Raw genomic sequence first — 71,356 nt, forward strand, 5'->3', positions numbered from 1 at the left:
GAGAAGAGTTCTTACCCGATCCTCGCCCAGAGTTTCCATAAATATTTAATAGAGGTCGGAGGAGAGTTCTTATCCGATTCTCAAGCTTAAAAATTTTAACAAATATTTAATAGAGGTCGGAGGAGAGTTCTTATCCGATTCTCAAGCTTAAAAATTTTAACAAATATTTATAAGGAGGTCGGAGGAGAGTTCTTATCCGATTCTCAAGCTTAAAAATTTTAACAAATATTTAAAGGAGATCGGAGGAGAGTTCTTATCTGATTCTTAAGTTTAAAAATTTTAATAAATATTTAAAAAATGAGATCGGACGAGAGTTCTTATCCGACCCTCAAACTTAAAAATTTTAATAAATATTTAAAAGAGATTGGAGGAGAGTTCTTATCCGATTCCCAAATTAAATTTTAACAAATATGTAAAATGATTCTCCCTGAAATAAAGTTAATACACAACCGCAATTCACTAAGGTCGTCTCATTTACTTATGTATCTGGGTAATCCGGATTAGTGAAAAATCAAACATTCCTTTCGGTCAAAAGGATAACATTTCCATCCAAGCCCTCCTAACTATGAAGAACGTGAAATTAAATCTGCTTACCCTCGTTGAGGGACGAGGTGGGGTGCCTAATACCTTCCCCACCCGTTCATGGACCCCGAACCTAGAATCTCTGTTTTTGAAGTGGTTTTAGTGTAACTTACTTTCACAAATGGTTTTCTTTAATTTCCCTTACAATTAAAGTGGCGACTCCTCACTTTTCCATCTTCGGTGAGTGTTCGTCCAGGCGACCGCAAAATACCTTGCGACAGTCTCCCACACCAAAATCATCTTCTAAGGCTATCTCTTTTTGTACCTTTTCCACTGCTTGGACCAATCTCCAATGAATACCTCTTTTAGCTGAGTCAACTTCTAGGTTTTTCTTCTCTCTCTTTTTTGAGTTAGACTTCGGTCTCTCATTGGATCGAATTGCAGTACTATTTTCTGGGGCCCTAAAATTATCTAGTTCCATGGCCTGATTTTTTAGGCCCAAATTCTTAGGTTCCAATTCTTTGATTCATTATAACATCCGTTCTAGTGTCAGCTATTGTACCAGAGCATTATTTGTGACTGCGACGCCATTGGTGGTGCCATTGGCAGTGTGTGGTGTTTCCACAATTAGTGGTTCTGTTGGTGGTGGCGGTGGTGGAGGATCTAAAGCCATGATACAGTGGAGATGACGACAATCACAAGTTAAACATGCAGTGGTTGTTTTCCACAGACAGCACCAATGATGCTATCATAAGAATCTCTACAGGTATGGATCTGTAAAAGAGAGAAACACTGGGTGGGTTAGTTGACCATCGCTCTTCAATGCATAAGTCAGTATAAATAATTTTGAGAATGAGAGTAGAGTTGAGAGAATAAGGTTAGACCCTATGTACTTGTCTATCTTCATATATATATAGGTATCAGTTAGACTCCCATTGAGATTAGGAGTATTGAGTCGTGATAGGGGTTGATCCCCAAATATCTCGGACTATCCTATTGATAGAGTTATTGTTGGTCTAGGAGTTATCCTCTTGTTAGGATTCTAACTAATCATACGAGTATCTCGGAATTTTAGGAGATCTACCATGAGAAGGAGATCTCTCATGGGAGGGAGATCTCCCGTGGGAGAGAGTTCTCCCGTGAGAGGGAGATGTCCCTAATGTCTGTTGGGTGAGCATGATCAGTGGGTGAATGTCCTTATACCAACTGGACACGCGAACGTCCCATGGGCGAGTGGATGAACATCCTTATACCAGCAAGACGAGCGAATGTCCCATTAGTGAATAATGTTATTCCTACTGAGCGGATGAACATCCCACGAATGAGTGGGATTTGGGAGAGTAGCATCAGGAGGGCCAAGATTCCCCTTGTCTTCACTCCTTTTGCGCTTGAATTAAACGTCTAATCAAAATAAGTGTTTTCATAATCGGAGGGGAGGTCAATCAAATAAATTGAAAATTATATTAGCAATTCAGTCTAGCTTAAATTTTTAAATTATTTATTAATCAACCCAATATAATCAATCAAATTATTTAATAAATTAGCAAGTTGGTTCAATATTCAATAGAGCTGAGTGAAATTTGATTTAAATAAAAAAATAATTAAATTAAATCAAATCTAAACTTGAATTCAATTTGAATTTTAAAAGATCGATTCGATTTAATTTTAAAAAAAACTTTCAATCAAACCAAGTCAAAATATAAAAAATTATCATTTTATTTCTATTTTTGACACTCTTCATATGTACCTTTTCAGTCTCCGTTGTATTCTCCAGTTTCTCACTTTCTTCTTTACCCTCTTGATCTTCAGCACTTAGCGATCAACAATACAAGATCATTGACGGCAGTGTAATCTTCACGGCTCACACCCTTTCTCTGTATTCATTGATACCCATCTACACTCTTCATGTGTCCTTGTTTAATATTTTTTTAATTTTAAATCATTTAAAAAATTAAAATAAAATATATTTTAACATTATACGTTAAACTTTATTAATCACACAAAAGATATCAATGTTAGTGTGCACATTGATAATTCATTTATTATCTTAGAAATTATATTTTATTCATGATATGAGTATGACAAAATGAAATGAAAGCAATTAACAAAATCAATCTCAAATTTTTATTTGTATTTATTAAATTGCATTGGCATATTGCATTTAGATATATAAAAAAAATGGTCATATATACTTATAATTATTAATCTTTGCCCTTATTATAAAATTTTATTTTTAGGATAATATAATCATAAATATAAGTTTTTTTTATAGAAATAGAAAAATATTTCATTAATTATGCATAAAGTATGAAAGAGAAGTATAAATTTAAAAAAAGACTAAATAAGTTTTTATTTTTAATTTTCAATTGATAACAAGTCCAAAATTAAATTTTGAGCCAAATAAGGATATAACTTTTTAATTAAGGTTAAATAAGCTCTCACCTAATAACAAACTATTTTTTAATAATAAAATATTATTTTTTTCTAATTTTTAAATATTAAAAATATTTATTATTTTTAATTAAAGTAAAATTTAAAAAAATTATAAACAAAAATATTTAATATTAAAATTATTATTTTAATATTTTATTATTAAAAAAAGAGAAAATAATATTTAAACTTTTTGAGAAAAAATTGAGTCTATTTTATTTAATCAAATAAATTTCACCAACGCTCATTCAACTTTACTTATTAGTTCATTTTTAGCCGTTATATTTTAATTTAATTTAATAAAATCACTCATTTTTTATTTTCTTTACTGGCCGTCACTCAAATAAGAATCTAGTAGAATCTCTGTCAAAACTCTTACAATGTGTCTTACTTAGCTTTAATTCATAAAAAAAAAAATTATATCTTTGCTAAATCTGATTGAAATTTGTTTCTTACTTTTATTTTTTTAGTCTAAAAATAGAGATTAATAAAAGGAATAAGCAATATAGAGATAATTTTTTTTTTAATCTGACCTAGCATGAAGATAAAATTTTTATGATTTAAAGTCACATAAAACGCACCATATAGAAATTTCAACATAGATTCTATCAGATTCTTATTTAAGTGATTGATAGTGAAAAAGCATAAAAGATTAGTGATTTTATTAAATAAATTAAAGTATAATAATTAAAATAAAATAATTAATAAAATTAAGCGATTGTCGAGAAATTTTATCCATTTTAATTTGAAAGTTATATCCTTATTTAGTTAAAAATTAGACTTTCGGCTTATTTGATCTTTTCTTAGCATAAATTTACATATTATATTTTTATATAAATAAAATTAAATATGATATAATATTAATTAAATATATAAATTAATTCATAGGTTAAATATGTAAAATACGTGCTATATTCTTTAATTCTATAATTTTAAAAAATTTATAAAATAACTTTTAAATTTATATTTTTTATTAAAAAAAATGTACTCGTAAAGTATTATTTGAAAAAATTAATAATAAATATATATATATATATATATATATATATATATATATATATATATATATATATATTCATTAAAAGAGAAAAAAAAAACACAAAAATTAAGATATATGAACAAGGATGTAGAACACGTGTAACCATAAGTCCCTTCCACTACCCCTTTGATGGCCTGTTAGGGGAGACAAGCGACCTAACAACACCTGCATTTTTTTTTTTTTTTATAAGCACTGAATTTTTTTTTTTTTAATCGTAAAGGAAAGTTGATAACAACGTCCATATGAAAATTTTCATAATTTTAATTAAAATATAATTTCTTTTATAAAAAAATATTATTAAAAGAAGATAATAAAAATTTATTTTTAAAGTCTCATCTATTAACTTAAATTTATTGATTAAAAGATTTATTTACATCATATTATATCATTCATGTCAAAAGGTAAAGAGTTCAATCTAATTTACCTCCATTTATTAACTAAATATTTTAAAAAGTTTGTGCATGTTCATATGAAAATCTCCAACCTACATTACATGACAAACATTAAAATAAAGACACAACAACACCTCATAACAGCTATCTAAGGCTGCTGTAATTGGTTTAGAGAGAGACTGGCTACTATTCTAGATAAATATTCTATTTTTTTTAATCTCTTTTTCTAGTCATAATATTAATGCTATACTTGACCTAAAATTATATATATTCTCTGTTCCAACTATTTAATCCACTTCTAACGACACCTTAATAATTTACTCTGCTATTGTTCAGTCTTTGCTCTTCATTCAATTATTCCTTCCTTCCTTCCAGTTAAAGCACAAACAGAAGCTCTTGCTTTAAGAATGTGCTGTTGTGTTCTTCATGTTTTGTTTGCCCAACAATCATTCCCCTTTGAGTACCCTTCTCGAAGACACATCTTTTATCAAGGCTGGCACGCTAACTCTTATAAATCTACACGTACTCATTCACAATCAATGTAGAATTCGAAAAGACCGCAGATAATTTCTGTCAGTACCCTCTTATCAAACAAGACATATATGTGCCAGAAAAGCACCATAACCATTGAAGATGGCCTGTCATTGTCCTGGCCTAGAAAGGAAAATGCAAGACTTAGTCTTAATTCTCGGCACAAACACATATAATAGAGTAAAGAAAAGAAAAGGGGATTACTCGTTTGCAAAATTTTATTGATGATCTCAAGTCTCAACAAATAAAGTCAATAAGGTTGGTTAAAATGAACACATCAGTGGGGCTTAAGGGCCTAATCCACTGTGAAAAAGCAACAGCATGAAGCAAACATTATTGCAAAAGGCCCACACTAACATCAAAATGAAAAATCATATGTACATACCACTCATGGAAATACAGCAGGGAAACGACAATCCAACGTCCCCATTGCCAGTTCATATGTCACATTATATAATTATACTTTACCATTTAAAAAAAAAAGAAAATAAAAAATCCATCACTGACCATTACATTGTTTTAGTTTAAAGAAACGAATCAAAATTGATAAATTTTTTTAGTGGACAATTGAACTGAGTGGAGAGTTGAATATGAGTCTTTTAGAATGTAATACTCTTAGTTACCAAACTAAGTCAGGTTAGGCATTCAAATTGGGATTTTGATTTAGACATGCACTTATTATTGAATTAATTTTAACGGACATACGATTTTGGAAAGAAAAATAGGAAAACAAATCATTAATGAAAGCTCACAAAATATACATAATAATGAAACAGTCCATAAAAACCAATCAATCTTTCCAGACATGAAGATTTTCCAAAGGTGGAATTAATGGTCTGGTAATAGTAGCAATGAAAGCAGATATGGGTTTTCATAGTGGTGATTAATGAAGATGATCATGATAGAAATTCAGTAGTTAGTTCCTGTCCTGATATTGCAGCAACTGCATGCGACTTTGCAACCTAAGCTGCTCATAAAACCTTCTGATGAATTCCTCTGCTTCATCATCTACCTGTCCATTTATTCCGCCATCGTTCTCATCTTCTGATGAATAATTCGATACCCTTACAGAGAAGGGTGAAGGGAAAGGGCTGCGCTTCTCTCCTGGAGCGAAATCAGAGGCATCAAGATGATGTAATAAGTTGAAGGTGTACTCAGGGGTCTTTGGCACCATAATCAGTGCTGCATTATTAGCGTCTTCTTCTTCTTCGATGACCTCAGGGTGATTGATGCAAGGGAAGTAATGGTGTTTGCGCTTTGGCACGTGGAAAAAAACAGGATTTGGGCTGTTGCTGCAAGAGAACTCATACTCCTGTAAGCCATAGCTACCGCGTGCCATGTTTCTTGGGTGGTGGTGGTGGTGGCATAGTAGATTGCTCAAAGACTTCCTTAGAAGCTTCCCTCTCTTCATCATGAGATTCATGTCCAAGATCAACTTCCTCTTTGAAACCAATCCCTTCCTGATCATAAAGAAGGTGACCCTCAACACATTCCATAGCCTCTTGGGTAACACAGAGTTCACCCTGGGATGTACCTCCATTTCACATCTACCTTTAAGAACAAGATTGTAATTAACTAGTAATTAGGGAAGATAGAAGAGAGATTATAAGAAGATGGGTTGTTGTGGGTTTTCTTGTTTCTGCGAGGTTTGCCAGACCTCGCAGAAGAAAGAAAAACCCTGTGAGAAAAACAGGAAGGCGAGGACTTGTAGATTTATAGGAAGAAAGGTGATGGTGCTTAAGGTTTTTTATTATAAAAAATTATATTAATATTAGAGAAATTAAAGAAATCTTGACGACGAAGTGTAATGGAAACTGTGGGAGCTGTATTTTGAAAATTTTTTTTTTTTTTTAAATTATTATAATTATTATTCAGATGACATGGACCCAACAACCGCTCCTCCCCGCGTCGCCTTCCCTTTTTTAGTTTATTTGACTAGGGAAAAATAAGAAACAAAATAACGTATTTATAAAGAAGATATTAAAAAAAAATCATTAATTCAACGTTAAATTAAAAAGTTAAATTTAGATCATTTCTTTCCCAAGAAATAATTTGTATTATAATAGGCTTTTGAGTCCGACTAAACAGCTGATTCATGAATTGAAAATCTTCAAAAAAGATATAAAAATTTGGTGAGTGTCAAATATTTAAATGATGTAAAGCTTTTCAAAGGCCTTTGATTCTCCTTCGTAACTAAAGTCTTATTAGGCATTGAATTTTAAAGTCTGAAATTATTTTTTGAATAAAAATATTATTTTAGATGTTATTAAGAATTTTAAATTATTTTATTATTCTAACGTTCTTATGACTAAAATTAATTAAATTTAATTTTTAATTATATTTTAATATTTTCTAACTAATATATTTAAAAAAGTGATTTTTTCAACAACAGTTTCAACAGTAATATCAAACAGGCTCTAAATCTTTGATACTACAGTGAGCTTTGAGTCCAACATAAAAATTAGCTCGTATGTTAAAAGTCCTCAAAAGATATATAAACCTGATGAGTGTCAAATATTCAAACCATGTGAAACTTTTGACACACCCTTCACCACATGGTTTTATTATTAAATTAATAATATATGTTACGTATATAAGTGTTTATATTTTAATAAGTTTATCAAAATTTTAAAAATAAAAAAAATAATTTTTTTAAATTACTTTTGTAAAAATTAGTTTAATTTCTTTTTAATTAAAAAAATATTTTTTATTAACTTATTTTTTTTTAGTTCTTCAAATACTATAGAACATGTAAAAAAATTATTTTTTAAAAAAAATATTTCCTATAAAATAAATTAATCCCAATCTAAGGTCCTTTTATATCTTTAAAGTGTAAAAAATAATAGGTTTTAAATTCGAATACTTATTATGCCTTCTTTAAATAAATAAAAAAAAAGATAAATTTAATATAATGTATGAAAATGGATTCATAAAAAAATATAAATTTCATTGGTGGGTGGAGTTGAAAACAGCTAGCGCGAATTATTTATTATATAAATGTAACAGATTGGGTGTGGGTCTTACGGTGGGAGAAATGAGAAATATACATGTGTTTTCTTTGCCTTTTTCAACGGTACACTAATGGATGATCTGGCTACGCAAACCATGTATGGCAGGACCCTCTCTTACTCCATAAGCTATAATAAATTTGAATTTTAAATTTTATTTATTTTTTAATTTGAGATTGGGCTAGATTATTTGTATTTTATAGTCTCATGTACATATAGAGCTTTCAAATTTTAATTTCAATTCGTGTGTGCATGTGTTTTATTTATTAAAAAAAATATTTAAATAAAAATAAAAAAGAGTGGAGCATCTCTAATTTTATATTTAAAAATAATTAGTAAAAGATAAGTAAAAAATAAAAGTTTACATTAAATATTTTTAATTTGTTATTAATAATATTTTTGAATAATTTAAATAATATTTAAAGATTAAAAATTAAAAATTTTATGTACAGACTTTGTTTATTTCAATAAAAATAAATTATAGGTAAAAAATATTTTTTAAAAACATATTATTTTTTATTGTTTGGTATAATATTAAAAATTAGTTGAAAAATAATTAAATTCAATGTAAAAAATAAGTGAAAAAAATTAAGATACTAATTGGTCACTATTCCCAGTGATACAAAAGCCTAAATGTGCTAAAAAAAAAAGTTCAAGAATAGTTAAGTAAATATTGAGAAAAATGATTTTTCAATCTTAAAATATGAAATTATTTTCTCATCTTTAAAGATATTTTTTTATAAGAAAAAAATATTTTCTATAAAATAAATAAAAGCTATAATTTAGAAAATATTTAGTTGAGCTTATAACTGATTTGAGCCCAACCTATTCGATAAAATTTATTGGTGTTTATTTTATATTGTTGTTGGATATAAGAAAAAAAAAATAGATATATTAATTATAAGGTATTAAAAATCATATTAAAATTAAATTTAACATATTTTTAATTTTAAAATTAAATAATTTTTTTAATAATATTTAAAATAATTTTAATTTTAAAAATATATTTTTTATAATCCGATGCTAATAATTAAATTATTCTTACCTTTAATACTCTTTATTTTCTTTTTAATTTGCCAACACATGATTATCTTAAAAATTTATATTTTCTTTCAAAAAATCCTTTTTTCAGTCTTTCGCCCAATCAAGTTCTAAAATTAGGGAGACGAGTCTCGATCACTGTTATGGCTATTACATATTTGAAATTTGCTTGAGCGTCAATATTAAAAATTTATTATATATATGATAAGAAATAAGTTATTTTAATATTTTACATTATTTATAATATAATTATAAATATAAAATATTTTTAGAGGAAGTTAATAATTAAAATAAAATATTTTTTTCTTATTAAAAGTTATATATATATATATATATATATATATATATATATATATATATATATATATATATATATATATATATATATATATACACACACACGGATTTAAGAGTTTTAATTTAAATTAAAAACAATTTTAACATTGATATTTTATAATAATTTTACTTTTAATTTTCTTAAATAATTGAATTAAATACTAAAACTCCGTTAATTTTATAGAAAATAATTTATATATGAAAAATATTTTATATGAAAATAAAAATATTTTTTATTATTAATTATAATATTAAATTAATGATATGCGTTTATTTTATATCAGTACAAGTACAAGTGTGTTTACATTTTAATAAAATTATTAAAATTTATAAAATAAAAAATAATTTATTTTTTAAAAAAATAAAAATTATTTTTTTAAAAAAATATTTAGTTTTTTTTATTAAAAAAATATTTTTCTTTGATCAATTCTCTTAAGTGTCTCGAGCACCAAAAAATACGCAAAAAATATAAATATTTTATAGAAAAATATTTTTCATAAACTAAACGAACCTAAAAATAAAAAATAGTTATTAACATATTATAGGTAATGGTTGAAATAATTATGGTATTTATATTGACAAAAAAATTACAATTAAATGTACAAATTTAAAATTAAATTAAATTTTTTTAAATTTTTTTATTTTTATTTGAACTTTTAAAGAAAATAAAATCAGATATATTAAAATATATTTAAAAATAATTAAATTATACCTTTTCAAATGGTACTTAATTTGTTACCAAGTAATCTAATTAATTAATTTTCTTACTCATTTTAAAGTAAACAAAAATTTGATCCCTATTATTTTAATTTTGTAATATTTTTAACAGGGTAAATTAAGTAAAAAACCTTAAAATATCTATCCCTATAATTTAGTACATTTTCTTAAATACCATACTTTTTTTTTTCAACAAATAAAACGCGTGCATGTATGAGTTAGTAATAAAAATATATTATTATTAAAATTATAATAATTTTAATAAATTTTTTATTTTTATATAATTACTTCACACGTGCATCCCGATAATATATGGTTTTTTTTTTCCTTTTTATCTGTAATAGTCTTGTATTAAAGCCCAAAAAAAAGCAAAGAGCTACAAAAGTCTATATTCATAAAAAATACAAGTAAGCCCATTCAACATCAAGTTCATTATCCAGACTCAATCACCGTCACCCAACACCACACACAAAAATCATAGTAACAGAAATAAATACAAGTCACCACCGATATTGGGGAGATAAGAAAGGATCACTGGAGACAAAAGTAAGAATGACCCAACATATTTTGCAAGCTTCCATAGAAGCCAACCAAAGCCCATCAGGTAGCAAACATAGCAGCACCAATAACATCTCCAGTGGCAGCAACAGGTAAAGTTTAGACGCACAGAGGGAGAAGGAGCAAAGCCATGGCGTTTCAGTCTTTCATAGTCATGAGGTGTCAGACTTCAAGCTGCTTAGCTCACTGGGACCAAAGGATAAATCCTCCTTAATTTGCACCCTCACCGCCACCATGCGAATCTGAAGCTCATCTTAGCGAAAGAAGACGGCGATCAATACAGATAAAGTAGTTGCTCTCAAATCACGAGACTCCTGCACCTCCTGGACGTAACAAACATAGATCTAAGAATCAATCTTCAAATAAACATCGATCTGTAAAAAAGAGAGGAAAACAAACAACTCTCACTCAAATCCAAGCTCCTCCACCAAAAGAACAAAACTGTATAGCCTCATCTGATGTGGGAAGGGACGACCACATCCGGTTAGGGGAAACTGAGGGCGAGCTTCCCTATCCGGAAGAGCGAGGAAAAGCCGCTCTCACGGCGGAAACTCATGGGACTCTCAAACCAGCGAAGCAAAGAGCCAAATAGCTTTTACTTTTGTCGGGAATATATGTTTGTACTTTGAATGTTGTTGAGTATTATAGTACAAGAGAATGATTTTCAAAAAAAAAAAAAGATGCTATTAAAAAAATAAGTCAAAAAAATTATTTTATTATCTTTAATAAAATTAAACTCAAATATTTTAATTATTTTATAATATCAAATTTTAAAATAAAAAATAATTCAAATTTCAAATCATTTACAACACCTATGTAGATAGTATACAATGAGTTGACTCAAGTGAAAGGAGGGTGTGTGCGTGGGTATACAGTGTATGTGTGAGTATATAGACATGTACTAAGATTTTACTCACTTAGTAATTATTTAGATATGAGTGTTAGCATAGTAACTCTTATTGCATGTGTGTGCATTTCTACCTTTGTCAAAAACAAAAAGTGAAAGAAAAAAAAACATTTTTTGGAAAAATATTGTTTCATTTTTTTTAAAATTTATTTAATTATTTAAAAATTTTTATAATTAAATTAATAAATTTTAATTTAATAATATTAAAATCATATCTAAAATTAAAAAAAAAATCTTAAGTTTGAGTCTAATATAAATTAATAATTATAAAAAATTATAATTAAAATATAATATATATTATTTAATTTTTAATATTTTTATTGTGTGGGAGAGACACGAATCATTAGCATAAAAAAGAAAAAAGAAATAAAATTTTATTTGGTGGTGGTGGTTTTTGGGTTGTGGGTGGTGGTTTGTGGGGTCGTAATTAAACCTAGGGCCTAGGGCTAATTCTTAGAGGTTGCTTGCTGTCATCGGATCACCCTTTTTCATCTGCCTAGCAGACCTTTCTTCATGGACACAGATTCTTCAAAGAAGCCCATCAGTCAATGGGTGAACGATGCACGCTATAAATGGCCATTTCCAGGCAATTTCGCAGCATATTTAATTAAGAGGCTAGATCCACCTTGTAGGTATCATTTTTTGTATATAATTAATTTCAAATTGGATTCAAATTTAAGGTTGTATAGCCCTCAAAAATACTCCAAATATCATCTTTCGTATTTTAGTAGCAGAAGAGGAGGAGTTAGGCCAACTATATATATGACTTTTAATTTATTTTTTAATTTAAATTTGAAATGTATTGAAAGATTTGTAAGATTTTGGTGATTTTGTTGAAATTTATTTGAATTGAATTGTTGATAGATTGAAAATTTTGTCCATCTTATTGCTGGCTTGTGAAATCTTTTTATGAATTAATTGGTTTTGTCCATTATTGGTTTGGGTAACTCGATTTAAAAAGATGAAAAGAGATGGTGAGAGAGAATATATAGAGGGTGAGAGAAACAAAGAGAGAAGAGAAGATAGAGAAATAGAAGGAAAGAGAGTGAATTCGGTTATGGTTGACAAAGAGAGATAGAGATGACAAGATAGATGTCGAGGTAAAGCGGAGAGATTGAGTAGGAATGATAAAAGTTGCCGAGTTCGATTTGATCTGTCCTAAATTTGATTAATTTTTCCTGACTTTGTCATTATCTTGATATTGTCTAGAGTAGGGATGAAAAGTCATTCTCTCCGCTCAAAATCCCCGTAACTCGTCTTGCATAATAGCATATTATTTTTTATTGAAAAATAATTTAATTTTATATATTTATATATTTAAATATTATAATTTTAATAAAAAATATGAATATATTATTAAAATTATGTTTAAAACTTATGTTTGTAACTCATATTTATTTTTTAACAAATAAATTTATATTATATAATAATAAATTAAAATAAAAAAAAGTCTCCACGTGGAAATTCATCACCCAACTTCAAACTTCTGTGGGGCAAAAACGGAGGAGCGATCCCCTTCCTCAAACTGTCCCATTGCCATTCCTAAAGTTGAGAAGAAAGAGTTGAATTGAATATGGGAAGAGACAGAGCAGAGGATGGCACAGACGAGAAAGAAGGATATGAAGGGAATTTGAATTTTTTCCTTTTTTTTTTTTTTAAATAATGAGATCTCAACTTTGTAATTGGGAACTTAGTAACTTCATATTATTAATATTTGAAAAATATTATACTATAAATTAAAATTCATTAATAATGCTATTACAGCACTCGAGCGCCCTATCAATGTCATGTGTGTGTATGTCGAAGTAGCCTCTTAATTATGTTCTAGATTAATTTCAATTGGTATCTTCTTTTCTTGTTGCATTCATTTTAAACAAAATCATCAAATGATATGTCATTAAAATCTTAATTATAATGTTTTAACCCTACCAACTTCTTATAAGTTAATTTCTAGGCTTTTTCCTTTTTATTTATTTATTTTTCTATTACTTTTTTAAATCCTTAAATTTATTAATTGAACTCATGAATTACTAATCTTGCCTTGATTGCTTTTTACAGGTTTGGTTTGTAAGTTATGTATATGTTTACATGGTGATGACACTAATATTAATAACAAATTATGTTGTCCCACATTAATTTGAGATAAAGTGTTTGTGCTATATATAAAATTTAGACAAACATTTTTCTCTTAATCTAACTTTTGGAATAGAGTTATGCTCAATCCATTTTTTTTTTACGTAGCATCAAAACCTACCTTACTTCAATGTTAGGCTGCGGACTGTGTTGTCCTATATTCGTTATCTTACATTGATTTGATATAAAGTATTTGTGTTATATATAAGATTTGAGTAAACCTTCTCTATTTTCTCTATAAATTATATTTATGTTTATATCTAAATGCATACATATCCTCTAATAATTATTAGACAAATAAAAACAGAATTAATAATTTGGTTAGATTTCTTTATCAATGTATATATATTTAATTGAAAAATGTGAGGAGACTCTAATGAAATGCAAATAATAGAATAATTAATACAAGACATTTTTTGTAGCACTAAAGAAATAAAATAGAGAAAGCAGGATTCAAAGTGCATGAAGTAGGAAGCAAGTTCCTTTTCTTTCTCTTAGTTCATCAGAAGTCATGGAAAAGTTAACTTTCTTTATGAATTGGCTTTTATTTTATTCTAAATTTCAACCATTTCTGTATCTTCCACTTGCTTTTCCTTTTCCTTCACTTCAAAGTGACTCACTTGTTTTTGTATTTTCCTCATTTTCAGCCATTTACCATTTTTTTTTTTTCATGACAACTCTTTTTTATTTTTTTGCATCCCAGCCCTCTACATGTAAATTCAAACTAGGTTTTTGAGCCTAAAATGTTTGGAAAGAATATATTTTTATAGATTTTATGAAATATATAAACTTATAAGCTTCACCTTATATTTAATTTAAAATTTTAAAATAATGAGTCTATAAATTCTTTCCATTTATGTATATATATTATTTCATTCATCTCATCTCTTTTAAATGTGAAAATTTTCACACATAATTCACACTTACATATTATCAATATCTCTCCTCTAAAGCTCCGTTTATTTCATGAAAAATAACTTATATATAGCGATGGGTGACCGCACCAAATAAATTTTGTGAAAATATTTTATATTATTTGATTACAATGTTAAAGTAATAATATATATTTATTTTATATATGTATAAATATTTTTACATTTTAATAAAATTATCAAAATTTAAAAAATAAAAAGTAACTCAATTAAAAAAAATCAATTTAATTTTTTCTTTAAAGAAAATATTTTATGTTAATCAATCTTTTTGAATGTCTCAAACATTAAAAAATATTTTCCTTAACAAACGAATGCTTATTGAGCCTACTGTTCCTCAAACAAATAATAACTTACATAGACCATTAAATTATTTTATGAAATTTAGGTTTAAAATTTTATAATTTTAAAAATAATTATAATATTAATTGTGATATAGTAGACATGTAAATTTAAGACACATAATTACATAATCATATAATATAGAAAAGAAAAAAAAATAACTCAAGAAAAGAATAACCCAAGAATTTATGTGGTTTAATCAAAATATTCCTGTCCACTGGTAAAATGAGATAAAAAAAAGGTTTTACTATAATAAAAAAAATAAAATATAATTATTCAGAAGTTTTCAACATTAATTTTATTGTATTTTTTGAATATTTTATACATCTATTATAAAAGGCAAAATTTTACAATTCAGATATAGTATGAAAATTTTTAATCGAATCATAATTCCAATTTATAAAAATATATCTAAAAATTTAATTCACTTAAAAATAACAAATTGATAATTTTTACTAAGTTTTTTTCCGACTTGGAAGTTATTCACTATGTTTTCTTTACTCAGGCCCAATTATATAGAAAGGGGAGCGAAAAGGGGAAAAAAATGAAGTAAGGTCCCTTGACCAGATACTTTTTCCTTTGTTTTTCTTTTTAATAATTTAATAAAAAAAAATTGGCAATGGATCGATTTCTCATTAAATAATTTCAATCAATCATAAATCATATTAGTTAAGCCAAATGTTTTTATTTTAATTGTATTAGATTACATATTTGTTTGGTGATTTTTTTTTAAAATATCATTTCAATAAATTAGCAGTTTCCAACACACATCTAATAATAAAGAACTTCAAAATTCAAAATTTAAATTCTATTATTATAAATAAATTAATATAAAAAATATATACAAATCCATCAATAAGTTTTTGGGTTCAATAATAAGACACATTGCACTTTTAATAAAAAAAATTAAGATTTAATCTTTTAATAACATATTGATAGAATGGCAGTCATAAATTCTGAATAAATTAGTCTTTATAAATCATAAAAAAGACATAAAAAAATAGCGGTTTAATAAAAATTCGATATATTATAGACTTAAGACATGAGATATATAATGGGTTTTATATTTTAAATTTATAGTGAATTGAGTCTAATAAAAAATTTCCTATTATTAATGTCATACCTTCTTTGCATAATGATTTTTCATAGATAATTTGCATACTTATTCCATAATATGTCTTAAGAAATGAGAAACTAGGATCTATGATAATATTGAATGCTTAGCACAATTTGTGAATTTTTTTCTTATTAATTAATGAATCGTATCGAAAATTTCTTTTTAATTTGTAGGACACGTGATAAATGATTTTTTAATATATGTAAAAAAAAATGTGAAATTTGATTTTATGATAACTAACATAAGAATAAAAAAATAGTATTAATAATCAATTAGGTTGAATTTAATAATATTTTCACATTCCTCAAAGATATAGAAAATGAGAGGTTTTTTTGTTGCAGTTTTCTCATCCTTATGCAAAAGTCTTTTCATTCATGATTCATATATGGCTTGTGATGAATAAGAAGAAAAAAAAATTGAGAAATATGAATTTTTTTTAAATTCGATTCATTATGAATTTAAAATATAAATATATGATATTTATATATTTAATAAGTGAATCTTATCATATATTTTATATTTTAAATTTATGATAGATTAGATTTAAATAAGAAAAATTTTATATTTAATTAATTAACTTGATTGATTGGCTTTAAAATAATAAGTTGAACGTTAAGCAAACACAAGATGATTATACTTTCATGTCACTCTATCACCATGCCATACATATGATTTTGCTTTTGTTATATATGAATTAGATAAAATCAAGAAAAGCAAACCAATTCAGATTATAAGACTCTTAATTGGCTAACCCAATAATTTGTATTAATTGTTGACAAATAGGCCACATCAACTTCTCCAATAATGAATCTTTCCAAATTTCCCACATTGGCATGTGACATCTTTTATCTTGAAACATATTATTATGTAAGTTGCCTCATAGGTTAATCTATAAAGTATACCAAAAAAATTATAATTTAATTTTGATCTATTTTAATTCTAAACCAGTCCCTGCCATGTCTACCAGTATAGAAATTTGGTTTGGAACAAGAAAGAAAAGGAGAAAAAGGAAACTGAAGAAATGGAAGACAACTAAAAAGCACAGGCAGATCAATGGCGGCCCTCCTTTTCTTGATTAGGAAAAACAATGTGCTTAAACTATTCCGTCTTCTTCTGCCTTCCAATAATTGTCCACTCCTGCATACGGACCCAGTACCGCTTATTTCACATCTCTGTACAAAGAAAGTTTCATGTCTCCTGTTCTTACCTATCCATACCCACCACCCTATAATCATTCATCTTTTCTATTAATTAACTTCAGTATTTGGATCCTTAATCACTTCACAATCCATAAGAACATATTTAATGAACTAGTTATGGCTGCTATTTGTGTGTGTGTTGGGAGCATTGTGGGTTTAAAGAAGAGGATTAAACGCAGCCTTAGAAGCTAAGGATTTACAAGAGAGAAGATATTCCATTCCTCACCTACCTACCTGTTCAGTAAAAGAGAAAAAAGAACTCTCCACCACTTGCTTTTGTTTTTGACTCTTCCAAGTGTTCAAATGAAGCTTCACAGATGTCCATTTCTCTTATATTCTATAGCCTCGTTTCTTGAACACAATTCCATTAAGCAAACCATTCTGTCCAAGAATTCTTCCTACTGGACCACGTCTCGGTCTCTCCAAGTAAGTGTAAAAAAATTTAATAAAGATGAAGATAATTTAAAAAGAAAAAGAAAGAAAATTGTGCATAGAGATATTGTTGCATTTTGTGGTGAGCAGGGTGTCCTCCAGGCTTCAACGGCCTTCCATATTGTCACTTGTAATAATTGAAAATATCCTTTGAAAGATCAAAAAGCTGTCCTTAGTACCAAAGAAAGCTCTGGCTTCTGGGCCCATGACTTACTTTTGTGGGTATCTCTTCTGGTGAAAACATCCAACTCTAAACCTACAAAGGTAAAGCCAGCTCTTCTCTCCTGGTGAAAACATCCAACTCTAACCCTACAAAGGTAAAGCCAGCTCTTCTCCACTATGTCCCACCAACAATTCTTAACAAATGTTATGCCATGCAAAATAAGCCAAAATTTGTAGCTTCGTAATCCACCAACCTATAATCGAACCTATATGCTGCAGCCATGTGTCCTCTTCCTTTATCACTTTAACTTTCACTTTCACTTTCAGGGCCCCTTTCATTTCCTTTTCTTAAGTCGCACTCTTCTCTCTCAATCTAGTGAGCAAAATCGAATCAAATAAAGGCATGGCCCTTACCCATTATAACCTTAATTTGATGCTTATATAAACCTCTTATATTTCTTTTGCTCCTTCATGCCAAAACACTACTTTTTCTTTTCTCTAAGTGCTAATATCTTCATTTCCAAGCTCAGCTTGCCCTTTTGCTATTGATTTTGTTCATTGCTTGCTGATTCTTTGATGCTTAGGGAATTACACAGTTTAGATACAGAGGGAACCAAGAAAATGTTGAAGAGCAAAGCAACGAAATTCTTGAAGAGGATAACATTAGTTTTGGCATCAATGGCCAAGGCTAAAACTTTAGCTCTCAAGAGCAAAACCCATGCCTTGAAAACTCGGTTGATGATATTCTTTCTGTTGAGGGACAAGAAGATTCTGATGAGCTCCATCTCACATAAGCTCCATTCTATTATGGGCCAGCAGGAACATGACAAAGATCAAGAAGATGGAGATAATAACATGGGAGAACAAAGCAAGTCCATTGTGCTTTATAACCACGGCTCCATGTCCCTTCCCAGTCCCACTCAAATGGAGTTACTGGAGAATGCTGATGAACAAGACAATATCTACGGCTATGGCTATGGCTATGGCTACAACTATGAAGATGAGGATGATGAAGAGAAGTTTCCAGACCTGACCCACTCTCTATTTGAGTCTGAAGATCTGGACTTTGAAGATCCAGGAGGGTCAGTGATAGATTTGGTGAAGAATTCAAAGAAAGAAGGAGAAGAATTCAGGTTAGAGGACGAGATAGACCATGTTGCAGACCTGTTCATAAAGAGGTTCCACCGCCAGATGAGAATGCAGAAGCAGCTCTCCATCAAGAGGAATCAAGAGATGCTTGAAAAGAGTGCCTGATGATGTATAACTTTCACTTGCAAATCTTAGATCAAGCTAAGCCAGTTCAGTGTCAAGATAACAAACCTGAATTGGAGGCCCTGAATTGCTTCGCAGTTGCATGCTAAACTGGAATACAAGGAAGGGGTGACTCCTTGGCATTTCTGCTAGATATATGATTAATTATATATGTTCCTTGAGACTTTCTTCTGTAATATAGAATTTTCTTGTACTAATATTACTCTAGTTATTGATCATCATGTGATATTTCAAGTGTCCTGTTTTAAGTCAGGAATGTTGAAAACAGAGGGTGCCCAGTTTTATGAGGCCATTTCTGTGCAATATTAATATAGTAGCAGAATAAGAGATTCTATTTGTTTTTCTTCTATTAATTTGTATTTCAATGCATGTCCTTCTGAACGCACTCAATATAGAGTTTTTTCAAATTCAATTTTAGCATGTTATTTCTTGTATAGGAAAAAACAGGATGAATAAATATATGAGACCCAAATATTTAATAGTGAATTTCACCTCTAAATTCATAATAAACTAAGAAAACCCTAATTTCAAGCCTCACCCCTCCATCCTCTTACTTAAAGTAAAATTGCCTTTGATTTTGATTATTTTCTTTTATTTTTTTTATTAATTTGATTTGAAGCCGATTATACAGCCCTACCTAAATCTAACCTTCGATTTGGGTTTTGTAATGAACAAAAGAAAAGGCTTCGCTTTGAAGACTCGAGCTCCACAAACGACATATCGTTCGACGTAGAAATCTGCCTTTGCCAGGTAACAGATTCTCAGCTCCCTAAAATTGTCCATATGCGATGTCGTTGTTTCGTCTCTATTCATTTTTTAAGTGCAATTCATTTGCTTTCTTCTCTAAATATTTGTTTGAATGCTTCTGTTATCATAATTCATATCTGTGAATTACTTATGAACTGAGGTTATTTGATGTTTAATTCATTCTATGATTCTTTTTCATTTGGATTTTTTTTGCCATTTTTGAACTTTTAGGGTTCACCTAAGTCCAGGTGGTTCTGATTTGCACCGAGTTCGGTTCATGGAAATTGCAAATACAAAAATCTGTGCGAAGGTTCAGCACCCGTCTCAGATTATTAATTTACAGTTATCTTACTTTACCTTAGCTGCTGCAATTCTCTGGTTTATGTTTTTTTCCTTCTAATTTTTTTGCTTTCTTTGGATGACTCTTGCATTCTTGGGTAGTAAAGGTGCCTTATAAAGCTAATATCAGTATTGAAATAGCTGGTAGTTTAAAATTTTGTTGATAAGAACATGCCTGCATCTGAAATGTGACTAGTAGCTTTTTTGCTGAATTTCAAAAAAAAAAAAAAAAATTATATTTTCGTTCGCTAGGCTCTGATAATGTGAAGAAGACATCTAGACAGCGGAGAGAAGTTCTACCTGGGGAGCCTAATGTGTTATATGTGGTATGGGGAGTATGCTTGTGATCAGACTAATGATGGCAATTGTAGCTTAGAATGCAAACAAATCTTCTATTGCTAATTCCCAGGTTTCAGTTGGCCCTACACCTCCTCTATGGTTAGTTGCGAAGGATCAGTGCTTTTATTTTAGAGACTCTGATGATAAATCAAGACCCTTCTCTTTAACTAATGATCAAACTGAATTACTGAGAAGGAAGCTTGAAATCCATGTGAAGGGGGAAATGGTTCCAGATTCCATTTTGTCATTCTCTTCTTTTAATCTTCCTCAGAAGCTTCTGTAGAACATAGAAGCTGCAAGATATGGCATGCCTATTGCTGTCCAGATGCAAGCAATCCCAATTGCTTTGAGTGGCAAAAGCCTGCTTACTTCAGCTGGTACAGGCTCAGGGAAACTGCTTCCCATCTGGTACTCATTGTGCAAGTTTTCGCCTTCAGCACTCTCCTGAGTATAGAGAGTCACTAGCAATGGTTTTAACTCCAACTAGAGAGCTTTGTATACAGGTTGAGGATCAAGCTGAGTTGCTTGGTGACGGTTGTGGTTGGTGGTGATAATATGGCTGGACAACTCTACCACATTCAACAAGGAGTGGAGTTGATTGTAGGGACTCCAGGCAGGCTCATTGATCTGGTAACAAAGCATGATGTTGAACCAGATATTTGTTCTAGATTGGTTGACTGTATGCTTCAAAGGGGGTTCTGAGATCAGGTTTTGCAGATTTTTAGGGCTCTTTCTCAACCCCAGGTCTTGATGTATTCTGCAACAATCACACAAGAAGTGAAGATGGCAAGCTCTATGGCAAAAGATATGGTTGCTGTCTCGCCTAACAGCCAAGTAAGGCTGTGAAACAGCTGGCCATCTGGGTTGCTTCGAAGCAAAAGAAGCGCAAGCTTTTTGACATTTTGATGAGAAAACAGCATTTTTTGCCACCAGTGGTTGTATATATGGATTCAAGACTTGGGGCAGATCTCCTATCTGATGCGATCATGGTTACTGCAGGGTTGAAGGCTCTATCTATCCATGGGCCAAAGTCCATGAAGGAGAGGAGAGATCATGAGGTCGCTTTTGGTGGGGGAGGTTTCTGTGATTGTGGCAACTGGGGTTTTGGGTTGGGGAGTTGATCTATTGGGTGTGAGACGGCTATTAGTGTTTGATATGCCCAATTCCGTTAAGAAGTATGTCCATCAAATAGGAAGGGCTGACTTGAATTGGAGAGGAAGGTTCAGCAACTGTTTTTGTTAATGAGGAGAACAAAAATTTATTTCCGCAGTGCATTGAGGTTTTAAAATCTTCTGGAGCTGTGATATCTTGTGAACTTGCAAATTCATGGCTGTTATGTGCGTTCCTTCCCTGCCAGCAACGGTCAGAGAAAGAGAAAATATGGTTCCTGAGCAATCAGAAGTTTTGTTTGTTTTTTGGCGTTATTTTATTACTGTGAAGGTGCAAAGTCAAATCTATTGTTATTTCTTGAATTCTTGGACTATGCTGGGTGCATCTAGCAAGAGAACTTACCACCTTGTTGGCAATTTGATGTCTACTTTGTGGAGCAAGAAACCTTTTTCGTTGAGTGCAAAAAGATGTTTGGTGGATAAGTAGCCAGCTTGGATAGCACGTAGTTACGCAACATGATAGGGAGCATGTTTTAAAATTGTTTTGATTTTCAAACTGATGTTCTTCTCCTGTTGGTTAACTTTGTTGATTCAAAGAGGACAATCCAGACTTCAAGGAGAAGACTCTGCTAGTATTGGTGCACCTAAATCTCATTGAAGCTTAGGATGAACTCTTCTCTTGAGGGGAGACTTTGGAAGCGCTGTCCTATTGACTTGAGCATTTTGATTCTGTGGATGATTTTTGGTGTAAGAGCAAAGGCTCTGGGAATGCTCGTGAATATAATCAAAACACTGGAAGTATTCCATTTTACAGGAACATTTTTGAAGAAATGTTGGGGTAAGAGGAACATTACACTCTCTCTACTTTTAGCATTGAATGTTCATGATCCTTGCATGCTGAGAAATTATTAGGTGCATCCAGTATATTTGCACTATCTCTCACAATAATGTGGGTCGCATTCTCCATATTATAAGGAGGGTTCACTTTTTTATGAGAGAGGGAGTCCTATTTTTTAATGCTCCTGGTGTACCTTGCATGCTATGCCGTTACAAAATTCAATTGGGTGGTTACCACAAGTACACCACAAACAAGTATGAAGGGTAAAAAACGTAATTAGTACTTCAACTTAGGGGTATATAATAGAAAGTACTTAAACTTTAATTTGTAATATAAAATTCTTAATCTTTTATTTAAGTAACATAAATTCTTGTAACATACAATAATCGGTTTTTAGGTTATTTTTTTGATGTGACACTTGTTAGATTACAAAATTATATTTTATCTTTGTTAATTTAACACTTATTAAAAATAATATTTTATTAATTAAAAATAATATTTTATACGGTTTCGCTTTCCTATTCTTTCTAATAATCTAAATTGAACATATCAACACTTCAATAACTTATAATTTGTTTACTCTAAGTCATATTAACTCAACTCAATTCAATTAAGTTTTTATCCGAAAAATTTATTGGGGTCGGCTATATGAATTTTCTTTCTTTACTCTAAATAATTTTGGGTTAAAATTTTAAGTCATATTAATATAGATAATTTAAAAATTGGCTATTGAAGGTCATAAAAAGTTTTAAATTACTTAAATTAAAAATTAAGGTTTTATATTTTAAATTAAAGTTTAAATTTTTTTTACTATTATATATCTCTAAATTGAGGTATTGTTTGTGTAGTTTTTCAAATAATAATCTTAGTGAATAATAAAAAAAATGTCGGTGCACTGCATATAATTTTTATTTTGTTTAGTGCTTAGATTTTTGTCTAGTAACAATACGGCGTCACATAGGAAAGGGTGGAAGTTGAAGTGGGCCAAGAGCAGATGGCCCATGATGTGAAGCGTCCGAAAGCCGAAATTTAGACGCATGGATCCCATATGAAAAAGACAAAGGAAGAGCAATGCGTGTGGACCCACAGAAAGAGAAAAAAACGATATTTCAGTTGGTGGAAGGAAGACAGAATACACCACCACACGCGTCCTGACTCAGCCATTAAACCTCTCTGCCGTCTGCTCTTCCCTCCCCATCGGGCAATCCCCTCCTCACCTCTCAGCCTCTCTCTCCTCTCTCTCTTTAGTTTGTTTTTTTTCTCATTTTTATATCTGACGCCATAAATATACTTTCTTTTTCGCTTTTTCGCTTTTTTTGGTACGCTACGAAACGGTCTTACTAATTGAATCTTTCTTTTCTTCTTATTCTTCTTCTTTTCATCTCCCACCAACATCAACAACAACAACAAACCTTCTTATTTTCCTTTCAGCCTTTCACTTCTTCCATTGCCCTTTCCCAGGTAATTCTTTCCTTTTTTTTTCTTCGTATATCTTATCTTTTGATTTGGGATTGCTCATAATCATCCGATCCATCTGAAAAAAAAGGTTTTATTTTTTCTTTATTTTCTATCAAGTTGATGCCTTTTAATCTTGAGTTTCAGTAGATTCTGTCTTTAGATGCCAGCTACTGATATTGCTCAAGATCACCTATAACATATCATGATGATTTCCCGCCATATCTAACCCATCAACCCTCCTGGTGTATGGAATTGGAATTGTATCATGTTCTTTCCTTTTACTGATTCGGAATTGTTCGCTTTGTTGATGATGATTGTTTTCACTTTTCAATTCTTTTGCTGTGTTTTGTTTAATGTGATTGGGTGATTAGATGGAAGCCAGCTGCATCAAATTATATTGCCATTGATTTCTTTCTTTTTTTTTTTTTTTTTTTTTTTGGGGGGGGGGGGGGGGGGGGGGGGGGTTTCTGAAGGATCTTTTTTGACGTGTGTGGAATAAAAATGATGTGGGTTGTTTTTGACTTTGGCAGTTCGGCAGCAGGAGGTCATCTTGGTAGATTGTAACTTAACAGTAGATGCAGGGCTACGCTCATGCTGCCAGAGAGGGGGCACATAGTGTCGGTGAAAGTTCTAGCTCCACATCATGGAGTAGTCAGCAGGATACTGAGGATGACCGAATGATTGCTCTTGTACTATCAGAAGAATTCGCCAACCTAGATGGTGCAGTTGCTAGACGCCTCACTAACCTGGCACCTATTCCTGTGAGAACACTTACTTTCCTTAATCACCTTAATTTTTATGTTTTTACCTGATTGATCATTTAGTATTTTATAGATTAACATCTAATTAGAACGCGTTTTAGCACTGGATTCATTACCAGTGATGCTCAGTGCATGCTTTCCTGATTTACCATTTGCATTTTCTATCAGATCCTTGCATTATAAACCCTTTGGTTCTTAATATCTTATACCTTTCTAAATATTCAGCATGTTCCACGGATAAATACATATATACCCAACATAAGTGATGCCAGTATGGATCACCAAAGGCTTATTCAGAGGTATGTCTTGGTACATGAAAATGCACTTTGTTGATTTAATTGAATATGTGTGTGTGTGTGTGTGTGTGTGTGTGTGTGAGCACACAATAAATGTGCCACATTCTTTCCTTGATGCTTCCTTTTTGGTGCATTTCAATGAAAATATACTAAAAGGCTTAAGGTTTGCCCCAGACACTTGGAGATCTCAAAGCTTTTGCGTGTTTTCAACTTGGTGGGCTGTTTATCTTATAATGAAATTGTTAACATGGAGGCGCCTGAAGATTATATACTTCTGTTTTGTCCTATAGTTCTGCGTGGAGAAGAGTTCTTAAGTGAGCTTTTCTTCATGAAGTGAAGATATGTCAATTTTGTCAATATTTTTATTTCAGGTTAAATGTTTATGGTTTATATGAGGTGAAGGTTTCTGGAGATGGAAATTGTCAGGTATGTTCAAAATGTTAACTCTGTGTCTCTCACTGCCTGATGGAAGTATGATCTCCTGAGTTTCTCTCTCTTTCTCTCAAAGCAGTTTCGTGCACTTTCAGACCAGATGTACAAGTCACCTGAACACCACAAACATATTCGAAAAGAGGTTGTGAAACAGGTGACATTCTTTGAAGTGCCCGAATTTTTCTGAAAGTTGAATTTAGTTCAGCAAATTTGGAATTACATCGAATTTGGGCTCTTAATCCCCACCTTCAAGATAATATTATGATCACTAGTGATTAATTAACCAAGCTCATCTAGCGGTGTATATTGTATGATAAATAAATTCTCTCTGAAGATTTGAAGGAAGTGTGGAAAGCACACTAGAAACATGCTCTTTACCAACATATGATTACCATATTTTCAGTTTCAGCAACTCTTTCTACGTGCATGTCCACTGTTGCTGCTAAAAAACATTGTTGCCATGTTTAGTGTCATAACCATGCCAACAAGTTGTAAGGACAGTAACCACTATGACAATCACCACCAGTTGCGTCAGGTTGCTAATCATACAACCAGGTATAGCAACCTATGATTTCCATTAACAACCACTGTGGTGATTTCTTGAACTTAATGCAGTAGCCTGCCACTTAATTGTAATATCATACCTAATATCTTATGATTACCTTTTATAACTATTCATTAGACTAGCACCATACCACATTGCTGTGACTCATTAAAATTCTTACAAACTCTTATTATCTCCCTGTTACATCCATTACTTCTGCAACTGACAGCATGGCATCCTTAAGACCTTAGCACGGTACCTTCAGCAACCCTTGCAGCCACTGCATTCCATTGGCCATCTCTATCTTATGTGACAGCCTCTATCTGTTAAAATACTTGTTAATTGCCACTGCTTTGTTACTATTGTGCTTGCTTTATATGATTACCAGAGCAACCTTCTCCATTGTCACTTTCAGGTCTCCAACTCCAATTTATTTTTAATTCTTGATTTTTTTCAACAAGAATATAGCATTCGTTCTTCTGGTGGAAAAAATGCCACAACTATTTCCAGATTCAAGATCTGCAATTCAATGGAAAATGCAATATTTTCAAATAGGAAGTGCTATTTATAGGCTTATAAATTTCAGTGAGAAGGGGAAGAGATGCCTATTTTTATGTCAAAAAAAAAAGAGTGGTTAATATTGTTTTATTAACCCTGTATTACTATTTTCTTGTCTAGCTGAAAGATTACCGATCATTGTATGAAGGCTATGTCCCGATGAAGTACAAGCGTTATTACAAGAAAATGGCAAAGTATGTTAATATCTTAATGATTAACACTTTTATTGTTTTTGGTCCAATTATCTGTTGTGTGATTTAGTTGTGTAATCTATGTGCTGAAATTGATTTAATTTTTTAACCTACAAAAGAACTGCATGATGCAGATCTGGTGAATGGGGGGACCATGTTACATTACAAGCAGCAGCCGATAAGGTTTGTTGTTTCCTATTCAAGCACTTATGAATTTCTTTGGTTTGTTTCTTTTGTTTGCCCCATTATCAGATGAATATATCATTATTGTTTATACCTACTAATTTAAATTTAATACTCCTCTTTCATGTAGTTAATAGGTAGATTGCAGTTAGAAACATAGAAGAATTTTCATTAAATTTGGCCTTAGTTGCTTTTGTCAGGCTATCAATTTCTTTTTCATCTTATCATAAAAACATTTTGAGTGCCTAAAATTTTGAGATTTTTTTTGAAGTACCTAAACTCTTTGTTTTTTTGAGTATCTATACCGGGAAAAAAAATTTGTGATCAACTGCTCCTCACATGACACACCCACCCCAGCACATGCTTCAGTTTTTGAGAAGAGAAACTTAAAAGAATCTTAGAAATCCACAACCTACAAAAGAGAGTTCAACGCACACGCACAAGATCTGGGGTATAGAAGGGGTGGGGGAGAGAGAGAGAGAGAGAGAGAGAGAGAGATGTGAGAGGTTGAGGAGAGAGCTAGGAAAAGGGTATAGGATTCATGTGAGAGGGTTTAAGTAGTTCACTTGTTGCTGATGTGACAAGAAAAGCCAAGTTTCATATCTATTCTATCACAAATACTTATTATATATATATATTTTTTAATTTCATTCTGGGCACTAAATTGAAAAGGGAAAAAAAGTTCAAGCACCCAAGCCAAGTATAAAACCCAAAAAGTTTAGGCTCTGAAAGTGTTATTATACCATTCATTTTTTTTTCCTCCCCTTCTTTCTTGGGTTACCAAAATGGGAGGCACATAGGCTATCCCACATCCCCTACAGGAAACATTTTGCCTGCCTTTCCCCTTGGCTTGCTGTTTTCTTGTAAATTTGTTATCTTTTGTTTGAAATTGTGATCTTCTGTTGCTCTTATTTTTAAAGGGTTCATAACAAAAAAATAAAAAATTTTGTCCAATTTGCAGTTGTAGCTAATATTTTTTTCCCCTAATTTCATCAATCTAATGCATAACCTTACACATTTTATATCAGTTGTGCTTTAAATTGTGAAAGTATAGTGTCATTGGTCATAGTTCAGCATTAGCATGTATAACATTTCTGCTTTTTTATGTGCAGTTTGCAGCAAAGATCTGCCTGTTGACATCTTTTAGAGATACTTGTTTTATTGAAATTATGCCACAATACCAGCCACCTAAACGTGGTAAGGATATTGATCTCTGCCATTTTATGTGATACAAATTCTCAACTACCATAATGGCTGTAACAAAGACTGATTCTGCCAACCATCTTACTTGCCTTGTCTTCTGTGCATTTATTTCTTCTGAAAATTATGGTTTCAGAAATTGAATTGACTTTGTTATTCAAGTACACCTCTGTGATTATATCTGAATGCACTACAGTGGAGAATAATGTTTTGCTTCATAAACTTGAAAGCTGGGAAATGAAACTAATCAACTCTGAAAATAAATTGAATTTGACCATTTACTTTGATGGAGTTGAGACCAATAGGTAGTAGGTACCTTGGTTCTGTTGATTATTTAAGCATCGCTTTGATTTCATTAAAATTTGAGAACTAAATGGGATGTTGCAATATATTGGCAAGATATGAAGAAACCTCAAAATTCAAAATTTCAAAGTTGGGAACCAGCATTTATCTGTAGACGTCTCTGTTGATTGAATTTCAATTGTCTTTATGAACATCATATTATTCTTACAGTTCCTTTTTCATATTAATGATGCAGAATTGTGGTTAAGTTTCTGGTCTGAGGTCCACTACAATTCACTATATGAAATCCGAGGTTTGTTTGAATTTCTTGAAAGGAAATTTTACGTGAGTTAGAAACGAGAATAACAATTTTGATATTCTACTAAGTTGCTTGGTTTCCTTTCAGATGCCCCAATCCCACAAAAACCAAGGAAGAAACACTGGTTGTTTTAGAGGAAGGGTGCAGACTACTGATGTTGACACAAAAATTGGGATTTTTTTTTTTAAACTAGTGTTGTGTATATTGTTGCTTGTATCATATGTTTTATTTTTGATTATTTTATTATCATTATTATTATTATTAAAGTCAAGTTGGTGGGGTTTTGGCTTTATTGAAAGGGAAACTATAGATATAGTTTGTTTGAATTTCTTGAAAGGAAATTTTACGTGAGTTAGAAACGAGAATAACAATTTTGATATTCTACTAAGTTGCTTGGTTTCCTTTCAGATGCCCCAATCCCACAAAAACCAAGGAAGAAACACTGGTTGTTTTAGAGGAAGGGTGCAGACTACTGATGTTGACACAAAAATTGGGATTTTTTTTTTTAAACTAGTGTTGTGTATATTGTTGCTTGTATCATATGTTTTATTTTTGATTATTTTATTATCATTATTATTATTATTAAAGTCAAGTTGGTGGGGTTTTGGCTTTAATTGAAAGGGGAAACTATAGGATAAATATTGCACGTGGTCACTTAACTTTACGAGTATTTTCATAAAATTACACGCGGTCATTTAACTTTAATTTCTTTTGTATAATTTATTGAACTTTAATAATAATAGTTGATAGGTTAGTAGATTTGCTAACATGAAAACCTTTAATTTTTTATCATAGTGACTTTTATGAAATTAAATTGAAATTTTATGAATTTTATAAAAGAAATTAAAATTTAGTGACTTTTATGAAGACACTCGTAAAGTTGAGTAATCGCGTGTGATAATTACTTAGAGAATGGACCTAGAGAATATGAGATTTCCTAACTTTAGATGCATTGAAAATATTGCCAACCGACTAATATGGGGCTCAAGAATTACTTTTTAATTTCATCATGCATTAGTTAGTTAATTTTACAATTAAATTACGGATTTTATTATTTTTAATAATCTTTTACTATTAATTTTTTTAATTAATTTTAAAATTAAAATTTTGATTTTATTGGTTTTATTGATCTTTTATTCGCATTGAATTATCTTAATATTAAATTTAATTGCTTTTTTTTATTAATCTTTATGTCAGTTAGCTTTATTAAATTTAAACTGTTAATTTTATTTTTTTATTAGTTTATAAAAATTAAAATTTGAAGGGTCTAAGCGACTCAAATTGAGTATTGGGATCAAGTTGACTATTCATTTGAATTTGAAGGGATTTTTTTATCTTAATATTTGTTCGGAAATGAGAATTTTCAAAGAATTTAGTTTAATTAATTTTTTTAATTTTTATTTTTGGAAGGAAAAAAATTTAATTCTTTTTAAATAAAAAATTTAAATATAATTGTGTGAAGTCTCATGATTTATTCCAAATCAAGTAATAATTTTTATCTTATATGATGCATATCGCATGTAATTTTAATTTAAATTAAATTGAAATTAAAGTATCACCATGAACAGCAAGCTAGGATCCCAGCAGAAGCTGTTGTCAAATGACGTCCTCCTGCAGTTGGTGTTTGGATGATTCAATTGATAAAGATCGTTGCAGGTTTGGACATGGTGGATGGCTATTGGGAGATTTTGCTATGTTGTTTGGGTGATCAAATGCAATGTCATGAAGGGTTGGTTACTGTAGATGGGGCTGAAGCCTGAAGCTCTTTCAGCAAGGGAGGCTCCCTCTCAATTTGATCAAACGCCAAGGCTTTAAGATGTCCAGTTGGAAACCGACTCCCTTCTTCTATTCCAAGCTAATTTTGGATCCAATGCTGATAATTCCTACTTTAATAGTATTCTTGCTCATGTAAAATCTCTCGTCTCTCTTATCTCGTAGAGACTTGTTCCGTAAATAAATCGCTATTAAAATGATAATAATTTTAATAAAATAATTAAATTTAACAGAATAATTAACGTGTGTGTATATTATATTTATAAAAAAAAGAAAAAAAAAATTTATCCACTCTCTCTGACAAAATCAGGAATAACTATCATAGAAAATATAATTAAGGAGTAATAGTATATAAGTATTTTTTTTTAATATGAAATTAAATAATTATTCTTATTGATCCATAATAAATATTGATCAACTTATCCATACAGCATTGCACTAAATAAATTTACTCTTACCCAATAATTTCTCATAGGTGTCCTTATTCTATCCATTGTTCTGATCGCCTTTGTCTAAGCCCAAGCCTAGTGCTTTAAGAAACATCAGAACGCTAACATGATAATCACCATCTTTGAGGTATTCTTTAATCTGCGTAACTGCAAGATCCAATGCTATTAATGCTTAAACCTTCAGAACTTAGTTGGAAGAAGTTAAACAAATGCATATGGGAGTTGCATTTATAGTGTTGAGTCTTCGCTGCCCTGGTTGATGGGTTCTGATTAATATTTCTAAAACGGTTTATCTGATTAAATTACAATTAATGCCAATAATTTAGTAATGATTCATGTTCTACGATCTGATGAAAATATGCATCACAAAGTAACCATAACCGATAATAATTACATAATTATAAAAGCTGGTGCTTTCTTGCATAGCATCTAATCTCATAAATGTGTGGGTTATCTCAACCTAATGTCATCCCCATTGATCAAATCAAACCAGCCACCTCACATGCAATGCTTTGTTTTCCCTCTTTTGCCAATACCATCCATCTTTTTAACTTGTTTATGTTCAAATTCAAGTGTAGAGATTAAGGTTTTGTTAGGCAATATTAACAATTTTAGTAGCTGTCATTTATTTTATTAGTTGTTTGTTATTAAATATTAACTGTTAGTTATTTATATAGCGATTTAAAGTAAAAGTTTTTAGTAAAAATAGTTATTGGATTAATTGTTAAATGTAAAAATATTGATATCATCTTGTTCACTCGGTTCAAAATGCTTTTTCAATTTTTAAAAGTTATGAAAAGTAACTTTTCATTAACCATTCTCGTAACCTCTAAACACTAATTATAAATACTATGTCACTAAATAATATAAATAAAAGAGTTGGTGTTTCGACTATTGTTTAAATACTAAATGTTAAGTTAAAAGTTATTATCAAACATGACCTAATTTACAATTTAATAAAGAAAAGTTCTTCTGGAATTGCATAAGGGGATATATAGATACTTGAGAGAAGTGTAGAATAACACATTTGGGAAACAACATAGAGTGCTTTTAGATTAAAATTACATGCAGAAGATGAAAAATCTTTCTATCGATGATTAAATAACAATAACAACTAAGCTTTCATCCTAAATTAGTTAGAATCAACCATACATATTTTTTTTTTTATCATTCAACTATTAGACACAAAATTTATATTAATATTCAAAACTTGTAAGTTCTCTTGTATCACTTTCCTCCATATCATTTTAGACCTCCCTTTCCTCTTCTCACTCTCTTCTTATTTACTTTTTCTTATATTAGTGCATTTAATTCTCTACTTTATACATAAACAAATCATCTCAAATGTTATTCTTTCATTATCTTTAATATTTACTATATGCATTTTCTGCCAGACGTAAAACATCAGAAATTAAGAGGTGCCCAAATAATTCTATTTACTGGACCTGTATGATATAACATCATCCAACAGGCCGGAGGCAAGCATTCAAAGAACTTGAAGCTAAAGCCAATCCACCCGCCGGCCCGATTTGCTAGGTCGTTGTTAGTACGTACATGGCCAGTTATATCCATGAACTCATGACCGTTCTCCTCAGAAGAGAGCTTACAATTACACTGCGTGTGCCTGTGCTGCTTTCAATGGAGGCTGGCCTTGCAAATGAGATCATATGGTAATAGGAATTACTAAACTCTATGCAAATTTACACCTTGTTCAGTGACGTGGACCAATCCCTTTTTCTCTCATTAAATAATGCACTCATCATCATACATCACACACCTTTTGCATATGTAATGGTGGGCTATAAGTTTCTACCAACACCACATGTGCCATTTGTTTTATTCAGATTATATAATATTAAATTATACGAATAAATAGTCCAATAATTAAGATTTAAGTTATGTTGGATAGAGAAGTTGTAATAAAATGTAATTACCATTATATTTTTATATTTGATTATAAAATAAAAATATAAATAGTGTAATGTAATTATAATTTTTATGTTAATATTTAATTTATTTATAGTGATAATAATAAGCAATAATGATTGTAGTGATTGATAGTCGAGTGATAATGATAACTAAATGGTGATGGTGGTGGTGATGGCGATAATTATATAGTGGTGGTGGTAATAGTAGCTGAGTAGTGTAGAGGTAATAATGATTAAATAATAATAATGGTGGTGGTGGTGGTGGTGGTGGTGGTGATAAGATAAGGGTAATGGTAGTAATAGTGGTGGTGGTCGAGTAATTGTGGAAATGATAGTGATAGTATTGATAATAAATAAAAAAATCAAAATAAGTAAAATGATAATATCTATTTTTGTATGGAATAATCATTACGTTACTTTAAGTATAATTGTCATTTCATTACATTAATTTTTTTTGTTACCAAATAACGTAATCAAATATATAATGCAATCACGATTACATTATAATGTGATTGTATTTGTCATGATTTATTTTTTGGGCTAGACCGACACTGGAGCTTGGGTTAGTATAAGGCCCTTGAAGCCCGTAGTAAGTCTAACTATTTCCAATCTATTCAATTTCAAGAAAATAAACAGACAGAGTCCGGCCATAAATTGAACTATCCAACGGGGAGCATTAATTCACCTGACCTGTAAACAAATAATATCAATAATATGGAGAGCTCAGCTCACCCTCATAAATCCTTAAATCACATATATCAACATTTGAAAACTCAGCTCCCTCCATCATCAATAATAAATATATCATACATTCATGCAATCTTATATAATTAATTTTACAATTCCAAAACTAAGTTATTACAACCCAAATAAAAATATAACTATTGATCCATGCGGATTTCTAGATTTAAATAAAAGATAATAAAAGCAAATCAAAATATTTTCTGTTTAAACCTGTGGGGAAAAAAAAGTAGGTTAATCACAAATAAAGCCACCTATTACCTGAGGAAAAATAGTTGAACATGGATGAACGTTTGACTCAGAAAGTAAGATATTAATTTTAAATATAATTTTTATAACTGTCTAAATCTAATACATTCCTATGTATAAAATGCAACACATTCGCATAATTCAAACAATTTAATCAATATTAGCATAAAAGATAATTTAGAGCACGCACGCACCCATGTGTCGTATCAATATATATATATAAGGGCTGATTTCCTATACAACTCTTTAAACCAATATCTGCCAGCGGATCAACTCAAGTCGGACTTTCACTTAATAATCCAAGTGCGAAGGCCAGCGAGATTAACTCAAAGCCTGCTCACCCTGACTTATCCATATATAAAAATTGAGTCTCAGCGAGTCAAGTTTCAGCCGTGATTACCCGTCCTACCCATATCCATATCAATACCATACTCACGCCAACACACACACAGAGCTCTAAGTTATTTTAAGGTAACATCCACAAACAAATTCAATAACATATGCAGCAAAAATGCGTGCCTAGCATTTAACTAATTATATACATACAGATATGTGAATGTATGAGCATGCCTTTAATATAATTTAATAATATTAAAATTACAAATAAAATCAATATCAAACTCACATATTATTCAAGTATTGTTGGGATGGCCGAGAAAAAGAGGAAGATTGACTCGGATTACCTAAATAATTATATTCAAGAAATTTATTAATAATAACTCAAAATAAAGAACTAAAGAGTTAAAGACACCATAAATTTATGCCAAAAATCTAACATAATTTCCCTTACACCTAGGACTTACCCAACTTGTAAAACAACTCAACTAGCACTTTTCAATCCAAAAGGCCTCAGACCCACAACACAATCAGAATACAATGCCCCCCTAAACTTGCCAAACCATTCAATTCTCATATAAAATAATTATTTAAAAATTCAAAACATTACAATATCATACTAAATATGACCTAAATTCTTGACAATTACAAAATATACTTAATATACGAAAAATAATTGCATGGAACACTCACATAAAAATAATTAAACTTTAAATTTTAATATATAAAATTCACAATTTTATGGGTAAAGGTTATCGAGTAATAATCTTTTCTTAATTTAATAATTAAATTGTGAAAATAAATATTAAATTTGTTAAAAAATAAGTATAATCTTAAAACTTTAAGTGATAAATTAGAGTTTCTAAAATATTATTAAATTTTTTTTTTATTTTTAGGCATGCAATTTTAATTTTTAACACTATTCCTCACATGTATGTGGCATAATTTTTATTAGAGCACACATGAATTAGGCCCTATTAACAAGAATGTGATGAAAAAATATAACACTAATTGATTGAAAGAACACGTGTTGAAGTAATAAAAAGTTAGGTTCATGTGGCGAAATTAAGACTTATTGTTAAGGGTGTATCTAATATAAATTCGAATCCATGTGAGAATTAGTTTAATTATTATTAGATCAAATATTTATATTGAGATATGTGCAAAATTAATTAAAGTGTATATATATAAAATACACGAATCTATATATAAAAATTTAATTTAACGGTGGATATACTCATTATCATATGAGTTGAAGTTCTCCATAGACACACCCTTTTATTAAACGGGCAAATAGGCGGTGGATAATAAGAAGTGTAGAGTCAACTTTTATATTAAAATCAAATCCAATTTTAAAATTTGAGCCTTAAAATTACAGGTTTTAAGATATTATTAAGTCCTAATTCCTTCTATATTTTTTTGTATTTTTTATAAACTGCCTTTTACCTCTTCTTGGGTGTCCCCTATATATATATATATATATATATATATATATATATATATATATATATATCCACAAATTGAACGAATATTGAACAAGTTAGGCTTCTCGTCACAGAAAGAGAGATGGCTTCTTTTCTGTGGACTGTATGCCTGAGTTTCCTCCTTTTGGCTTCTGGAAGTAAAGGTGCTGCGCCAAGGAAGCCTATAGATGTACCTTTTGGTCGCAACTATGTACCAACGTGGGCTTTCGATCACATCAAGTACTTCAATGGAGGTTCTGAGATTCAGCTCACACTAGACAAGTACACAGGTATGTAACGTAATGTTGTAAGTAACTTTCATTTCAGAGTTACCCATTTTCTAAGAAAATTTAATCTCACTGTGTATATCTTCTCTTTTTGGAAGGTACTGGCTTTCAATCCAAAGGCTCCTACTTGTTTGGCCATTTTAGCATGCACATAAAGATGGTTCCAGGGGATTCTGCTGGAACTGTAACTGCTTTCTATGTAAGAGCTTTCATCAATTTTTAACAAAAGCTGCCTCTTTAGATGACTGGATTATAATCCAAAATCATTGGTTGGTGTAGTTATCTTCTCAAAACTCTGAGCATGATGAGATAGACTTTGAATTCTTGGGAAACAGAACTGGGCAGCCCTATATTTTGCAGACCAACGTGTTCACAGGAGGCAAGGGAGATAGAGAGCAGAGAATTTATCTCTGGTTTGATCCTACCAGGGAATACCATACTTACTCTGCACTATGGAACATTTATCAGATTGTGTAAGTTCCATCTCTGTTTCCATTCGCTTGTTCTGTAACAACTTGCTCAGCTACATAATCTGATATAATCGATATAAATATATATTGGCATCACAAATTTAATTTTTCTTATCTTCTTTCCTTCTTCTTCCTCCAGGTTTTTTGTGGATGATGTGCCCATCAGGGTGTTCAAGAACAGCAAAGATTTGGGAGTGAGGTTCCCATTCAACCAGCCAATGAAGTTATACTCGAGCCTGTGGAATGCCGACGACTGGGCTACTCGGGGTGGTTTGGAGAAGACAGACTGGTCCAAGGCTCCCTTTATAGCCACCTACAAGGGGTTCCACATAGATGGCTGTGAGGCATCAGTGAATGCCAAGTTCTGTGACACACAAGGCAAGCGTTGGTGGGATCAGAAGGAGTTTCAGGATCTTGATGCTATTCAATACCAGAGACTCGATTGGGTTCGCCAGAAATATACAATTTACAACTACTGCACTGATCGCGTCCGCTTCCCTACTGCCGCTCCCGAATGCAAGCAAGACCACGACATTTAATCCTCTTAAACTAGCCAGTAAAGGGCAAAGTGTTCAATCTCTAACACCTGGAAAAGAACATTTATTATGCATTTAGTATGCCTTCAATTGGTTCCCGTGATTCAAATTATCACAGCAGAGTTCTGCTATTTTAATCAAGCTTTTGCCTGTATGGTCATGTCTGTTATAAATGGATAAGATAAAATGGAATGCAGTGAAATATGTAGCCCTTCAACTTTGTTTTCTTTTCTTTATCTTTTTGGGATGATGAAATGATTCTTGTGAAATGATGGCTGCAGTCCAGAGGAACATGATCTAGTTTACTTTTCCTCTGAAATGGTTACTTTTACCTGATCTTTGAACTCCTGCCGTGCCACTTAAGCAGAAGCAGCACCTGAGTAAAAGTTAAGACTAAGAAAATGACATGATTCAATTTCTTGAGTTCATTGTTACAAGCCTGTGTTTTGGATTCCAACCTGTGGATCCTAATTCCTCAATTCCTTTACTGGATAAAACAGATTCAAAGAGGAGCCTTAATTTCGAGACTCTAATCCATATGCACTTGTGCCATGTGCTCTGCTGCAAGTTGCACCATGTATGCAAACCTCCTGGACTGTGCACAGTACTGAAACACCGAAAATTGTTATAATAACAATAATAATCCAAATAAAAATGAGATATAAAATTCTTAACTGGACCAATTACATTATGGATTCAAGATATAAATATGTGAGATTCATGAGTTTCACCATACATCTTGTATCTTAAATCTATGGAGAATTGAGACTAAATTTTTGAAATCGAGAAATTTTTACTTAAACTCAATTTATCGTGAACTCAAAATATAAATATGTGAAGCCATCTATTTAATAAATAAATCTCATCAAACATCTTGTATCTTAAATTTAATAAATCAGTCTAAGCAAGAAACAATCTAAAGTAATATCCTCCATAAAACAAAGAGCCAAAAAAATATTCTCTCTCCATTGACATGAATTAATGGTACTAAATTCATAGGTGAAGGGAGGAGTTCTTCCACATATATTTTTCTTTCTTCATGTATCATATTATTAACAAATAGACTTAAAAACAAGCGATATACATATATATATATATATATATAATTGGTCAACTCTAATAAATTATATCTACAAAATAATTATATTTTCGTTCTATATAAGATTTTGTAAACTATATCAACAGATAATATAAAATGCAAACATAAATTACGAGTAAATATTTTATTTCTAAAAGATTAAACTGATTTACTGATAAAACCAAACTGAATTTTTAAATTAAACTGGAAAGATTAAATATCAATAATCTAGGAATTACATGTTATTATGTGATATCATGATCCATAATTATATCTTGAATTCATAATGAATCAAGTCTTCGTAAAAATTTTCCATTTTATTCTAGGTTTATATAAAGTGCAAACAAGGTATACATTAGCCTGTTAACCAGTAGAAAATTGAAATAATTTTTTAAAAGGGGTTTTTTTTGTTTAAAAAAATTGAAAACAAAATTTTGTGTTCCCATACATCAGTTTTTCAAATGAATAAATAATTTTTTTAATTTTTTAAAATTTAACTAAAATTTTAAAAATAGTTTTAAGTTATTTTTATTTTTTAATAAAAAAGTTTTATTTTTTAACTGTTTTTTAAATAAAGAAATGATTTTTCTATAACTAAAATCATTACAGTTTTTTATAATTAAAATTAAACAATTATTTAAAAATATTTATTTACAATAAATAAAAATTAATCATTTTATTATAAAATAAATGAATTACACATTTTAAAAAAATATATTTCATAATGATTTATTTTTTCAATTATTTTTTTTGTTTTTTGTTCTAAATCTTAACAACGATATTTTTGTTTAATAGAAAGAATGGAACAGTGAGGAGAGGGCCAAAAGGGTTGAATTCTATCAAAAATCAATAAGTAACGAAAATTTTCTCCCTGTAGAAGTGTCAACAGTTACTCAAACCAAAGAAAAACCAATGGGAATGTGAAGCACCAACTTTTCCACTTCTCAGAAAAGGTTCCATATCTTGAAGCTCAAAAGTGAGAATTCTTGCCAATGAAATAAAACTAGCTTAGAGGAGCAGAAGTGGCAAAATTTTGGGGAAAATGAAAAGCTGGAACCTGATCTTGCATTGGAAGTAATTTAAATGGACATCCTCAATGGTTTTTACTATTTTTTCAGGTAACAAACTAGATATCAATAAAACAAAACATTATACTGTCAAAAAAAAAAAAAGTTAAAAAAAGATTCAAGAAACTCAAATGGAATTGTCGCCATTGGAAAATAGTTGAGGTCAACAGTTTAAAAACCTAAAAGCATTTAATTTCTAGTCATGGTAACTTTTATGAAATCAAATTGAAATTTCGATAAGTTTTATGAAAAAAATTAAAGTTGACGAAAACACTGCAACCGCATGTGATAATTAACCTAAATTGAAGACATCATCTTCTTGTAGTTACTATGTTAGTCCCTTTTGCAAGTATCTTTATAAACGCCAAAGAGCTCTGCAATACAATCTCTTTCCATCATCAGCTTTTTGCAATTCCGTCAGATAGAAATCATACATCACAAAAGAGAAAATAGCTGCAAAGCCAAAGAATGCATATGCCCCTAGACTAAATCAACAAGGGAGAAATAACATCGGATTGTAGCAGTTGGGAAAAAGATAAAGATGATTACATAATAAACTACAAACAATTTCTTTTGAGAATCAAGAACGTACCAAATAAAAAGGAAAAGTCTGGCAACTACACAGTAAAATGTATATGTACAAACATCATTCACGTCTTTGTAATCATCCAAATCATGTAAGTTACAAATACTTGGCTTTTTAATGTCTATTAATCTAATCTACATACCCAAGCACCCCATAAACTACAGTTGTCTTTCCAATATCCAATCTTAATCTACCTGGTATACACAAAACCAACCATCCAAGAAACACGAAGGAGCTTTCTATTGTTACAAAGAAGAAGAAAAAGAAGAGGATAATAAGGACTATGAAGCAGAGTAATGTTTGTTTAGTTAACATTTCAACAGCTGAAAAACCATTGTTCAATATTTTCTCATGGAAGTGGTACATTAGTGCAAAACTTTGCAACCAAGCTTAGGAATATCCTCTTAAAGTCACTTCTGTATGATGAAATCACAATGCAGTAAAGACATTCACAAAATAGACAAATAATTTGCAGAAAATTAGCAACAAAAGCAACAAAATCAATCAAGATATTCGCACAATGACCTTGTTCTTCTTGCCTGCAGATAAAAGGAGAACTTTTCCATCCACAATATCTTGAGGCTCAATTCTCTTACTTTCACCATCCACTCTGCTGTTGTTCAAGTAAAGACCCCCTTGCTTCAACAGACGGCGGGCAGCTGATTTACTCTCAAGCAGGCCAGAAGAAACCGACAGATCAACAAGAGAGAGATTAAGGACCTCATCATAGGGCAAAGAGCAGGATGGGACATCCTCAGCAATGCCCTCAATGGTTTTCCAGTCCAACTTAGTCTCAGCTCCAGGTCTCAAAGCCTCAGTGGCCTTAATAGCTTCACTAATTCCATCTTCACCATGAACAAATCGGGTCACTTCTTCAGCAAGCCTACGCTGAGCTGTGTTGGGCACATAGCCGGGTCTCTTCATTCCCCTCTCCAACTCATCAATCTCATCCAAGTCCAAGAAAGTAAGTATCTTGAGGAACCTAATAACATCGGCATCAGGTACAGAGAAGAAGTATTGATAGAACTTGTATGGAGATAAAAAGGATGGCGAAAGCCAAATGGCACCATCCTCTGACTTGCCAAATTTGGTGCCATCACTCTTCAATAAAAGAGGAAATGTCAAACCATATGCCTCAGCTCCATCGCCTGGCTGCAGAATTTTTCGGATAAGTTCAGTCCCAGCAGTTATATTGCCCCACTGGTCACTTCCTCCAATCTGAACATTAACACCCTCATTTCTGAAAAGGTAAAGGAAGTCATAGCCCTGCAAGAGCTGGTAAGTGAACTCAGTATAACTCATTCCTTGTTCAGATTCAAGCCTCTTCTTCACACTCTCCTTGGCAATCATGGTACCCACCCGAGCATATCTTCCAACTTGTTTCAAGAAATCCAGTAGCCTAACCTCTTCCCACCAGTCATAATTATTCATAACCACAATTGGGTTGTTCAAATTCATATTCATATTGAACATTCTAGTTAGGGTATTAGAAATCCCAAAGGTATTCTTCTCCAAAGTATTGGCATCAAGCTCTGGCCTTTCCAGGCTCTTACCAGATGGGTCACCGATCCTGGCGGTGGCTCCACCAATCAACGCAACGGCTTTGTGGCCGCACCTTTGGAACCAAGAGAGCACGATGATGCCAAGAAGGTTACCCAAGTGCAAGCTCTCGGCAGTGGGATCAAAACCGCAGTAAACTTTGAGCGTGGAGTTAGAAGTAGAAGAAGCGGACCTGAGATTGTCGCTGGTGAGGGATTCAAGCAAGCCCCTTTCCTCAAGGATGTCGACTACGTTGGGGCGGCGAATTGCTTCCTGGGTTTGTGTGGTGGAAGCTTGCTGGGTAGCGTACTGCAGGCACCTAACGGGAGGGAGAGAGGAAAAGAAGATAGGATTTTTCTTGACGATATTTGGGTTTAGGGAAGGTGGAAACTTAGTAGAAAGAGAGAGAGAAAAGGGAAAGGGCAAGAGTTTGAGATGGGATTGGGAGGAGCAGAGGACGGTTCTTGCAGCAGTGGCGGCCATTGGACCTGGAGCGTTGCTCACCCTGCCTCGTTAGGCTTTCGGGTTTTGGGCACCGCCACACACGACACACACGACCCACCACATCAACACTTGAGTTCAAAAATCCAATTCTCTTTTTTTTTTTTTTTTTTTTTTTTTTTTACAAATTAAACCTTTATTTTATTTAAATTGAGGATTAATTTTCTTTTCCATCCATCTATTCTAAATCATAGATATTGTTCTTTTTAAAATAGAAATACATTTATTAATTTTTAATATATTTTTATTTAATATACATTAAAAATAAAATTTATTAAGAATAATTTAATGATATTAATTATTTAATTTTTAATAAAGCAATATAATTAATATATTAAAAAATTAAATAAAATTTATTATTTAAATTATATGAATTAAAATTTCTTAATTCATATTAAAATAAAAATAAGTCTATTTTTATAGAAATAAGTGAATATTTAATTTAAAATTCAATTGATATCATTTATTTTATTTTATTTTATTATTTTTATAAGTTATGTTTATTTTATGAAAAATTTAACTTTTTAATTTTAAAAAAAAAATATATATTTTAAGTGTCCTTCACTATTGAACATTTAGAGTATACACTTTTTGATTTAATTTACAATGCATATTTTTGCATATGTTAATATTTAAGTGATAAAATGATTAATGACATTAAAAAATATTGATTAAATACCAAAATAATGGAGAAAAAAATACTCCCTCCGATTTATAAAAGTATGCTTATTTTTCTTTTTTATTTGTCCCATAATATAATCATGTTTCCTTTCTTTTTTTGGAAGATAATAATTTATTTAGTATCCTATTGTGCCCTATTTAATGACATCTCTATTCATAAATATATTTCATTAGTTAACCAAATATTTAAATAGACTATTCTTATCACCATTCATCAAATACATTGAAGTAAACAATTTTATTTTATTTTTCTCATGTTCAATATTTCATTATTGTTCTAAAATGTAATCAACTCCATATTTTTGTTAAAGAAATTAAATTTTGATTAGTTTCAAGGATTATTAATATAAAAATATAATAGGCAAAAAAAATTATAGTTAAACTATATTAACTGTTTTTTTTTTTTTTATCATGTGAAAATCAAATTACGCCTATAACTATGGAACGAGGGAATAATATGATGTTAATGATATGAATTGACGGAGTGGGTCTACAAGATTTTATAAAAATTAAAAGAAATTTTGACGTGTTATAATAAATGTTATTTCTTTTTTGTGCTGGAAAATATCTCATTAAATTAAAATTTTTAAAATTTTAAATTATAGTTGATGCTATCGGTGGACCTCAGGTTTTGGCCTTGTCATCACGTAACCCTCTAATAAGAGAAAAAGATGAGGTGGATAGCCTTTTAACAAGCTACTCTGATATTTAAGTCAAAAATCTCTTTTTTAGAGAAAAATAAGAGATTATTTTTGTAGAATAAAATATCAAGATGAGTAAATGTACTGATTTCTGGTCATTTGATTGATATTTATAGGTGATTTAAAAAATAGTCATTACTTTATTTATGGTGGTAATTTTAGCTAAATCTCCAGGGTGGTTTCTATGAAATCCACTCTTTACTAAATTACATACGTGATTATTATTCGGTCTGTGACAATAATTGTGATTGTTGTTTGATACGGCTTCTGTTCGTCTTTTTGGGCGAACGAAGCTTTTGTTAGATTTTGTCTTACTCTGCTCGTTAGATCTTTTAATACGCACTTTTGTTCGACTTTCTATTCTACCTCGTTAGAAGTATTTCTATCTTTGACTTTTCATGCTGGACATGACTTTAATTATTTGACTTAATTTTATAAGCGGGTGTATCAATACTTATTAAAAATATGAATTAATTACTACAAGGTCTTTAAAAAATTTTATTAATTACAAATTAAATCATATATTTTGACAAATTATTTTCTGAATGTTATAATTATGTAAAATTAAGTCCACACTTTGCCTTTCTCTCTCTCTCTCATGCCGCTCTTCCTCTCTCCATCTATTGTCTCTCTCCCCCTACCTTTCTCGGCTCTATCTCAGCCCTCAATTTCTCTCTCCCAAAGCAAATACAAACCATGCTAGATTATTCAGACATGACAAAGATTTGTAATTTAAAAAAGACCTTGTATAAGTCAAAACAGTCCTTAGGATCTTGATTTGGCAGATTCACCAAATCTATGAAGAATTTCAGCTACAAAGTAATCCAGATCATTCTTTGTTTTTAGAACAGATAAGGTAAAATCACTGCTTTATAAGTTATCAATGTTGATGATATGGTTGTGATAGGTGATTATCATGTTGAGATTTGTAGTTTACAACAGTACCTAGCTTTTGAGTTCGAAATGAAGCAGTTGGGAGAACTTATATACCTCCTTGGGATTGAGGTAGCACAATCAAAACTTGGTATTTTCTCATCTCAATGGAAATATATCCTTGATTTATTATTAGAGATAAGAATGCTTAGGTGGAAGCCAATCCATACTTCCATTAAGCAAAATCACAAGCTATTTCAATGCTTTAGTGCAATTTCTACTAACAAAGGGTGATACCAAAGGCTCGTGGAAAACTAAGTTATTTGTCTCATGCAGACATATATTGCGTATGCAATAAGTGAAATGAGTCTATTCATGCATGGCTCGCGTAAGCCTCACATGGATGTTGTAAAATGCATGTTAAGATCATGCGGTGCTCGAATTCATATCAGACCTAAAGATTTAGGTTTTTTATATTTCACAGATAAATTTTTTAATTTTTTAAATAAATTTTATTTATATTTTTTAATTTATTTAGAAATTTAAAATATTACTTCTATTTAATTTAGGTCTTTAAATATATTTTCTATTTAAATTAAAACTCTTTAATTTATTTCTACTTAGATTAAGATTTATAATTTTATAAATATCTATTGTATTTACATTATGTATAATTTTTTCAGATTGATTTTAATAAAGTTTTCTTTTTAATAAAGCTTATTTACTTTATTTTCTTAAATAAGTTTTATTTATATTTTTTAGTTTTATTTAGTAATCTAAAATATTACTTCTATCTAGTTTAGGTCTTTAAATATATTTTTTATTTAAATTAAAACTCTTTAATTTATTTTTACTTAGATTAGGATTTATAATTCTCTAAATACTCATTATATTTTCATTATATACAAGTTTTTCAAATTTATTTTAATAAAGTTTTCTTTTTAATAAAACTGATTTACTTTATTTTCTTAAATAAGTTTTATTTATATTTTCTAGTTTATTTAGTAATCTAAAATATTACTTCTATCTAGTTTAGGTCTTTAAATATGTTTTCTATTCAGATTAAAACTCTTTAATTTATTTCTACTTAGATTAAGATTTATAATTCTATAAATACCTATTATATTTTTCTTATGTACAAGTTTTTCAAGTTTATTTTAATAAAGTTTTCTTTTTAATAAAACTGATTTGCTTTATTTTCTCTTTAGATTCTATATTGAATTTATATTTTTTTAAGATATTAGATTAGATCTTGTTTATTTTCAAGGGTTTAATCATGTATCAATCTTTTTTCGCACTACTCGCTCTCGCTGTGTCATAAGATATTTGAAATCTGCTCTTGGTAAAGGGTTATTATATTCTCAAATCATGGTCTATTGAAGACAGAAGGTTACACAAATGCTAATTGGGTAGGTTTGGCTAATTGGAAAAGCTCTACCTCAGGATACTTCACATTTGCCGATAAGAATCTTATTATTTGGAGGAGTAAAAAGATCTGGTAGTAGTAAGATCAAGTGCTTGCATTTGGGGTATGTGAGTTACTTTGATTAAGAAATGAGTTGATTGACTTAGGTGTTAAATCAATAGTGGCAATGAATCTATATTATGATAATATGTTAGCTATAGAAAGTACTCATAATCTATATTAATATCGAAGTTGAATCTTATAATTTGAATTCCCTCCAAATAAATGTGAGATACAAGAATTCCATTGATAATTGGACCGTCTCAGATGATGATAAACATATGATTTGGTTAATTGATGCAATTCCTTATGCTTATTGCACAAACTGAAAGAGGAAAATGGTTCAATTCCACCATATAATTTTACATTATTGACAAAAATAGAAATGGGATGAAACTAGAAAGGAAGATCATCAAGAGGGCACAAAAATCAGAAAATTACATTGGAGAATAGACAATATTCTACTTCCAGTTGTTGGCAACAATGTCAGCCAAATCCACAACCCTTTGAGAGTAACCCCATTCATTATCATACCAAGCAATCACCTTAACCATATCATCTCCCATCACCATGGTCAGGGATGAATCAACAGTTGATGAAACATCTGTGCACCTGAAGTCCACTGAAACAAGAGGCTCATCACACACTGACAGGATACCCTTCAGCTCCTTCTCTGCACTGTCTCTGAATGCAGCATTTACCTCTTCTGCAAAGGTCTTCTTTGATACCTGCACCACCAGGTCAACAACTGATACATTTGGTGTCGGTACACGCAGGGCTATGCCGTTAAGTTTGCCCTTGAGAGTTGGAAGGACAAGGGCGACTGCCTTTGCTGCACCGGTTGAAGTTGGAACAATGTTTAGAGCAGCAGCTCTTGCCCTTCTGAGGTCGCGGTGGCTGGCGTCCAGTAGCCGCTGGTCACCGGTGTATGAGTGAGTGGTAGTCATGGTTCCCTTGATGATGCCTGCAGGTATCCACAAGTTGTCATTCAATTTTCAGTGGTTCATTTCAATATTTCGATTGACAGGCTAATAACTCAGTAATCGGTGCTTCAATGGTAATACAGCATACAGGAGGTTGAATTCAATCCCTGGCATCGAAATTTTTAAGAAAAGGGATAAAGGAGAGAGGAATTGATTACCAAACTTCTGATCAAGAACCTTGACAAAGGGAGCAAGGCAGTTGGTAGTGCAAGAAGCATTGCTTATAATAGGCTCATCAGGATTGTAGGCATCAGCATTTACTCCAACGACGTAGGTTGGGATGTCACCCTTTCCAGGGGCTGTGATGAGCACCTTCTTGGCACCTGCCTGAATGTGCTTGCCAGCACCTTCCCTATCCACGAAAACTCCAGTCCCTTCAATTACCAAGTCGATACCCAAGTCCCTGCATATCATTCAAATTTTGTTCTTATAATCAGATTTAATGCAATCTTAATCAGAGTAAGCAAGGAAAAGGAATAAACAAAGACTCTCAGCTTACTTCCAGGGAAGGTTGATGGGGTTGCGGTTGGAAACAACCTTGATGACCTTGCCATCGACAGAGATGCCATCCTCAGCAGGCTTAACATCAGCTTCGAAGATGCCAAGGGTAGAGTCGTACTTGAGGAGATGGGAGGCCTGCTTGACACCGCCAGTGTCGTTGATGGCGATGACATCCAGAGGGGAATCCTTACGCCCATGCCAGCACCTCAAGAAGTTCCTTCCAATCCTACCAAATCCATTTATGGCCACTTTTAGCTTTGCCTCAGCTGCAGTTTTCCTGTATCCCCCATTGCTGCTTCCCACCTTCACAGTCAAATACACAAAATTTGAGATGCTACCAATCCAACTTAACTACTAGAAGTCTACTCCTACTTCGCATCAGATGAAAGTATGTAACTTTTCAGTCTATAAAAACATTCTTAGAGAAATAAGCCTATATTTTGGCTTAGTAGCCTAGCAGTTTATGGTCTGTCTCACTGTACAGTTTGTCTAAAGTTCAATCTTGGATACTCTCTAATCCCTCTAAAAGTTTCTGATGTAATTCACAAATGTAGTATGCTAAAAAAGTTATATTCATCCATGGCAATTAATGAAGTTTTCTAGCCATAACAGAATAAGCTATAACCAGTTCTAACATTGTTTTGAAATTCCCAGTTGGCAATCTGTTCAATGTACTTACTAATTTGTATTCCATTGGTGTATATATATAACTTCAATGCTTGGTTTTTTTTCTTGATAGATAGTGGCATGCATCTAATAGCCTACTATATTAGTTTCTTATATGGGCATATGAAACTCACAGTAGAAGTCTTGAAAGCAACGACTGAGAGGAAGTCATCAGAAGTTTTCTTGGCAAAGGGAAGGAAAGCTGCTGAGTTGCGGAGGCCTGAGAATTCTTGGAATCCCTTTCCATTTCCCTGAACAGAAACAGAAATAAACAATTCAAACTTGCATATATATGATGATGATATATATATACACGCAAGTTCTGAACAAATTAAGAGAAAGAGAAACCTGAAGGGATGGTTTGGCTACAGCGAGAGTAGCCGAAGCCATAATGGATACACAGAAACCAGAAATATTTTTGCTGAAGCTAAAATTATAGCAAGCAATCAGCAATGTGTAGTAGAGGAGGTAAGTATAAGTAAGTGGTGGATGTTTTTAATCAGAGATGATGGGAAGGAATTGAAATAAGAAAGGATGAGACTATGGACAGCCTCATATTCAATGTATGGCTATGATTCTGCTTTGTGTTTGTGTCTCCCAATCTCTCTTCCCATATATATTTTCCATGAAGGAATTTAGTTATATGCATACGGGCATATACTGCATATAATAAAGTATCTTTTTTTCAAGTTATGGGCCTCAGACTCTTAATCTTATGAAGTGGGCCAATGACATTTTCTTCTGAATTTCAGTTGTGGTAATGAATTGAGCAACATTTCCAAGCAAAGAAAAGCAGTTTTAGCATAAACGATATCCTATTAATTGTTACTAGGTAGCAATCACATGTTATAGGGAAGAAATTTTAGATAAAAGTGTTGTAGGACGAAAGGCCAATTTTCGTTTGGCTTTATTGGGTCTTTTCCGGTCTTTACATCTTCCAATTTCCACATAACCATCTTCTCACATTCATTCTTTAATATATATATATATATATATATATATATATATATATATATATATATATGCAATGCAATTTGTGGTATGGAAGGCCTTAACATTTATGTGTGATATATATATATATATATATATATATATATATGCAATGCAATTTGTGGTGTGGAAGGCCTTAACATTTATGTGTGAATAAATGGGAATTACGCTTACCATTGTTGCAGTTATCTTGCCCCATTTTACAACAAGCCCACAGATTGACATAACTAGGCACCCAATTAAAACAATGCCCATATCTAAATTGTTTAAATTAATTAGGGACGACATCAGAGTGGGCTAGATCGCTTCCCCGTCCTCACCCCACAAGAATTAGGATCAAAGCAGAATGGATTTCCAATGAAAACTTTTTTTTATCTTTTAATTTAATTTATTATTATATAATATAAATTTATTTATTAAAAAATAAAATATAAGTTAGAAATATAAATTTTAAACATAAGTTTAATAATATGTTTATATTATGAGAATTTGGGTAGGAAGAAGGTCTTACTGTCTCTACTCCACACAATATCAAGGTCTAGTGAAGTAAAACCAAAAAAATGATTGGATTCAAAGCGGGTCAGATCGGATTTAAAACTTTTACCTACTATCTCTAAAATTAATTTATTTTATTAGTGAAATTTTAAATTCAAATTCTAATTAAAATCAATTGTACTAAAAAAATAATTTTTTTAAACAACTTTAAAAATATATTATCTCATATTAATTTAATGCATTTAAAATTATTTGCAAATAATTTTAAAATATTTCTCAGATGAAACAAATCTTGATCAATAAAAAGATTAAATTTCTCAAAACAAAAATTAAATAAGGAGGAACACTTATACATTGACTACGTTGTCCCATCTAATAATTAACATTTGCAATTTTATACCAACTATTACTTCAATTAATTAATTTGTTTTAACTTCTCAAAAAAAAAAATTGTTTTCAACATCTCAACTTAATTAGCTTATGACAAATTTGAATCATAGACACCTAAGAAAGCAAAAAAAAAAAAAAATCAGAATTGAATGTGTATGTTATATAAATTATGATTAAATGCAAAATATCCTTAAATTAAGATTTTATTTATTTTGTGAAAAATATTTTTTATATTTTTTAATGTTTAGACATTCAAAAAAAATAAGTAAACAAATATTTTTTTTATCAAAGGAAAAAACTAAGCTATTTAAAAAAAAAAATGACTTCTTCTTTTAAAAATAGTCATTTTTCAGATTTTGATAATTTTATTAAAATAGTTAATATTTATACATAATATAAATACATACCATTAATTTAATATTACAATCAAATAATAAAAAATATTTTTATTATGAAAATTATTTTTTATATGCAAATTGTGACTAATATTGAAATAGTATCATGGTTAATTTAGTTATACAATTGACATATTAGTAATTTAGACTAAATTCCTTTCCCTTCTTCAAAAATTTTCCATTAAAAAAAAAATTTCCATTGAAAAAAAAAATCAATGAATCTTGATAAAAGAAGAGGTGCCCAAAACACATACATGCTACTCCAGACATACCGCACAATATCCCCTTTTCTATCTAATTTTTGCTGTGCTGCCTTTCATCTTCTACGTGCCATTTCTTATTTTCTTTCCTTAAGACCTCAAATGGCTCCCAATTACAAGTTTACACTGTCTTGTTCATTATAGGGAGTCGCCATTCATCTGTTTTTTTTGAAATTTTAAAAAAAAAAAAAATCGATTTTTTTTTTTAATTTTTTTGAAATTGAATTTTAAAAAAAAAAATTTAAATTTTTTTTTTTCTAAATTAAATTAAATTAAATCGAATCAGAAAAAAAAAGTGTTAAATTAAATAAATTTAATTTAATTTAACTTATCAATTTTAGCTTCATTTTAGACTTTTTTTTAACTCATTTAGACTCAATTTCAGTTTTATTTTTTATTTTTAACTTTAATTTAAAATATAATAATTAATTAATTAAAAAATAATAATTAATTAATTAAAAAATACTAATTGCTTCGGTTGTATCAATTTTTTCATTATAAAATCGACTCAAATTGAATAAATTGAAATTTTTTAAAATAAAAAATTAAATTAAATTAATTTTATTGATTTTTATAATTTGAATCGAATTTTGTTCACCTCTAAACACAATGAGTTTATAATTCTTTTATTATAATAATAATAATAATAATTTCTTCTGTTAAATAATTAAATAAAAGGACTTAAACCTAAAATCTATCATATATTATTAAAAAAAATTATAAAATGACTAAAAAATTCAATTAATTTAAATACAAATTTTAATATTTTAAAACTTTCAAAAATAAAATAATTAAAATTATAAAAAAAAAATTACTCAATCATAATTAAATGCCAATTGATTAAACATAGGGAGAGACCTCTAAATACTGAAACAAATGGATGCAATGATGTGATTCAAAGCAAGCCCAAATGAATAGAGCATAAGCATGTTCAATGCCTAATAAATTATGGAATAAAGAAATGCCTCTCTTAATAATTTATATATTCTCATCAGCCATCATACCAGATTTCAACTTGGACTGCATTTGTTCTTTCATCTTTCCACTCCATTTTATATCTTATTAACTCTACGTGTACGGCTGTTATGCTCTTGCACTAGTGCAATTCTTACTTCTTTTTTTTTTTTTTTTAAATATGATTTCTATAATTACAAAATAAAGCTAAAGAAAGTGATTACTGATTGATTATCATGGGTTTTATAATTAATACTTAGACTGAATGTGGGATCCTTGTTGTCATTGCTTGCCTAATCAAACCAAATAGAACTTAATTGAGCTATTTAAAGAAAGAAAGAAAAAATCCATTCGACTAATACTTTCAAGAAAAATAAAATAAAATCCGAAAATTGGAAAAAATGAAAAGAGCTCTTACTTCTACGTATTATAAAAAAAAAAAATTATTGGCTTCATTTGAATAGAGATCTTAATTTGCTCTAATATTTATAGCAGAGGTAGGTCTAATTATATTATCAAATAGGTTTAATGACAAATAAACATTTCTATTTACATGCATTAGGATCTCTCAGTTCGAGAAAGAAAAATAAATTGATCGAACCATTATTCTTCACCTTAATTATTATTTGAACAAGTAAAAATTATGTTTTGGTCCGAATGGAGATAACATTTTTCTTTTGCATGTCTATGGAGTTTTGAAAAATCCAAGCATCTCGTATATAAGTAGAGAGGTAGGAATTTTTTGAATGAACCGCACTCTTTGGTATACGTCAGGAGTCCATTGGTCAGAAGAGCTAGGGGAAGCTTGAACCCGCTTCCTACAGTTATGAATATGAGCGCAATTGAAATTATACATTTCTGCATTGATAAGGCCAGTAATTCTGTATTGATAAGGCCGGTAATTGATTTTTTTTTTTTTTAATAAAAGAACTATGAAACTTTTGATTTCTCAAACCTAAGAGCAGTAGTGTGTGTCTGTGAGAGAGAGAGAGAAGAGAGAGGAGTTGGGGGGTGGGTTCCTCTGTGGCTGCACTGAACAGGAATCTCATGCAAGTATATTTGGCAATTTTCTACTGTTAACGAGGAAAGCAAAAGTAAAGTAGCGTAGCAATTGAGGATATAAGCTGTGTTTTTAGGACACTACACTGTTAAAGTGGAATGTTACAGGAAGAGAGGTCAAGTACCGAAATCTGCATTCATGTTTTGCGCTGTCCACTAATTGCTTTTGCGTTGGAACTACATGGAACAGAAACTTATATATATATATAAACTTACTTTACAAATTAAAAGGCTATTAAACGAACTCATTATTCCTCTATGGATCCTTCTGGTCTGCTTTTGTTGCATATAAATACAGCCTGAAATTCCAACTAGTCATTGCAGAAAAAGCTCTTTTCCCTCTCTTTTCCTGTTCCCTCCAGGCCCTTCTTGCTTCTGTTACATTGCTTGCTGTCAGGAAAATATGTCCAAGGAAGCAGACTTGAAGGTGCCAATTCCAGAAAACTTATATCCCTTTCCATGTAGTTTCTTTCTTTCTTTTTTTGTTTGCTTTGTCTGTTTTACACTTTGCTCGAGACTAAATTGCGTTTTAATTCGATTGATTCCAGAAGATTGAACTCAAGGTTTCTGTCATCTGCTGTGATGGCTGTAAGAGGAAAGTTAAGAAGATTTTACAGAGTATTGAAGGTAAATAATGAATAAAAAGGCTCAGAATTCTCTCGTTCGTTTGTTGTTTTCAACCGTCCTCTTCCCTTGCTAATTAGTCTGAAACTCATTTATCAGGTGTTCTAAAGACTGAAATAGATCCTTTACAACCCAAAGTTACAGTCTTAGGAAATGTTGATCCACAAATTCTGATAAGAAGACTCTTGAAAGCTGGAAAACAAGCAGAAATGTGGAGCCAGGGGAGTCAGAATGCTGGAAAAGAAAAGAAAGAAGCAGATATCTCTGTAACAAAAGAGGAAGACAAACCAAAATCTGAGTGTGGTCAAGCAAAATCCTCCAATTCATCCAGCAATTCTACTGATAAGAATAAAGAGGCTAAAAATTGTGGGGATGGAAGTGAAAATAAAGCTCCAAAGAAGGATCAGAAAGACACAGCAAATAGCAATGTAAATTCTTCTTCCAGCCCTGAAATTGTCAAGACGGAAAACCATCTGCTTCCGCACCCACAACCCAGTAACACCAACTTTCCAAGCATGTTTCAGGATTTGGGTAATGTCAGCACTTGGAATCAGTATTGTTACAAGGTTGAGCCTTATGCAATTGCCATACCCTATTATGCATTACCTTCATACACAGTTACTCCTCTGTCTCCAACCTGCTATGGCCAAGAATTTCTACACCAAGAGCGGCCAGTATTTCAACAACCATTCCAGGCACCAGCAGTACGAGTTGGTGATTACTTTAGTGACGAAAACACCATGGGATGTCATGTAATGTGAGACCTGCATGGCTATGCAATGAAGATGAGGAACAGGACAATTTGTCATAAGGTGGCTGATTCATTCAAATACACTTCTTGTAGTCTTTGAGAACTTCTGTACAACTTAGTTATTAACAATCTAATTCCTTGGACTCCATGACTTCACCAAAGAAAGAACATCTATCTGGTATCCTCCTAATCTGAGTTATATATCTCCCTACTCCTTACTCCAGGTTCTGCACATAAAAGAAAGGAGGTTTCCTGGGTAGTTCGAAAAATCTTCAAGGGGAAGAAAGGGGCTGTTAGGATTTAAAAACCTAATCTATTGCAAGTTTGACACTCCATCATTGACTTATTAGTCAAATGGGGGCTAGAATTCAATATCTCATAGTTCTGTATACGAATAGTAAATCCTGGTACCCTCATCCCAAAATTTCTAATCCAGCAGTCAGATTTACTACAGTGCTGAGTTGAAAGAAAAAGAAAGGTTCACCATTGGATTTGATAGCCTTTTTTCGCGGTACAAGAAATACTTGACAAGAAAAGAACAGAAGGAGGCCACTAGCAGCCTTTGCTTTTGTTCTCTTCTTTTTTACTCTCGCCAATAGCCACATCTATAAATTCGTGGCTATTGCTGCTTTGATTTTGTCGTTCGTTTTATCACTTGATTTGCTTCTTTCTCTTTGTGCTCCCTTCTTTCCTTCTTTTCATTTCACTTTTCCTTCCCTCCCCAGGTTTTTGGTTCTCAATTCTCATCCTCCCTACCCCACCATAATCTGCCCTCATGTTTCTAAGTTACCCCATTCACTAACACCTATTTTGAAGAACTCAAAAGAATATTTTCTTGAAGTTAGGCATGGCCACATGCTGGTTCTGGTTCACCCAACCTATGAATCAGAGTCTACTTATAAGTTCATAAATTTGGTCATAAAATGTACAGTAAATAAGATTTCAACATGTAAAAATAATGTTAATTTTTCTTTAACTTAGATAAAATAGTAATAAATAGTTGAATACCATGGATAATTAAAGATAAAGATTTAGTGATTATGTAAACTTTGAGGCTATTCTATTTTATCATTGATTTACAAGTGATAGTCAAGAATTCCCTATGATATAGCTAAGGTGGTCACCCAAACATTCCATCTTACCACTAAAGCAAATGCCAAATTGTAATTAATGAAGTTGGTCATTTCCTACTAGGAGTTCACTTGAATAACAAATTCTAGTCGTAGGGCCCTTGTGCAAATGGAGGTGGAATGATCGTGAAATTGCATTATCACAGGTAAAATAAGAGAGCATTACCTTTTCTATTAAAGAGGAAGACCCCCTCCATTCAATTGTAAATTTGAAGACATATCGCCTTTGTGTAGGAATCAGCTCCTCGGCTTTGCTAGAGTTGATATAAAAACTACTTAAAATAGAAAAAAGGTTTTCTTAGATTTTTACATATTAGAATATCAAGTTGAGGCTTGATTAGGGTTCAACTCGAGTTCCAAATTACAGTTAAACAAATCAAACCTAAAAATGATTTGCTTAACACCTTAGAAAAATTATACATAATAATTAGCAGCTGAGGTAGTGTTTTTGTATAAATGAATTCCATAAATTTTGTAGAATTCATTTGTAAATATAAAAGTTTAGTATTTTGTTTAAATGAAAATTCATTTGAAATTATTAATATTCAATTCTATGGAATTTATTATAATTAAACCAAATTTCATCAAAATTTATAGAATTTGCAAATGAATTTCAAACTTAAAATTATATATATTTCAAGTGATAAAATTATATTCTCATTATACATCATTTTATTTTATTTTATTTATTTCAAAAACAAAATTCATTTCATTTGAAATGAATCCATATTTAATATAAAATATATTAATCACAGAAATTCATTTGTAAATGAATTATATCATAGAATTTATTTACAAATAAAATGAAATCTTTCATAAATTGAATCAAATAGGTCATAAATATTCAATTTCTCTTCTGTGCTGGTTGAAGATGTTCAATTTAATCCATTTTAAAATTTTTATCCAAACTAATTCAAAATTTTCTATTTAACTTAATTTTAGTTCAAAAAATTTAATTCCATCATGATAGCTAAAGCACTATTAGGAATAAACTTATTCTTTCAAGAATACACGTTGAAATTTTCCATGCACTAGACTTTGCAGCAAAAGTACCTAAATACTTTGTACACTAAAAAAAAAAAAAGAATTAGATTAGCAACTAATCAAATCGGTTGCTAATCTACTTAAATCGGTTACTAATTGATTTAACAATCGATTCAGTCAATTCAATGAATCAGAATAATGAAGCACCAACAATACATTCTCAATTGTTCATCAGCTATTATGCTTAAGCCTGAAATGATTGATTTCTTAAATGCATGACACTAACTCACCTTTGATTACATATATTTTAAGCCATGATCCTAGACGACTTTCCTTCCCAAAGTTTCAAGTAACGAGACTATTGCGGTTCATGAAAATTACTAATGAGTATGGACTTCCAAAATAGAGAAAAAAAGAGCTAGTAGGCCTAGGATATATTCATTAGAAGGTGGTTAGTTCCTATTAAGTGGCATTCAATTAAGGGTAAGATTGAAATTCCATAAAGATAGGAATTGTCATATTTGACCAAAATTCTTTCTGTTTTTGATATATATATATATATATATATATATATATATATATATATATATATATATATATAACTGTAAAATTACTCTCTTTGCGACTTGAAGGTGACTTGAAGATGTAAAGGTAAAATTGCATACATTAACTTGCCAAAGCCCATAAATGAGATATTTCATTACTTCATACACTAAATTATCCTTTTTAGTAGTGTCAATGTATTCAATTAAATTTACTTATACACATGATGATACACAAACTTACATCATGCCCATCATGAATATGTTTGGCATTACTATTATATTCTTATGTTACTATTTTATAATCGCTGATCATAAAACCTCTATTTTTTAAAAAGTAATTTACCTAAAAAAATTGTTTAAAATGTGTTTGAGTAAATTTATTGTTTAAAATGTTATTATGGGCAAAATAACCAAAAAAAAAAACTATAAATATTCTATTTTAACTTTATTATCAATTAACTATTTATCTTATTCTTATTAATTTTTTATAACTATATTCAAATTATATAATGAAATGTATTTGATTTTAAAGTTTTTTTTATTCATGATAAATATTAATAAACATCAATAAAATATTTTAACTTTATTAACAATTAACTATTTATTTTATTCTTATTAATTTTATAACTATATTCAAATTATATAATGAAATGTATTTAATTTAAAGTTTTTTTTATTGATGATAAATATTAATAAACATCAATAAAATATTTTGCCAATGATCGTCAGACGATTCTCACCGAAGTGGAAAAGTGATGAGTCGTTATTTTATTTTTGAGAAAAATTAAAGAAAACTATTTGTAAAATAAAGATTTATAAAGACCACTTCTAAAATAGAGATTCTAGGTTCGGGGTCCGGGGTCCGTGTACGGGTGGAGAAGGTGTTAGGCACCTCATCCTTCAATGGGGGTAAGCAGATTTAGCGATGTGTTATTCATAATTTAAGATCGATAATTTGGGAGTTAGAATTATGATATTAGTCCCTATTATTGATAAAAGGAACAATTAATATTTCATCATTTTAGGTTTCCCAAGAACAGGAGTGTATGGGATAACCCTATATAGTGAATTGATGTTGTGTTTGTTTAACTTCTTATGTATTTGTTAAGTTCCTCCCCCTCCTCTCCCCCCTCGAATTAGGACTCTAATTCCAAAGGGGTGTTATTTTGTCCCCAGAAATTCATAACAAGTGAGGAGGACTCTCGGTTCACACATTATGTACTTCATCATTGACATTCAAATAACTGAGGGGGTAGTGTGTATAATGGATATACAAGAATCGATATGGGTATAGATTTTCATTCTTTTTAATTATGACTCTAATTCAAAAGGAATACGTTAATTAAAACCTAAAGAATTCCCTTCATTAATGAGGACTCTCAATTAATAAAGGGAGGTCTCATCATCGGCATAATTACTAATAAAACCTTTACCCGTATCGTTTCATCTTAAACGATTTAATGTTTTGGAACTTTGGTATTTGTTTGATTAAGCTAAACTGAAGGAAGGACTCTCCCTTCATAATATAAGTATGAGGACTTCGAGAAAGACTCTCCATCGGGTCCCAATATAAAATTTGAGATTCTTGGAAGGACTCTCCCGCAAACCAATTACTAGAATGTGTGATAAATTTTATTTGAAATATTCTATAAAAAATAAGTGCTGAGATTATCCAGGAAATGACTGCCTCCCGATCTCTCAATTTTATGCCGAACAATTTTATAAGACTACGAGAATTTCAAGAAAGGACTTTCTCCCGATCCCTCGAACTTAATACCGAATAATTTTATGAAATATAAAACTATGGGAATTATAGGAAAGGACTCTCTCCCAATCCCACTATTTTGAAAAGTAAATTTTTAATAAAGGTATAAAAATCACGGATGTTGAGCTGAACTCTTTCCCGATCTCCCTCTAGAAGACCAGAATAAGAATAGTGCATTAGGTGCGTAATTTCTCGATCTCTTTACTATCCGAACTTTCTTGCTTTCCAATCTCATAACTTATTGTCTGAGCTTCTTCCTTTAACTTTCGATTTTGTGTCTCATTGTGTGAGCTTTTCTTGGTTCCGATTTCATAACTTATTGTCCGAACTTTTCTCGGTTTCCGATTTCCTTTTAATTCCCCAAACCTTTTTACGTCTACCCGAACTACATCTATTTATCCCAATTATTTTCTCTTTAATCAGATCAGAACTCTTCATGTCATCGCTCGTATTTAACTTATTTCCATCCGAACTCTTTGCAAAACTTATGAGATTCCAGTAACTTTTATATCACTTGAACTTTTATTCTCGTACTAAAAAAAATAAAAATAAAAATAAAATTCTTTTGAGATGACGCAGACGTCATAATAAAAAGCTAAAGGTAATATTTGTGAGATAAGTCAATCCGATACTAACCTATCCTGAAAGTTCGATATGACATGGTATCTTAAGAGTTCTTACACCAAAAACACAGGTCAGGCATATTCAATCAGAGAGCGATAGGTTAAAGCGCTTACCTATGGAGAGCTGAAGTGATGGAAGAGCCGAAACTAATATCCCACAAAGCTGGAATTGCTAATGATAAGGTGACAAAGTGACTTGAGCTACTGTAAGCAAGAAAAAACAAGATTTTGGATACGAGCTAAGATTGGACCACTGAGCTGGTGTGCGAGTCTACCGAAGATATGGATTACCGTATTAGTAGCTTTGGTAATAAGACCCTCTAGAAAACTTGTTTCTAGAGTCCATTAGAAATTTAAAGAAACTCAGAATGAGGATGATGATGCTACAGTAATATTCAAATTCAAAGACTCCCCTACAGAGACTATGTAATGCCCTCACTTTAGGTAGTCCGTACATTCTACTGTTCCAATGACTAACATCTGTTCGGACAGCTAGGATGTCTGGAACTACACTCAAACTAGAGTGAGGAGGCATAAATTAACCGAATAAAGACCAAGAAAAATTAAGAAAAAAATAAAAGAAATGAATTACAAATGAGTTAAACGAGCCGGGGTCACAGCGATGGGTGACCGTACGGGGAAGCGACTGTGAAGACAGTTGATGATCCCAGACCCACGAGGAACCCAAAGAAAATAATTTTTAGGACTCCAATGAATAGTTATTGAGGTCTAAATGACATTAGAAATGCTAAAAAAAATTAAAGAAAATTTATTTATCGGTACAGACTAAAAATAACCTAATGAGCCTAATGAAAGGCATTTTGATCATTTCAACCCCAGAGTTAAATTTTGACCTAAGTGTTAATTAAAATGAAAGAGATTAAAATACATTAAAATAAATTAAAGTTAGGAATTATGATATAAAAAATGAGAAAAGAAAAGGAAAAGAAAGAGAAATAAAAATGTGAATTTAATTATGATGTCATAAATACATAATTACAAATTATGACCAATAAGAATTTGACAACCAAGTATAAGAGATAAGAAAGAAGATTAAAGGAGACAAATTTAACTAAAAAGAAGTCATCTTCTTCCCTTTCCCACTCCATAGCCGAACCACCATTCTTCCTCACCTTCCACCATTTTTCTTGTTTTCAAGTTTAATTTTCTTAAGCTTTCTCACCCGAAAACCCTAAACCATCTTCACAAAAATTAATCCTTACATCAAAAGGAATATTTTGATGATCAAAAAGAGAAGAAATTCTAAGTTTATACAAGTCAAGAATTGAACTACAAAGAGGTTAGTGCACTAAACTCCTAATTTCTCTTCTTTAAGCATGAAAATCATGCTAAACTAAGTGTAAATTTTATGAAATTAAAAAGAAATTTTGAGAAAAAGGGGCACTTGAATTTCGGCAGCCCTAAGAGTAGTATGAAATTGATGGTTTTGTTGGTTTTAAATGGGTTGGGGAAATGGATTAACAAGGTTAAAAGTGTTAGAATTTATTTACTTAAGTGTATGTGGGATTTGGAAAAATTGAAATTAGGGTTTGATCCTGAATTGGGGATTTTGTGATTTGGCTTGTAATTAATGTTGTTGAGACTATTTGTTGCCTAATTGAAGTGCTATGTATGCCAATTGAAGTAAGGGAGCTGGAGGAAATTGAAATTGGGAGTGTAATTTTTCATGCAGGTTTGGGACTCAATGAGTCTAGTGTGTTTGATGAACCATAACTAAAATTGTATGACTTCAATTGGTATGAGGCCAATTGGAGGTGAAATCAGACCCAAAAAACTCCATTTTTCATGAAGAAAACATGTCCAAGTTCTACCAATTTACTGTCTCAATCCAGATATCTATACACTAAACCCAGAAAAATGACCAAATGAACAGTACATGTTTATTTGGCCATAACTCCCTCTAGATAGGTCCAAATGACCTGAATTTTATATCGTTGGAAAGATTAGACATAGGATTACAAATTTCATTGAGAACACCAAGCCCAGAAATACCTCTAACCAAATAAAATTATTGACCTAAGTTAGGTCACTAAACTGATCAGAATCAATTCTACCCAGAATTTCCTGGACATAGACCACCTGACTAGTTTTGGTAAAATGGCCATAACTTGATCTATAAAAATCCAAATGTAATGAAACCAATGGCAAAATTTTATAAGACATAGTCTACAATATTGATCTTTTGACCAAAACCCATAACCTAAAGGAACTAGGTCAAATGGTTAGAAAAATTTAGCACATCAAAACTTGGAGTTTGACCAAATTACACTTGACCCCAGAACAGTCTTTAAGTCATAACTCCGACTAGAAAACTCTAATTGGGAAGAGCCCAACTATTCTGAAAACCTAAGAAACAGGGATCCAACTTTGATTTAGAGACTTGCCTTAAATTGTGAATGTAAGAACCCTGAAATGAAAGTCAAAACTACTGACCTGAACATGGACCTTGAAGACACAGGAAACATGAGTCCAGGCCAGTGATTTGGCTATAATTAATTCTACAAACTTTGAAAAATTGTAATTAAAATTTTTGAGTGACTATAAGACATAGGGTAACAACTTCTATGAAGAACCTTAAGCCCAAAAATGACTGTAATAGGTCTAATTAATTAGACCAAGATAGACTCCAGAATCTGCCTAATTCTGGACCTAGAAAGGGACAGTGAACCAGTTATGGCTATTTGACAATAACTTGAGTTCTAAAACTTCAAATGAGATGATTCAAAAAGGAAAACAAAGACAAGACATAGAGGGACAATTTCCATGAAGGAAGTATAGCCAAACAGTGGCCACATCTTGGCCAATTAGTTAGATGAATTGAAGACACTAAATCTGGACCTTGAGAAAGGTCCATAAAATAACTGAGTATATGAGATGAAATGAATTAGAATAAATTGTTAAACATAAAAATGACATGAATTAATGAAATTATAAATACTTAATAATATTATTCTACCCAAAGTACACCTAGACTCATTTATATAACTTGGATCAATTGGTATACCAATTAGGGACTATATATTACAGTACTGCCCACAGGGATAATCATTGACAAACAACATATGTCTAAGATGATTGTTCTACTGGCTTTATGCCTGCTCGATGGTCATAGTGCCAATTTTCATTAAGCCAGCCCGCTGGCCTTGTGCCTGATATGACCTTTAAATACTGGGTAGACATACGGATGTCTAACTAGTATACTCCCGTGTATCCAGTCTTTATAGTCTGTCATAGGTTACTTAGGCACAGTTATGAGAAATAAAATTTTAAATTCAAATAAGTACATGAGAGAACCATTAATATAAATTATATAAGACCGAACATAAATTACATGAATAAAAAGATCCCGATTAATTTAATTGCTTCCAAAGTGATAAACAAGTAAAAAGACTGCAAATTCATATAATTGTATGTTACTTTATAAGGTTATACTTAAAATAATTATTTTAAATTGTTTAGTTTTTTTTTTTTTTAATTATGCACCACTAAGCGTTATGCTTAGCACGTTGATTTTTCCATCGCATAGGTACAAGAGACCCACAACAGCAGCAGTAGAGCCTAGATAGGATTTGAGCAGATCTACTACAGTGTAAATTGTTACCTCATTAGTTATTTTGGTAGGGCTCATGTACATATTAGATTTTACATTTTGGTATTATATGTAATTAAATGATGTAACTAATTTTGGATTGTATATAAATTGTAAATTATTGTATATGTAAACTTTATATGAATGAAATGTAATTTATTTTCTTGAAAATTAATATGAGCATGAGAAATGATATGATGAATGAATAGATGAAAGGAATATAATTTGAATTTAACAGGTAAAATAAGTAAACTCGCCATGCACTACTAAAACAGAAGAGACTCTGTCCGAGTCTCCATCAAAATGAAATGGGATAAAAAAAAAATTCTACATGTACGATAATACGATTAAATAAAAAGTAGAATAATATTGTACCAGACAAGACGAGATAGGGTGCTCCGGCATCGAATGTAGCACACCTTGCTCAGCTACACTGTAGACGGGTGAGGGGTGTTACAGACTAGCCCCTCTTCCTTCTACAGTATTGTATGCAAGTATTTATAGGAAACGGGGGCTCCAAATGGAGGGTCAGGATTTCAAAAGGAAGAAATGAAGAGTCTGAATTTAAAAGGACAGGATCCAACGTCTTGGAATTAAAGAGAATCAAAATTGTAGGTTTTGATTTCATTCAGGATTTCTGTCCTTCATTCTTTAATCTAACGATCAAAGGTCTTGCCTTATAGAATAGATCCTTGGGCTGGGAATGAAAAGTGCAGAATTAGTCATTTACTTTTAATTTGACTGTCTTAAACTCATCTTTACAAGTGAGATCAATGGTGTGAATTGAGGTATACTAGGATGCTTTAACCGCTTGAGATCTGATGGTTCGGGTTCGTCCTTACAAATGGAATGGATGATGGGGATTAGATCATACCCCATATACTTTAACCAACTCAAATCTGACGATGGGGGAATTAATCTTACGGTTTAAGGGTCATGATTGAAAGCGATTTGATTGCCCAAACCTTCCGATCTCTATTGTTCATTTCTTGGTCTACCCGATCTCTTACTATGGTTGGTAGATCTGGGACCTCCTTTCCTAATCTCTTGACCCAACTCCTTCCGCGTCCGATCTCTCCTTGCTTCCTGAACTCCCTCTTATCTCTTCTACATATCTGGTATACATCTATGAACCTCGAATAAAGGTGAAGCATTAAAATTTTCAATTACCGATGAGTCGCTTTGGGTTCTACAAGCATTAAATGCCAAAGCCTATATATATGCGGGAGGGAATCCTGTCATTCTCACATTCTTTTCTCCGATGAATTTCTGATGGATTCTCTTTCTAATTCTTTTTTTTTTTCAGCACAGATTCTCATCATGACAACCGTCTAGATCTTTTTTCGATAGCCTTCTTTGCCTGTCACTTGAAAATGGACAATTCCGACGATCAGAGAATTATGAGAACATCATCTGATGATGGCAAGGGAACTAAACTAATTAGCCGATTAGGGTCCAAAATGACTACCAAGTAGATCTCTAATCGACTTACCAATCTAAGCCGCGGACCAATCTAGGGCAAGGGGATTGCTAATTTCAATCTTGATGATGGTGACCGCCTCTTGAAGTTCATTTGGCTCCTAACCATCTCAGGAGTCCCAATCGTAGCTCGATTCTGGTCGATGACATCGACGATGACACTGAGCTTTCCATAGTCTTTACCATAGTTGACAAGAGCTACCTTCCCGTTCTCCACTTATCTCTTAAACGGCATCTTGGGATCGGGAAAAGTCCGAACTGTGGGAGCAAGATAGGTAGAATATAGGGTAGAGTAAGGGATATTTGTAATTACTGATATGGAGAGATCACCCAACGATGTAATTTGATCTTTTAGAAATGAAATGGACTTTTATTTTTTTTAAATTGATTTTATTTATTCTGTTTTTATTTTATCTTATCTTTGCGTTACATTGGTCATCTTTCTGATATGATAATCTTGTCCGATCTGATCCCTAATCGAACACTTATTCAACCAATCTCTTTGGTCCGAAATCAATTGCTATTTGATCTACGGTCAATCCCCGTAACTAATCTCACTCGCCCGATCTCCTCCCCATGCTTCTGGAATTTTCTCTTATCGCAAAATTGAAATGATTGGATTTCCCCTAACCAATGCATCACCTAGGGCCTCACGAGCATTTAATACTCAGACGAGTATAAATAGGAGGGGGGTGTAGTCATTTGCACACTTATGCTATTCTCAACATCTCCGAGCAACCCGATATTCTCTCTCAGTTTCTGAATTTTTCGATGCCGATTTACACTTTGGTAAGGGTTTTAATCTTTTTTCGATCAAATTTATTTTTATTTTTCGAAAATGAGCGATACCGAAGTTCAGAGAATTACAAGCCCTCAAAAACTTGGTATTCTTGTTGCCTATCTACTGCCCAAGGTGTATGGACAATCTTTAATGAAGGAAAGTGCCAAGAAAGAAGCTTGAATCTCATATGCATGGAGCTTCCAAGTCATGTGGCAATGGAGGTTTGTTGGGAGCAAATTTCGGCTGGTTCTAAGGTTGAAGATGAAGATGTGTATTCTGCCCAAGATGATGAGTTAGTGGTCCACTTTGATGGGTGAGTGGAGCACTAAGCTTAAATTAAATATTAGTTTAATATAAGATTTCATTTTCCCACATTAAGCTCCTCATTTTTGCTATTTACATTAGTTACCACTAATTTAATTTTTCATGAAATTTTCCAAGTGTAATATTATTTATTTTTAATGGACATTTAGGTTAAAAGACAACTCGGGGTGTCAAATGACCACAACGCCCCTATTCGGGTTGTATTCCCGATTTTTCGGTAACACCGGATTTTGTCCGTTTTTCGATTTCTCACTTTTCTTTGTACTAATTAATTAATTTTTCTTTGATATTTCTAATGGTATTTATGCTTAAATAAATGTCTATTTGAGTCTTAAAAATATTTTCCAGAGTTCCCCGCGGTCCAGGGCTAGTCAACGGTCCACGCTGCGACTTCCCGGTGCGGTCACCCATCGCTAGGGTTCTCGGCTCATTTAACTTGGTTACATTTCATTGCTATTATTTTTCCTTTGTTTTTCTTGTATTTTCTTTTCTTGTATTTCATTATTTTATGTCTCCTCATCAATATCTAAATGTAGTTCTAGGCATCCTAGCTGTCCGGACAACACTGGTCACAGGAACAGTAGAACGCACTACCGAACATAGGGGTGTTACAATTCTCCCCCCCTTAAAATAAATTTCGTCCACAAAATTTTACCCAATAGCTATCTTACAATAGTCATACGTTTATTTTCTCCTTTCTATATGATCGTATAATCTTCTTTCCCTCGAATTTGTATAAGACTTTTAACAATCTAATACAACATTTAATTTGTTTGTATAACACCAATCTTCTCTTACTATTGTGCTGTCTAATATTTTGGTTTATGTTCCTTCTTGAATGACCCCTTGAGGTCATGTTAGAATGATTTATCTAGTCATTGGTCCTCTGACCATTCTAGTCCATAGTCTTCCTCACATTCGTAACATTTCTTTGTGATATCTGAACCAACTGTTCAAATTTTTACTTCCACAATTCTTTTTATCTGTCAATATTCTATAACTTACTTCCTTTTGTACTAAACTATAACCTTTCGATATTCTAACTTTTGAGTTTTAGATCCCTAAGTTGGATTTTCAAACTTATTTCTAACAATTAAATTCTGTCCTGGCATAACTATTCCAAAACAAATGCCATTGGCAACTATTCTCGTCTAGGTGTACTATCGGGTAGTACGTAGCTCTACACAATAATCTCAAGTTAGTACTGTAATCTGCAGCTTACAGTATAAACATCAAGAACATTGCATAGTTACTACAATACATCCCAATAGATCAAATTTTCTGATATTTTATCCTTTTCGAATTTACTGATATCCGAAACTTATTCTGATTACAATATTCACTGACAATTACTAACTATAACATCTTTGCCCTCATTTAGACCAAGTCTATTACCACAACTTACTTTTACTTCCTCTTGCCTTACATTAAATAGGCTTGTCGTTTAGCTTTATAATTTATGGTGTGTTAGAAAATACTTTTCGCCAATAAACTCTCCCAAAACTAATTTACTTATTATCACAATCCTTATCTTAAAGAACTAATCACTAATGCATCAAAATTTATTCCCCTGTAAAGGAATAACAACAGAACATATAATTCTAACACTAACATAAAAGTATTCAGACTCCAGGTCAAACAATACATAAACGAAGAGTGCCATCCTTCTTCTTAACAAACAATATTGGCGCTCCCATGGTGACACACTATGGCGGATGAAGCCCTTTTCAAGTAGTTCTTGCAACTATACCTTCAACTCCTTCAACTCTGCTGGTGCCATTCTATATGGTGTTATGGAGATTGGATTCACACCAGGCATAACATTAATTTCAAACTACACCTTTCTTTCTGGAGGTAATCCTGGCAATTCATCAGGAAACACATCTGGAAAGTCATATACTGTAGGGATGTCCCTCAATGCTGGATTCCCCACTTGGGTGTCTACCACATGTGCCAAGTATGCTTCACACCCTTTTCTAATCATTTTTCTGGCTAGTGCAACCGAAATGATGTTTGATGGCAATAGCTGCCTCTCCCCATGTATTACCACATCACTGTACTGAGGGAGACCAAGAGTGACGGTCTTCAATCTACAGTCAATCATGGCGTGATGCCTAGCTAACCAATCCATGCCCAAGATGATATCATAATATCTGAAGGGCATTTCAATGAAATCAGACAGAAAAGTGTGTCCTTGGATCACCAAAGGACAATCCCTATACATTCTATTAACCCTGACCTCTTGTCTTAGCGGACTTGTTATTAGCACCTCAAACTCCATTTTTGTACATGGAACAGCAATGCAATCAATGATGCTAGCAGTCACATAAGAATGGGTAGAACCCGGATCAAATAACACAAACACATCTTGATTAGAAGTTGAGAAGGTACCAGCCACAACATCAGATATCTCGACTTCTTCCCTCTGTCTCATTGCGTAGACGCTAACCGGAGCATTGTCTTGCTCTGACTGTTTCACAGTGCCTTGGCTGCCTGCTGGGCTACCTCTACCCCTGCCTCTACCTCTGCTGGGTGGTTGTGAACTTCTGGTGATAGGGCTCTGAACTGACCCTTCTGCAGTAGTAGGAGGTGGTTCAACTCTACGGGCACTGGTGCAGTCCTTGGCAAAGTGTCCTATGCCTCCACAGTTATAACAGGCTCCTATGGCCTTGTAGCATACCCCACCATGATTTCTACCACAAGTTTCACATTGGCAGGGAGGGTAGGAACTTCTAGTTGTTTGACGACTGGACCTTGGTGGTCTCTGCCTTAATGATCCACCTCTGTTATATCCCTGAGCTCGGGGCTCCCCAAATTCTTTTCTCTTTCTCAAATTACTGCTTGAGCTCTGACCCATAGGTTTCTCCCTCTTCTCTATTTCATGCTGCCCTTGTGGGGGTTGGGTCTGTACTTGGGCTTGGGCTGACAGATTATCAGCCATTTATTGAAAGAAAGTGGCCATTTGCTGGGCCATTTGTGTAGTAATTTGTACCGGTAAAACTGGTACAGTCGGGCCTTCAACACTTTGTCGAGCTGGGGCCTCAACTTGTACCTCAGCCTCTATCGATTGATCGACTGAACGATCACCCTCTTCCATAGTCAATGCGAGGATCTTAGACCTCCTGAACAATTAACACAAGGAGATTTCCTCCCGTTAATGCATTTTTATAATGTAATGTACTGTATGTATCAAACAATGAAATTGAGCAGTTGTATTATGAAGAAAGAATATTTAAATTATAGGTGAAAACAGAATTTAAAAACTTTGCTCTGATACCACTAAAACATGTCACACCCTACCCCTCTGTAAGGCATAACATGATCCCGTAGTATACCTAATGAATTACCAATTTCGTCTACTGGTAACCCATTAAATATACTACAAGGGATTTTAAAACTTTTCTTTCTTCTTTTTACAGTGGTGAGCACTATTTACAGGTGTTAAAAACATTTTTTGAACCGAAGTGAAACAGCTAACACATTTGAATTATTAGTAATTTCTGTAAAAATTTTGGTGGAGTGCCATCTGTATTTTGAATAAAACAGTTCTTCAAAAACCTGTAAAAAAAGTACTTCAAATATATTTCTCAATCTCAACTCCAATATTTGATCAACTCAATATGTTTCTCAACTCAAATCCACAGTAATTTTTCAGTATTTTCAAAGCTGAGATAAAAGAAATATAATACAAATTTTACAAGCCAAAATAACTCACAATTCATTTTACAACTTCAAAGTACAATTTTAAATTTACAACTGCTCAAAACCAAGAACATTATATACATACAGTGAACATACATTACAATACAAAATGCAAACTATGGTATACTCAATATATCCGATGATCTCTCAGTATAGTACTAGCACTGACCTAGCCTGTCGATCTGTCTACTGCGACAAAGAATAAAATTATCGCTGAGTAAAATTTACTCAGTGGTGCACAATAACAATTTGAAATGCGATACATAAATCTTTTATTGACAATTCACAAATCAAATAGTTCACAATTCCATTTCACGATTTACAAAGTTCTTATAACACAAATTTGATCAAATAACTGAATAATACAGTTTTGCCAATCAATAACACTATTTGATCAAATATTTGAATAATACAGTTTTGCCGATCAATAACATAATTTGATCAAATAACTGAATAATACAGTTTTTCTAATCAATAACACAATTTGATCAAATAACCGAATAACACAGTTTTGCCCATCAATAACACAATTTGATCAAATAACTGAATAACACAGTTTTGCAAATCAATAACACAATTTAAATGCTGCACAATTATATTTCACAAATTATCAAAGCTCATTATAGAAAAATTTTGAGTCAAATAATTTAATAAATACAGTGTTGCCAATTCATACACAACTTAAGCCATGACACAAAATTTCCGATCAATGCCGTGTTTTACACCATTACAAAGCAATCTAGAACCCCACTAATCGAAATCAATGAGGGAGGTGGCTAGCTAGCTAATGAGTACTCATCCGATCTACAACCTCAACTGGTAAACCAGAGAGGGAGAAAAATAATCACACTCACACCAGACTGATAAGTCAAAGAGGGAGGAATATAATCACACTCACCACATAAATGGAGGAGGAACATAGTAACAGTGTCATGCCAAGTGTGAATCAAAACAATTCCAAACCACAATATTTAAATATTTCATACAAACCACAAATCATATTTTATCTCAAAATTTCCATTTGCAAAGTAGGCAACACAATAATTTCCAAATAATATTCTTAAAGCCAAAACAATAAAAAATTATTCATAACTCATTTCTCCAATAAATTTGCTAGTAAAAGCAGTGAATATAAAAGTATTGTGCACAGACACAATTTAAAAATATAATGTTCAAATAAATTTTTAAGTAGAAAATAAGAAATCAAAATTATTGTGCGCAAACACAATTTAAAACAATAACATATAATTAATCATAATTTATTTCAATTGAAAAATTTAAAAGAAATAACTATTGTGCACAAACCTCTAATAACTGTCTCCTGGCCTTGACTCAGTGTTTCCTTCCCTTTCCCTGAGTCTTTACTAACTGAAAAACACAATTTAAAGTTTTTCAGTACTCATTTAAACTGTCTCTAATGATAATGCTTGATAATTAATTCACTGAATTCTATTATTTGCTTAGTCAACCTAATATGTCGACCCTCGATGCATTCTAGGTATATTAGGTTTTAATGTTACTAGTATATCACATTCAATAGTCTTTTAGGGTTGGTACATGTTACCAAATTCATTTCCATGTATTTTGCGTTTTATTGCAATTTGCTGGATTCCGGGATACTAGTTTGACCTAGCCAGATGACCTAGCTCCCTCAGTTTTCGAGTTACGGTCGAAACTACAAACTTGTAGATCTATGTCTTATTGCACGCGGAACAAAATTTCAGGTCATTCTGAGTTTACTAGACCAAGTTATGGTCATTTTACTATTGCTGGTCAAAATGCATCAAAATTGGTCACTTTAGGTCATTTTAGGTCATTTTAGGTTCGGCCAGTTTTTGGACCCGAATTTGTGCAAGCTATTTGACTTTCTTATGGTCATTTTTGGGCTTTGGTGTCTTCATAAGACTTGTAGATATAGGTCTTAACTATTCACGGTCAAAATTTCAGGTCAATTGGACCTGTTTTGAGTGAGTTATGGCTAAAATACTAACTACTGCCCAAATGGTCAATTTTCAGGCATTGATTGCACTAATCCGGATTTGGTCATTTTTTAAGTTACCTTACAAGCAGAATTTTGGTAAGCTTCCTTCACAAAAGTTGGCACTTTTTGTGCCTAGTTTCACCTCCAATTGGTTTCATACCAATTGGAGCCACACACTTAAGGTTTTAGGCCCATAACATAAACTGCTCTATTGCATTTTATTCATTACTCATCAAAGGACACTTTTAACACTTACCAAACTACACATTCATACTAATTCTGGTTTGTACCATAACCTAAACACACTTCACAACGTATTGTTGGTCATTTTGGCAGCTTATAGTCACACTCAATATGCACCATATAGCACAGAATTTTTCAAGCTCAAATTACAACAATTCAATCACCTAACCTAGCTCATTTACATGTCCAACCTCACACCATCATACATATACATAAGCTGCCATAACAAGTACCACAATTCAACATTAATATTCCATAAACCAAACATGAAATAACATTTTTATGGTTCACCATTCAAGCTGCTAATTCATACATCTCTCCATTAATGTCTAAGCTTCCAAATTCAAGTATACATTCACAATATACTTAGTATACATCACCCAATTTATTCTTACACATATAAACACATAATCAACCCTTTAATCTACCATTTACAAGCAATAATAAACTGTCCTTAAGGAGTTTCCATGGCGGCCAAAAATACACCTCTTCCTTTAAACATCAAACCTCAAAAATCTCCCCATAATTCAAATACTCATAACATTCTTACTAACTTTAATGAAGCAATAACCAAAAATACAAACTTACCAATTTGGAAACTCTTGAAAACCCCTCCAAAACTTGGTCTTCTTGTTGCCTATCTACTGCCCAAGGTGTATGGACAATCTTTAATGAAGGAAAGTGCCAAGAAAGGAGCTTGAATCTCACATGCATGGAGCTTCCAAGTCATGCGAC

The 71,356-nt window shown here is 31.5% G+C and overlaps 7 protein-coding genes and 1 pseudogene across 8 annotated transcripts; 5 read left to right on the forward strand and 3 right to left on the reverse strand.

The window, feature by feature from the left end:
* Positions 1–5,636: 5,636 nt before the first annotated feature.
* Positions 5,637–6,609, reverse strand: LOC110646874 (uncharacterized). Its single transcript, XM_058141404.1, has one exon. The coding sequence runs from the start codon at positions 6,452–6,454 to the stop codon at positions 5,831–5,833; it is 624 nt and encodes a 207-aa protein (XP_057997387.1). The 5' UTR covers positions 6,455–6,609; the 3' UTR covers positions 5,637–5,830.
* An 11,762-nt stretch (positions 6,610–18,371) lies between these two features.
* On the forward strand, positions 18,372–19,416 carry LOC110648084 (uncharacterized). The gene has a single exon (XM_021802196.2). The coding sequence runs from the start codon at positions 18,372–18,374 to the stop codon at positions 19,047–19,049; it is 678 nt and encodes a 225-aa protein (XP_021657888.2). The 3' UTR covers positions 19,050–19,416.
* A 59-nt stretch (positions 19,417–19,475) lies between these two features.
* LOC110648082 (DEAD-box ATP-dependent RNA helicase 41-like) lies at positions 19,476–22,439 on the forward strand (annotated as a pseudogene).
* LOC110648083 (OVARIAN TUMOR DOMAIN-containing deubiquitinating enzyme 12) lies at positions 19,884–28,934 on the forward strand. 2 transcript variants are annotated; one of them, XM_021802195.2, is made up of 10 exons: positions 19,884–20,124; positions 24,428–24,658; positions 24,884–24,957; positions 25,326–25,380; positions 25,466–25,540; positions 26,609–26,682; positions 26,814–26,862; positions 27,975–28,059; positions 28,601–28,657; positions 28,751–28,934. In XM_021802195.2, exons 2-10 carry the CDS (start codon positions 24,473–24,475, stop codon positions 28,795–28,797), a joined length of 702 nt encoding a protein of 233 aa, XP_021657887.1. In that variant the 5' UTR covers positions 19,884–20,124; positions 24,428–24,472; the 3' UTR covers positions 28,798–28,934. The 2 variants fall into 2 exon arrangements, with proteins under 2 accessions (XP_021657887.1, XP_057997446.1); XM_058141463.1 differs by lacking the exon at positions 19,884–20,124 and adding an exon at positions 23,384–23,900.
* Positions 28,935–35,690: 6,756 nt separating this feature from the next.
* On the forward strand, positions 35,691–37,212 carry LOC110648086 (xyloglucan endotransglucosylase protein 2-like). Its single transcript, XM_058141329.1, has 4 exons — positions 35,691–35,892; positions 35,988–36,088; positions 36,169–36,362; positions 36,499–37,212. The coding sequence occupies exons 1-4, from the start codon at positions 35,706–35,708 to the stop codon at positions 36,896–36,898; spliced, it is 882 nt and encodes a 293-aa protein (XP_057997312.1). The 5' UTR covers positions 35,691–35,705; the 3' UTR covers positions 36,899–37,212.
* Positions 37,213–39,636: 2,424 nt separating this feature from the next.
* LOC110648085 (tyrosine--tRNA ligase, chloroplastic/mitochondrial) lies at positions 39,637–41,729 on the reverse strand. Its single transcript, XM_058141330.1, has one exon. The coding sequence runs from the start codon at positions 41,646–41,648 to the stop codon at positions 40,131–40,133; it is 1,518 nt and encodes a 505-aa protein (XP_057997313.1). The 5' UTR covers positions 41,649–41,729; the 3' UTR covers positions 39,637–40,130.
* A 3,925-nt stretch (positions 41,730–45,654) lies between these two features.
* LOC110648087 (glyceraldehyde-3-phosphate dehydrogenase A, chloroplastic) lies at positions 45,655–48,076 on the reverse strand. The gene is made up of 5 exons (XM_021802198.2): positions 47,885–48,076; positions 47,671–47,787; positions 46,869–47,173; positions 46,528–46,772; positions 45,655–46,350 (listed from the first exon to the last, which is right to left on the reverse strand). The coding sequence occupies exons 1-5, from the start codon at positions 47,924–47,926 to the stop codon at positions 45,848–45,850; spliced, it is 1,212 nt and encodes a 403-aa protein (XP_021657890.2). The 5' UTR covers positions 47,927–48,076; the 3' UTR covers positions 45,655–45,847.
* Positions 48,077–51,846: 3,770 nt separating this feature from the next.
* On the forward strand, positions 51,847–53,527 carry LOC110648089 (heavy metal-associated isoprenylated plant protein 35-like). The gene is made up of 4 exons (XM_021802201.2): positions 51,847–51,918; positions 52,378–52,506; positions 52,628–52,706; positions 52,803–53,527. Exons 1-4 carry the CDS (start codon positions 51,847–51,849, stop codon positions 53,462–53,464), a joined length of 942 nt encoding a protein of 313 aa, XP_021657893.2. The 3' UTR covers positions 53,465–53,527.
* Positions 53,528–71,356: the final 17,829 nt, after the last annotated feature.

Source organism: Hevea brasiliensis, unplaced genomic scaffold (assembly GCF_030052815.1).
Source record: "Hevea brasiliensis isolate MT/VB/25A 57/8 unplaced genomic scaffold, ASM3005281v1 Scaf1, whole genome shotgun sequence".
NCBI classification, from domain to species: Eukaryota; Viridiplantae; Streptophyta; class Magnoliopsida; order Malpighiales; family Euphorbiaceae; genus Hevea; species Hevea brasiliensis.

Excerpts from the sequence above, each read along its gene's own strand:
- LOC110646874 (XM_058141404.1), bottom strand. The coding sequence starts at position 6,454 with ATGGAGGTACATCCCAGGGTGAACTCTGTGTTACCCAAGAGGCTATGG.
- LOC110648084 (XM_021802196.2), top strand. The coding sequence starts at position 18,372 with ATGCTTAGGGAATTACACAGTTTAGATACAGAGGGAACCAAGAAAATG.
- LOC110648083 (XM_021802195.2), top strand. The coding sequence starts at position 24,473 with ATGCAGGGCTACGCTCATGCTGCCAGAGAGGGGGCACATAGTGTCGGT. Across the intron at positions 25,381-25,465 it reads CTGGAGATGGAAATTGTCAG|TTTCGTGCACTTTCAGACCA; the intron begins GTATGTTCAAAA and ends CTCTCAAAGCAG. Across the intron at positions 25,541-26,608 it reads GAAAAGAGGTTGTGAAACAG|CTGAAAGATTACCGATCATT; the intron begins GTGACATTCTTT and ends TTTCTTGTCTAG.
- LOC110648086 (XM_058141329.1), top strand. The coding sequence starts at position 35,706 with ATGGCTTCTTTTCTGTGGACTGTATGCCTGAGTTTCCTCCTTTTGGCT. Across the intron at positions 35,893-35,987 it reads CACACTAGACAAGTACACAG|GTACTGGCTTTCAATCCAAA; the intron begins GTATGTAACGTA and ends TCTTTTTGGAAG. Across the intron at positions 36,089-36,168 it reads GAACTGTAACTGCTTTCTAT|TTATCTTCTCAAAACTCTGA; the intron begins GTAAGAGCTTTC and ends TGGTTGGTGTAG.
- LOC110648085 (XM_058141330.1), bottom strand. The coding sequence starts at position 41,648 with ATGGCCGCCACTGCTGCAAGAACCGTCCTCTGCTCCTCCCAATCCCAT.
- LOC110648087 (XM_021802198.2), bottom strand. The coding sequence starts at position 47,926 with ATGGCTTCGGCTACTCTCGCTGTAGCCAAACCATCCCTTCAG. Across the intron at positions 47,174-47,670 it reads TTGCTTTCAAGACTTCTACT|GTGGGAAGCAGCAATGGGGG; the intron begins GTGAGTTTCATA and ends TTGACTGTGAAG. Across the intron at positions 46,773-46,868 it reads CCCATCAACCTTCCCTGGAA|GGACTTGGGTATCGACTTGG; the intron begins GTAAGCTGAGAG and ends AATGATATGCAG.
- LOC110648089 (XM_021802201.2), top strand. The coding sequence starts at position 51,847 with ATGAATATGAGCGCAATTGAAATTATACATTTCTGCATTGATAAGGCC. Across the intron at positions 51,919-52,377 it reads ATTCTGTATTGATAAGGCCG|CCTGAAATTCCAACTAGTCA; the intron begins GTAATTGATTTT and ends ATATAAATACAG. Across the intron at positions 52,707-52,802 it reads GATTTTACAGAGTATTGAAG|GTGTTCTAAAGACTGAAATA; the intron begins GTAAATAATGAA and ends CTCATTTATCAG.